The following is a 72089-nucleotide window of genomic DNA, read 5'->3' on the forward strand; positions in this document are numbered from 1 at the left end:
GCTATCTGCACCCACGTTTCCTCAAGCCGCCCAAAAATCATGCAACCAACAAACACCCCCAGAGTTCATGAAAATTACGGAGTAACCGGACCATTTGCCAACGCGGACAGGAGTGAATTTCCAACAAAACCACGCCACCTATCACAAAAGACCAAAATGCCCCTCAAGCTCACACAAATCATTGCATAACCGGTCCACCAGGCACTATTCACAAACGATTCGTGCTTTATATATACTAGGTGGTGAGACCCCGCGTTCGACGCGGGGTGCCTATATTAGGTGAATTGGCTGTTGCTTGTTGGAAGAGCTTGTTGGGAGAGAGGAACGAGTAACGCGAGTAGTTTTAGCAGAAGTAATTTATATTTGTAGAGATATTATGATAATTTGCAAGTAATATTAAGTTTTTGGTGATTGAAAAGATGGATAGAGAGGTGAAAGTCACATAACTTCTAGTCTATCACCAAAATAACAAAAGCACGTTGTTGTTTGAACTGAAACTGATGCTTGTCTAACCAGTGTTTTTGCATGTCTAACAAAAGTAGATTTTTTGTCATCTCTTTACTCGACTACGAAGTTCAATGAAGCTTTGGATGCTTTGTTGTCTTTGTCAGTTCTTCTTCAAGACTTCTTTTTACTGAAGATGAGGGACCTTTGTGGCTGCCTTGATCTACTGAGACAACAGATAAAGTTGATGTTGCAATGAGAGTCGGGGAAACTTGTTCAATGGAAGTGGCATTTTCTGTGGTGCTGTCTTTTAGAAAGGATGGTGGAGTTGCAACTAACTCTAATGACTGTGCTTCAGCAATTTGATGAGTTTCTGGATGCTGTTCTGGTTCTTCTAGGATGAAGGTTGTGACGAAAAATAATGGAAGAAGATGCTTCTGAGAGGGAAGATATCATCTCATCTCACAGAGGAAGTTCTGATTTTGCAATTTTTCATTAATTCTGCTAAAAGACATCAATTCTCCCTGTAAAAAAAATAACTTTTGGTAGTGATTTTGGTAGACAATATTGATTGAAATTATATATGTTTGTATAATTATATCAAAAGTCATATACCTGTAGATGCTTCTCATATATTTGAGTGGCGGTGCAATCAATAAGGGTCTCAGCATTTAGATCCTCTACTGTTGCATCAATGAAACCAGTGTTGTCATAAACCTGTACTTGGAATTTAACTCTGCAGTAGAGATGATTATTAGGATATGAGATAGAATATATGAAGGGTATAATAAGGAATTTTAAGAACTTAAAGATAAAGTTACTTTGGTTTGGGTTTTGTATCTCTGAGTCCACAGAAATTGCAATCAAATTCCATATCCATTGGAGCACCAGTGATTTTGTTGCAGCTAGTACATATAGCAGAGAAAAATCGCTGATTGCAGTTGATGATTCTGATTTTTCCTCTGATCCAAAAGTTCTTGATCTGATTGAAACACAGTTATATATATGTCAGTATAACTGAATCAGTGATATTATAAGATAATAAGGTATGTAGCCGATAATGTAGATTATTGGTGGATATATGTCCATGTTTTACCAGATTTGATGATGCAAGAATCTATCCAATCAAACGAACTTCAGTGTTGGTTGGCGCAACTGTTTTTTGTTTATTTTTCTCATACAGTCTCTCATTGATAACTCTGTGAATGTAAGAAATATTCTCCAGAGACCTATCATAGTAAAAGCAAATGTTAATATTTATGTGGATAGTTAGGAAGAGAATTTTGAGTAAAAGAGGGTGTGGATATTTGTAGGTGAAAACATACCAGATTTTGAGAGAAGCAATCTGATGTAGTGGTGGATCCAGGACAATTGTGCTATTTCATCGAGTGCTAATGTCAATTCCTGATTTATTGCACCAAGAAAGTAAATGGAATTATGTTTATTTAAATTAAATGTAAATAGCATCAGGTTGATTTTGATTATATTTTTACCATGATAAGTAGTGATTCTAGGTCGTAGAATCAAAATTGGTGGATGAGTGTGGATTCTGTTAACAAGCTCAACACCTTCATAGTAAACGTAAGGTTCCTACATTGTGAATATCAATGGTCTACATCTGTAAATTTCAATATATGAATGATACAGTTACAATTAAATCATCAATGATTTGTTCATATATGAAATGCTTTATAACTATATTTATTTTGCAGTTTTCAGAGTTAAGATCATGAGGTACTTACTCGGGATTGACAACTATGAATCTTTGAATTGTATGTGGTCCTCTTGCAGTACCAATGACTTCTTCTGGGAATGCATGGATTGTTACACACAGGATATCTAGTTGAACATGAAAATTTTCTGATTAGAAAATGTATAGTAAACTATCATATAGTATTTACTATTCATGAGTTTTTGTACTGAATCTGTCTGCATCACTATTCTTGTATTTGTCAAGACTCCAAAATGCAGTGATAGGAAAGCAGTTTGCTAGTTGAACTGGGTCCGTTTTGCTGACTTTCCTGATGAAGGCAGCTTTAGTGAGTGTTAACTGGAGTGGAACAAAGCCAGTTTGGTTTCTTGGATCAGTAATTGGCACAATAGCAGCATTTGCAATATAATAGGTCTCACAAAGTTGCAATTTGTCATGAACGTAATTGACATCTCTATTAAAGGCAATTGAATTGATTCATGCTGTCAAAACAAGAGAAAAAGCAGTAAACAAATGAGGAGATATGAATGATTTCAAACTTTGTTTACAGTTTGGTTATTTAATCCTGATGTTTTCTAATTGATAACCAAAGAAGTCTAAAAATTGTCTAGAAAGTGATTTATTGGTATATAGAATTTGATGTGTACGATTTACATAATTAAATTTTAGTATTCTTAAATTTTAGTATTTGAAAATTGAGTTGCAGAGGGAATCTGAATTTGAATAATTTTTTTTTGTTTTGCTGGACAAACAAGTAACTAAGTGAGTAAATGAAGTGTTTATCTGACCTGTTGATCTGAAAACATTAGTCTGATGAAGCAATAACCTTGATTCTTTCCTGGATAGATTGGTGATTTTTCAATGGGAATTGCCTTAATCATCCAATCTTTTGACTCATGAGTCAAACTGCTAACAGGAATACATCTGTCATCCATAGCTACAATATATGAAATATATAAATTAGTGAACACAATTATTAGCAGTTATAATAGGAAATCATAAAGCATAGGCATGTTGAATATGATAAACAAAGCAAAATACGTTGGAAATGATTTAGATGCAAATTGATATAAACTAAGTATAAAAGACATGATAGATAGAATACAAAAAGCTAGTACTTAAGTAGCAGTTGCAGCTGCAAATATTTCTTCATAAACAATGTTTCGTGTACTACTATCTGCAATGCATTCAAGCACAACTGGTCTTAGAAGTATCTTTAGTTTTTCTCCAGTTCTTGCCCTTGACATTGCAACATACAACTGGCCATGCGAAAAGACTGGTTCTTTTAAATATATTCCAACAAAATCAAGTGTCTGCCCCTGTGATTTGTTAATAGTCACTGCAAAGCATAATGAAACAGGAAACTGAGTTCGCTTAATGGTATTGGATAAGATTTATCATTTGAGCTATGAAGTGGAATTCGAGGAATGAAAACTTTTTTGCAATGTGATTTCCTGAAGTAATCTGTGCATGAATAAGATTGCGAGCAAAATTTAAACAAATTAAATGTATTCCATTACATAAACCTTGGGCGGGATTCAAATTTCTGAGAAGAATTATAGGACAACAAGGTTTTAGGATTAACTCGTGAGGTGGCAATCCTGGTGGTTGGATAGTGTTCAGAAAATCTCCGTGATCAGCTTGCTTTGAGGGATCAAGTGTTTCATCAAAACTCATGTATCTTGTTTCTTGACCAGGAAATCTTTGAATCAAAAGGTTATTTACATCATGGACAAAGTCGTTTGTTGTAGTAAGAATGGCTCTATTGGTGACACTTGAGCTATTGTGAATGAAATCAGTGAGTGATGGATAGACAACACTTATTAACTGATTGAGGGAAACAACATCATTCACGAAAGGAATCAGGATAGATAGTGGCAGTTGAATTTTGCTGTCTCCAAATGTTGGTTCTGTCCCATTCCCAATTCTGAACAAAAAATCAGAAAACTGAGGATCCAATCTAGCTCTCATATTTTTCGTTAGATGCATTTTTTGTAAATGAGGCCAGATGTAAGAGTTGACAAGTGATGCAGATATATAATCCTCTTTCTGACCTCTTCGAACAACAGGGAGAGTTTGTCGAAAATCTCCACCAAAGACAATGATTTTGCCACCAAATATAGTATCACAATCTAGAATATCACGAAGCATTGCATCAAATGATTCAATTGCATATTTTTTAGCCATCGTTGCTTTATCCCATATAATCAACTTTGCAAGTTTCAGAAGCTTACTGATGCTGCTTTGTTTTGAAATGTTACACGTTTGCTTGATGTCTTGGTGAAGTGGAATCTTGAAGCAAGAGTGTGCCATGCGTCCTCCGGGCAATAGTGATGTTGCAGCACCAGATGTTGCTAATGCAAGTGCAATATAACCTCTTGATCTCACAGTTGCAAGCAATGTTTTGTATAAAAAAGATTTACCAGTTCTACCAGGACCATCAATGAAAAAGGCAGCAGGAGCATTTTCATTGATTTTTTGCATTATTTTGTTGAATGCAGACTTTTGTGCACTGTTTAACATTGACACTGCAACTAAATCTTCATAAAAAATAGGTATCTGATACTCAACTTCAATTTCTTTCATAGACTTATCTGAACACAACACATGATAAGGAATATCTGTGAGGCTGTAATCAGTTATATCTTTTCCCATGATCTGAAGATGTTGATCAATCAAGTTAAGAACTTGAATTTGTACTTGTTGTTGCAATAATGCTAAGTTTTGTCTAATGTCTTCTGACAGATGGTTTTCGAATTTCAACCAAGTATCTCTTGGATTTGTTGGTGTGCAGTGTACAAGTAACACATCAAAAAGTTGTCTCAGGGAACATGGCATCTTGTATACAAGTGCCTCAGATAAACATTCATCAAAACCATTGTCCATTTGGAGTAATCCACGAAGTGTTGCAGCTTCTTTGTATGAGGATGCCTGGCGACCGTTGATAGATTTTAACTCATCAAAAAAGGTTGGTTTTCTTACGTGCATAAGTAACATTCTGAGGTAATATCTTTCTTCCTCAATAGGGTGTGCTGTGTTAATATGGCCGATGACCTCTCCACGTTTCTTATCAATCCATATCCTGTCCCCTTCATCCCAAGTAAAGTACCGAGGAAATTCTCTATAGAGACAATTGAGATCCTGTGCTCTTTTATTTGTTCGATTCATAGACAAGAATTCTGTCAACATTGTCCTTGAATTTCTTTCATTACGAAGAACATCTTGCAATGCCTGATCTTCAATGAATGATATAGGCTGACTATTTTCCAGATGCAAGTGCATTGTCATCACTGATGGATGAATGTTGGTTAAATCAAATGAAAATATCCTCCACATAGCTTCAGGAGCACAAATCCATCTAGCAGATTGAAAGTTATGAATCTCATCAATGATATTTTCTGTCTGGTAAGCTGTGATCTGATACATAACTTTGTCATATCCCTTGTAGATATACTTGTAAATATATTTTACTGCTTCAATAGCAGAGCATATCTCGACATTGATATGACAATCAAATTTTGCAAGTAGATATGCATTATATGGTACAACCCATCGGTTATCAAGCAGATGTTCCCTGATAATAACATTTTTTCCATCATTGCGCCTTCTGTAGACAGGATAGGAATTTCTTGAATGTTTAGTGTATGGAGAGAATTCTTTTGGATAGTTATTTCTGCACTTCCCATTTTGACGTATACAGGGGTTGTTTGGATTCAATGTACCACATGGTCCATGAAGCATGTGCTTTATCACCAATGAATACAAATACGGTGACTCCTTTGGATCTGGCAACTCTGCGAAAACAATTCTATCATATGCCTCAGGGGAAAACATTTTTTATCCTTGTTTGAGGATAATCAGGAAATGTGCATGTGGTAATCCTCGCTTCTGAAATTCAATGACATAAGTATAAGTTGCAACTTCACCGAAGAGATTTCTTTTGAACAAATCATCTTCTAACTGCTCAATTTTTGCTCGGAATACCCGAGAAATCAAATCTGGTCTATTTTGGATTTCATCTTCACCTGATAAATGTTGTTTTATTTCTGGCCAAGATGGATTACATGTCATTGTGAGAAAGATGTCAGGTTTTCCATATCGTTGAACAAGTGACATGGCATCCATATATCTTCGACGCATGTCTCTGGGGCCTCCTATAAAACTTGCTGGAAGAATAATCCGTTAACCAATTTTTGATCCTGAAGTCTCACCACTTGTTACACTATCCATTAATCCTTGATAAACCTCAGTTCTTAAGTGTTGCTGCCTGTGTCTGTGGAATTCCAACCGTGATGTCTCCAACTTAATATAGGTCTCTACTGAGTACTGCTGCAGTAGTCTCCCTATGTGTAGTAAATTTGACTGATCACCATCTCTTATCTAAAACTTATATGCATAATATTCACGGCAAGATACTGTTGGTCTCTTGGTTTTCTTTTTCTTGGACACTATCAGAAATCAGCAAGAATATGAATTAGTTATTGAAGGGACAGAGTTAACATATAAGTAAATCTACATAAATGTTTTGGAATTGTATTGATTGTGAAGACTAATAATATAAATGGGAAATTGAATAGAGAGCAGCAAAATATAAATAAATTTGAATGAGTTTTTTGAAATTGTGATTAATTTTGCAACTGGTATCAGTACCTTTTTCTTCAGCAGATATGACTTCATCTATGTGTGAGCAATTCTGGACTGAGAGGATATTTTGGTTCTGGCATGTTGAACCTGATTGGTTAAGAACGTCTGATCTTGGTATCCTCAATATATCTTTGTGCCATCCAGTCTCACCCTTTGCAAATATAAGTGGATACTGAAGTGTATCATAGCAGCCGTAATATTGCTTTAACATGCGCTTTCTTCCTATCTTTGTGAAAATATGGATATTCCGAGTGCCATCACCACTGTTATAATCATTTTCATTCCACATTGCTGCTACCTGAGACACTGCAGGAAGGTTGTAGACTCTTTGATCCAAACCTGGATCTGATTTCAAGAAAATTTTGTGATCTTCAAGATCATGGAGGTCCACCAAGCTTCTGATAAAAGTGGAATAAGGATTATCATGAAGAATATCCTTGAGCTGCTGGAAAATGGATTCCCTGAACTTGCTAGAAATTGCCATACGATTGGCTATTTCATGTTGGGTATCATAAAAATATAATTGCAGGTTTGTTGCTCTTTCACCTTTAGAAGGAACCAATGGATTGATAAAGTGATAAATCTGGCCCTGTACTCTAAACGTATATATACCATTATTCCTTCTGCTAAGATTTTTATCATAATGAACACCAAGGGATGTAAAAGCAAACATGTTATTGTAACTCCTGATGCACAACCGAAATTCTCTAGCTTTAGGAGCATTTGCCCTATAAAATTGAACTAACTTTTCTGGCATTTGAGTTTCTGCTAAGTGAATTTCACCTGCTGAACAACAGAATCTTGGTGGCTCCATGTAGAATCACTTAGCACGACAAAAGATACTGTCTGGAACGTCTGGTAAAACACTTGGGTGAACTGGTATTTGTTCCAACAATGATATGTTTTTTCTTCTACGACGTGGACCTATACAATATGGAATATAGGGGCTTCTAACTGATAGGAGAACGAGAAAAAGTATAAAGAATCTTAGTCACACTCATATACACATACGTATATATAAATCTATAGTATATAGCTACTAGTTGGATGCTGCAGATTGCTGATTGATGGTCGGTCTTCAAATAGAAGAGTTGACAGTAGAGAATAGCAACATTGCAGAAGAGATCACAACAAAGAAGAATGGATTTAAAAGAGAGGAAAGTTAATAGTTCTTAGTATATAAGAAGAGAACAGAAATATAGCTGGTAAATAATTCGTAAGCCTACCTAAATTTACAGCTGAGGAATCATCGAAGATATCTGTTTGAAAAGCCGTAGAAGGAAGGATGTTTTGAGAAAGTAGATAATTAGTTCTTGCAAAAACTGTTAGTAGAAGAAAAGAAATAAGCAACAATAATTTGTGAGCTTTCACGAAAATTTGACGGTTAGTACAAAACAATTGGATTAGGAGGCTCAAGAGTATACTTTGGTGAATAGTATTGTTTGTTGAGCTGAAATGCATGGCTGACTGATCAGAAAAGCTAACAACAGGCATTTGAAAACATGTACACTTAGCTTTTAATAGAGCTGAAAGTGATACATCATTATGGATAGGAGCATCAACAAGTGTATCATCTATTGGAGAAAAAGGCATAGCATGAGAAGTGTGGCTGATTCTGTTTTCATATTCAGTACTCTGTTGTGTTTTTTGTTGTTTCTCAGCTGCTTTCTTAGCATATCTTTCTCGTCGACGTTGATTAGCTTGTATATGATGCTCATCTTCAGAAATAGATTTGCGCTTTCGGCCCATATCACAAGGTGACTCTTGATAGCAAAAGTCACAGAAGTGACAGTGAATGTCATGGCAGAAGTTCTATGGTATAGATTATCATTACTATATAAAAAGTATGAATGTTGGTATTGGGTAGTGCAAGTGTAAGCACTTTTTTATCTTAGTTTTTGTTATTCCTAAATTACCCTCATGTCTTTTAATTAGAATTATTGCATTTTAATGTGGCACTAATTAAAAGAAATAAAACACTCCAATTGATTACATTTTAATGGTATTGGTAATTATAATTAAAAATTCCTCATTAAAAACTATTTACCTACCCTTTGACTCCATCTCCTATTATTATACATATCAAAATTTCTTAATTGAAACATGAAAAATTTCTCATTAGTCATTAGTTGAGATTATTAAAAAAATCAATTTCAAAAAATAGATACTCTCTAGAAATGGAGAAACATACAATGACAAGAAAACCCTTATTCATCTGTATATCTTCACATAAATATCACAAGTAAATTTTACAATTATGCACTTTACCAATATGAAGAATTTTTCATGTTGCACCCAATGAAATTTCAATATACAAAATATGATGACACCTTTATAACTGAAATAGCAGTATTAAACTAGAAAAAAAAAGAAATCTAAAATAGAACCATACAAACCACTATTATCATTAATAGCAACTGATCAAAACAAGAAAAACTGAAATAAAATTGAAAACTATTTATAAAATGACATAAAGTAAATAGCAAATGAATTAAAATGCTAGAATACAATTCAAATAATACCAAAGACAACATCCAAATCACTGATATCCAGGGGAAGACAAGCATTGTTATTGACAATAATATAGTAATGCTTCATTTGTATTGGTTTGAGCAAACCAAATCCATCCATCAAGTCGGAAACCATCTCCAATGATAAAATAAGGATTATAATAAGAGTAATATAAAATGAGGAATGATAAAATGAAAATGATATCCAAATTGTTTTTGGTGATATCCAAAATACCCTTATTTTCCTAATGATTACATATATTTATTGTATTGCAATATTAGTGAATAATGGAAGCGATTATGAAATGAAAAGCTTTAAAATTAAGTAAATTTCATTTATGGTGACACATGTAATTAGACAGATTTAATGCATTCCAATAATTGATAATAATGATAGTGGTTATGGATTAAAAGTTGGCAATTAAAAACTAAAACACTGCAATATACAAAAAATTAATATTAAAATTATTAATTAGTCACAATTCTCATTCCAATTTCATGATCATCAAAAAAACTAATATTAAAATAAAAAATATTGTCCTCATATGAAAAAAGTAGACTTGTTGCTCTTGCTTCGCATTGGATTGTGCTAAAAACATGAATAAAAGAAAAGAAAAATAGAAAAACTCCAACTATCTCTATCTATAAAATTTCAATTGTTAGAATGTACAAGCCAAAAAAACTTTACGTGGTGGATCATTTATACTCCATTATTGACAAAAATAGAATTAACATAATACAAAGAATTCAAATTACATGTATGTTTATTTTTCTAATTTAATTATATTCTTCGTTTATAAAAAATTTTGATGATTGTGGTTTATATGCAATAGAGTCATGAATATACAATACTTTTGGTAAAACATGATATTATCAATATTTGATATGTTAGAGTTCAAGCTATAAATCAAAAAGTATTTCGTTCATGATTTCAAATTCAATCCAAAGGGATATATCAACTACATTGGAATGTTTTCTGTCTCTTTTCATTTAATAAAATATTTAAAAGTAACTAGCTTAAAAGAATAAATAACATAAAAATACTATATTATGATGTTGATGATCAAAATTTCATAAAAAAATTTTAGTGTCTGAAAAATAATATATTTTAAGATATTACAATCACGTGAAAAGCACGTGAACTATTACTAGTATAACAAGTGTAACAAACAAAATTCATAGAAAGTAGAAAAAGATAAAAATGCAATGGCAATGAACGATGGCAATAACAAATATGTTTAAATGAAATAGAAACAAGAACAGAAAATGAAAGCAAATGATATAGGTATGAGATTAACATGCAAAATTCAAATTAAAAAGAAATGCAGGTACCTTGAAAGTGGCGCAAGAAAAACTTCACAATCCGAATTAGACAGGAGACAACTGATGGAGAAACAGATATAAAGCGCAAAACGTCAATATCCTAAAACGGTATACAAACGATAACTAAGTTTCGATGCTTATAGTGTAAATATCAGTTGTAAAAAACAGAGAATACAATGCATATATATATTTTGTGTTCACTATGACACTTTGTTTATATATTAGCCAGCAAAATACAACAGACCAACAGAAACGTAAGAGAGAAGACATTCACGGAGAAGACAACAGAAATGAAAGAGTTCATGAGAAAGAAAAATCATGTGTCCTAAATCATGCACACATGAGACAGCATAGATGAAAGACAGATGAACAAAAGGAAGCTGAGGATGCTCACCTCGGCCACCCCCGCTTGGCCGAGGTGAACCCACCTCGTCCCTCATCGGAGCCCATCCGTGTTTTGGGCATATCCCCTAAGCTCGGACCGGATCCCTACTCTACCGTGTAGGTGACCTCGGTACCTCCACCTCAGCTGCACGCTGATGATGTCAAGCCACCTGACATCACCAGGGACCAGTGCTTTATCTGAAAAGCACTGTCGCACTTAATGACTACTGCGCAAGACCCCCGTCATCCAGCCCAGGCGGCTACAGTGTCAGAGTCAGGCCTCCTGGCAGGGAACAGAGCCGTAATGGCAGGACATGGGTCCCACCGGCATAAGACCTCCGTCCTGCCCTCCACTCTCGCTCTATAAATACCCCTCATGTACTCCTAACAAGTAAGCAGACTGTTCATTCTCATATACTACTATTTTTCTCGTTCTCATACTAACTTGATCGTCGGAGTGATACCAGGGGAGAAGCCCCGCCATCCACTTCGAACGTGCAACCTCATTTCATTCCACCCGAGGTGAGATAATCGAGTTCACCTCACCACATCAACAAGAGAGCTGATTTCGGTTGGACTAATTACCCGCCAAAAATCACCTCTTCAATTGGCGCCGTCTGTGGGAACGAGACTACTATTGCTAAAATGAGATCCACGCGCTCTAGAAGCGGAAGAGTCCCCCCGACCGGGGCTGGGCAGACGTCCGGAGCCCAGCAAGATCGTATTTCTGAGGAACAAGGGTCCCCAAGGACCCAGCCCCACAACGAAGACGCCATCGCCAAGATGGCCGAGTTCGTATCAGACAACCCCAACATTTTTGAGGAGCTAGGAAGATACCTCAAAAGACAGGGGAAAGAAAAAGCCGAATCTTCCAAGAGAAGACCGACGAAGTCTCCTGAAGTGCCCTCAGGCGAGGACTCCGATGAGGGGCGTCTCTCTCGGAGTACCTCTAGGCGCGCCTCCTCCAAGGCGACCTCTAAAATTGCCTCCATCTCCAGGGCGTTTTCCCGGGGACTGCTAGGGAAAAAAGCCGAGGACCCGCCTCGGTGCCTCGGAGGCTTAGCTTCTGACTACATGCGGGCCCCGCCCTTCACAGATGACATCAACGGGGAGATGGTGCCCCCAAACTTTAAGCTTCCAAACTTGCACACCTATGACGGCCGAGGTGACCCCGAGGATCACCTCCGCGCCTTCATCTCCGCATTCCGACTCTACTGCGTCCCCGACGCAGTGATCTGTCGGGCTTTCCCCATCTTCCTACACGGGACTGCCCGGAAGTGGTTTTGGAGTTTGGAACCAATGAGCATTTCCTCCTTGGATGAGCTAATAGACCGGTTCATCCACCGCTTTGTGTCGTCTCGACCAATCACAAAAACTTCTGCTTACCTCTTGAACCTGCAACAGGGTCAGGGCGAGTCACTTCGCTCGTGTGCCCAGAGGTTCAACGAGGAGAATGTGCAGATACTTGATCAGAATGAGCAGGTAACTATCGCTGCCTTCACCAACGGGTTAGTGGCAGGGATCTTCAACACCGAAATCCATCGGCAGTACCCCCATACACTTCGGGAGCTCTGGGAAAGAGTGGACCAGGGAATCCGAAGTGAAGATGTAAATCGCATGAAGCGAGAAGCCCAAGCATCACGTACGGGGCAAGATCCCCGGAGGAGGAAAGACACCGGCCGAGGTGAACCAGGCCCAAGTGGCACTTCAAACCAACTCCGAGACAGCCGGAGTGTCTTCGACCGGATCGTGAAAGGCAGATCGTCCACCTCGGACGCCGAGCTGACACCCCTCAATTCCAGCCGATCCCATGTTTTGGCTGTGATGAGGCAGAATCACCTCGGCCGAACTCCCCCTGAGATCCCGGGAAGAAGGGATAAGAGGAACTCCAACCTCTACTGTGCCTACCACCGAGATGTGGGGCACGAGACTGAAGACTGCAACGACTTGAAGCGAGAAATTGAAAACCTGATCCGCCAGGGATACTTGAAGCAGTTTGTCCGCAAGGATGGAACCTTCAATCGAAGCGCCTCCCACCGGGAGAGCCGAGGTCCTGGCCGAGAAGACAGGCGGGACACGAACATGCGTTGCCGAGGTCCCGAAGACCGTAGGGAGGACAAGCAGCCTCCACGCGATGGATCACCGGGCTACGGCCCAAACATCGCCGGGGTGATCAACACCATCGCGGGAGGACCAACGGGAGGAGACAGCCAGAACTCCCGGAAGCGGACCTACCGCCAGGCCGGGATGGAGGTGGCCGAGCCGAGCTCTCGGTTGTCCGAGGTCATCACCTATGGTCCCACTGACCCCGTCCCCGCCGCTTCCAGCAACCACGAGGCCCTCGTGATCGAGGTCCTCACCAACAACTACATAGTCAAGAAGGTCTATGTCGACCCCGGAAGCTCGGTAGACGTCTTGTACTACCGAACTTTCGAGAGTTTGAAGCTGACCCAGGAGCAACTCACTCCGGTCAGAACTCCCCTTGTCAGTTTCGGGGGACACGTCGTCCACCCGGATGGCATGGTGACCCTGATGGTAACTATCGGGCGTCATCCACGCTGCCGAACTGTGCCTGTCAGTTTTGCGGTGGTCAAAGCAGACTCCTCCTACAACATGCTGATAGACCGGCCCACGCTCAACGCCTTAAGAGCCGTATACTCCACCTACCACCTGAGCTTTAAGTTCCCAACACCTGCGGGAGTGGCCGAGGTAAGCAGCGACGTGGGCGCCGCCCGGGAATGCTACCTCGCCACCATTCAAGCAGCAGTCACACCCCGGCCCTCACCGAGGTCAGAAGAAAAGAGGCCAGCGGTCCTCTCCATAGACTGCATCGACCCTCAGAAGGCAGGAGAGCCCAACAGGCTTGAGCCCGGGGATGAAGTGGAACTAGTGGTCTTGGATGAAGTGAAACCTGACCAAGTGGTCCAAGTAGGGGCCGGACTCCCCTCACCCCTGAAAGAAGAAATGATCTCCCTGATCAAGGACCACCGAGACGTCTTCGCGTGGTCCGCAGATGAAGTGGTCGGAGTGCCACCCGAACTCATGACTCACCAACTCAACGTTAACCCACAGGCCCGACCTGTGCGGCAGAAACGAAGGCACTTCGGCCCCGAACGTAGCAAGGCCATATCGGATGAGGTCGACAAGCTCTTGCCGGCCAAGATGATCCACGAGGTCCAATATCCCACCTGGCTGTCCAACCCAGTCATGGTCAAAAAGGACACTGGAGGATGGAGAATGTGTGTAGACTTCACCGACCTCAACAAGGCCTGCCCCAAAGATTGCTATCCTCTGCCGAGAATAGACGCCCTCGTCGACTCGGCGATGGGGTATGTAGTACTCTGCTTCCTAGATGCCTTTAAAGGGTATCATCAAATAGGAATGAGTGAGGAGGACCAAGAGAAAACGGCGTTCTACACCGATCGAGGTACTTATTGTTACACTACCATGCCCTTCGGGCTAAAGAACGCCGGGGCGACCTACCAAAGGCTGATCAACCGACTCTTCAAGAATCAGATCGGCCGCAATGTGGATGACATCCTCGTCAAAAGTCTCGCCACTTCATCCTTTCTGTCAGACGTGAGGGAAGTCTTTGGTGTCCTGCGAGACTCGAGAATGAAGCTGAATCCCAAGAAGTGCGTCTTCGGCGTCACCTCGGGGAAATTCTTGGGGTATCTGGTCTCCCACCGGGGAATCGAGGCCAACCCCGACAAAGTCAAGGCCATTCAGGACATGTCCCCACCTCGGAACATCCGAGAAGTCCAACGGCTGAATGGACGCCTGGCCGCGCTGAATCGCTTCCTGTCCCAATCAGCTGAGAAAGCTCTGCCCTTCTTTAAGGTGCTCAAGAAGGCTGATCGGTTTGCCTGACGGAAGAGTGCCAGGCTGCTTTCGACAAGCTGAAGCAATACCTCCATCACCTACCCACTCTCGCTTCACCTCGGCCCGAGAAGAAGCTCTACCTCTACCTCTCCGCAGCCGACGAGGCTGTCAGCGCTGTTCTTATCCGGGATGAGGGCACCCAAGTGCCAGTCTACTACGTCAGCCGAGCTCTCCGCGGGTCGGAGACTCGATACACTCAGGTGGAAAAACTGGTGCTGGGGCTAGTCCACGCAGCTCGGCGATTGAAGCCCTACTTCCTTGTTCATCCCATCTCCGTCAGGACCGACCAGCCCATTCGGCAAATATTGGTGCGACCCGAGGCTTCCGGTCGCCTTACCAAATGGGCTGTCGAGTTGGGGGAATATGACCTGTCATATGAGCCCCGCACCGCCATAAAAGCTCAAGTCCTAGCTGATTTCCTGGCCGAGCTGACCTTCACGGAAGGTCCAGAGTCCACCTCCGCCAGTGCCGAGGTGTCCACCCCTTCCCCGTGGACGCTGTACGTAGACGGGTCCTCTAATGGGGATGGCAGCGGAGCTGGACTGCTCCTGGAAGGACCTCAGGGAGAAGTGTGCTCTTACGCCCTCCGCTTTGGCTTCCCAGCCACCAATAATGAAGCCGAGTACGAGGCCTTAATTGCTGGACTCCAGCTGGCCCGCAGGCTCGGCGCCCAGCAAATCCACGTCCGCAGTGACTCCCAACTCGTTGTACGCCAAATTCTTGGTGAATACGAAGCCAGGGATGAGACCATGCAACGGTACCTCTCCAAAGTTCACCAACTCACCGCGTACTTCGAGTCTTTCGAAATCCAAAGAATACCCCGGTCCCAGAATAAACGAGCCGATGCCTTATCCCGGCTGGCTTCCACATCATTCTCTGACCTCAACAAAACAGTCTTAGTGGAAGTCCTGAGTGAACCAGGATACGTGGAAGAGGTGGCCTGCCCCGTGCACTCTGAAGAAACCTGGATGACCCCGTTCATCCTTTTCTTGGGTCAAGGAGCCCTCCCCGAAGACCGAGCCGAGGCGAGAAAAATACAACGCAAGGCAGCTCGGTACGCTCTCCGCGATGGAGAGCTGTACAAACGCTCATACCTCGGCCCATGGCTGAGGTGTGTCACTCCAGAGACAGGACGCCACATCCTCCACGAGATCCACGAAGGCTTGTGTGGAGCTCACGTCGGCCACAGAATGCTAGCCAAGAAGGCTTTGCTTCTTGGATATTTCTGACCCTCAGTTCGGCAAGACGCCCAGAACCTCGTTCTCGGCTGCCCTTCCTGCCAGGTCCACGCACCCGAGCATCACCAGCCCGCAAACTACATGATTCCCATCACTTCACCTTGGCCGTTTGAGCAATGGGGGACAGACATCATAGGTCCTTTTTCCCAGATCCGTCGGGGGTTATACCTTCCTGGTAACCGCTGTGGATTACTTCACCAAGTGGGTTGAGGCCGAGCCTCTGAGGACCATCACCGGGCTGGCAATTCAAAAATTCTTTTGGAAATGCATCGTCTGCCGCTTCGGCATACCTCAGGTCATCATCTCGGATAATGGACGGCAATTTGCCGAGAACCCCTTTAAAACTTGGTGCACAAACCTTGGCATCAAACAACATTTCACTTCGGTAGGCCACCCCCAGGCCAACGGTCAAGCAGAAAACTTCAACCGAACTCTCTTGCATGGCCTCAAGACCCGACTACACCAAGCTGGAACATCTTGGGTCGAAGAACTCCCCAGTGTCCTGTGGTCTTATCGGACCACGCCGAGGTCAGCTACGCAAGAGACCCCCTTCTCTTTGACCTACGGAGCCGAGGCGGTCATCCCTGCCGAGATCCTTACCCCCAGTCCTCGGCTGGCAGCCTATGCCGCCGAGGTGAACAACGAAGAGAGGCAGCTGGATCTCGACCTCGTCGATGAACAAAGGGACCTCGCCTCAGCCCGGATAGCTTCCTACAAGAACACACTGGCACACTATTACAATGCCCGCGTCAGGCACCGTAGATTCCAGCCTGGAGACTCGGTTCTTAGAAAAAACTCAGTCAGCCGAGCTGAACCACAAGGGAAATTATGCCCGAAATGGGAAGGCCCTTACCGAGTTGTGGAGTCTGACCTTAAGGGATATTGTAAACTGAGTTACCGAGATGGCTCATTAGTGCCGAGGTCTTGGCACGCCGAGAATCTCAAATTGTATTATGCTTGAATTTTTAATCAAGTTATGACTTCGGATGTTATGTTATTTTTCAACATCGGTGTTACACTATTAAAAAATAAGGGGGACAAGCAAGGGACGAAGTGAAAGCAAGAAATTAAAGTGCTGAGATGAGAAGAAATAGACTTTCATTCAACAGAAAAAAGGTGTTACAAAGAATACAAGGCCAAGGTCGGAGTGCTACTAAGCACTCTCCACCTCGGCCACCCCTATAAGGCCCACGAGCCTAGACCCCCTTCTCGACTCCCTCCTGGGCAGTCTTCTCTCCGGCCTCTTCTCCGCCGGGGTGAATTTCTCCTCCATGCTCTTCGCCGATGTCCCCTCCGGCTTCGTCTCCCCCAGCGTCTTCTCCTCCAGCTTCTTCATCCTCCTCGAACACTTCGTCGAATTCGGACAGCCACTTGTTGAACTCGCTCTGGACTTCGGCCAGGTTCCTTCCTGCCTGGATGCCTTCGGCCATCCGATCGCATAGCTCCTTGGAATCCTCATTGTAGTGGGCATGATTTTTCAAAGACTCCAAGGCTTCGGAGGGGAGGTGAGCTGCAGCTTCGTCTATAGCTGACGTGAAGCCAAACATGAAGCTCGGCGTGAGTAATTGGCCGAGATCCTTGGTGAAGGCCTCAGACTTCCGAAAGGCGTCCACGGCAGAGGCTCCAGCACCCTCGAGAGCTTGTTCATGGGACTTTTTCACTTCGTCCCCCCTCTTCTGCTCTTCCTCAAGGGCCGATCTGAGGCTGTTGATAGTAGCCACAGCCTCCTCATCCTTCACCTCGGCCTCCTTAAGCTGCCTTTGAAGCTCGGCCTTCTCAGACTCGGACACCGCCAATTTCTTCTCCAACTTGGAGATCTGATTTTGCAGCTTTCCGGAGTCCTGCTCCTCGACCAGAGCACAGTATCGGTGTGCCATCTCGGCCACAAAGGCTGAGTTGGAAGCTGTGGTCACCATGAGGCTTTGAACCATCTCAGCCGGGCTCAGCTTCTTCATGAACTCCAAGTCCCTTGGCAAGGTGGAGTGCATCACTAGCTTTTGGGCTACCCGAGGTTGGCTGCACCTGTCGTTGACCGTAACCTTCCAGTTCGGACACCAGTGCTCGCCAGGGTGTGTCTTTTTCTCCCCGGGAAATACTGGGGGGCTATGGAAGCGATTCCATAGCGAGGTCCCCGAGACTGCATTCACCGGATGCTTCAACTGCTTGCCTCGGCCACGAGGAGGCGGGAGTGCCGTGACGACTCCAAGGGGCACTCCCTCTGGCACAGACGAGGTGGACCCAGTAGCCGCGGCGGCCGAGCTACTTTGGCCTCCCGGGGTGGGAATGTTCTTCGCCGAAGTCTTGGCAGCTGGTCCTTGTGACTTCTTCTTTGGCGGAGGTGCCGATGTCTCATCAGAACTCTTCCTCTTAGACCTCTTGGCCACTTCGGACGAGCCCGATACGACGATGTCGGACAGTTTAGTCACTGCACAAGAAACAAATATTATCATATGCCTTAGCCGAAGTGAAAGCAAAGCTATGAAAGAAAATTACAAGGAATCTTAAGTTTGGTGGAAGTGAAGGGAGTTTTGTCAGGACTGAGCAAAGCTCGGCTGATTCCCCCGTCAACTAGCACGGCTTCGGGGTAGTCCAGACTGTATATCCGAAGTCCTGACCCCATCAGCTTCTGGAAGGCCTCCACCTCGGCATCCCCTGCGGAGGGGTCGGCCTTCGCTTTAATTGGCCTCCACCAAAAACCCCTGGGGAAGTCCACTACGGATACATAGAAGAAGTCGTGCTTCCAATTCTTGATCGAGCTGGGAGCACCAATCACGAACTTCGGGATGGCATTGTTCCGGTTGCAGATATAAAACCATCCCTTGTCCGTCCCATGCGCCTTGAGAGTGTAGCATCGGCGGAAGAGATCCACAGAGGGAGTCACCTCCTGATGTCGACACAACATCTCGAAACCTACGAGGATGCGGACGGCGTTCGGAGTGAGCTGAGTAATCCTTACGTGGAAGTGACGAAGTACGTCTCTCAAGAATCTCGACGTCGGCATCCTCAGCCCGGCCTCCAACTGTTGGACGTAGATGGCCACCATGCCCATGGGGGGCTTCTCGGCTGAGTCATCCGGCCCGGGCGGTCTAATCGCATAATGCGGCCGAAAAGGGTACTTACTTAACACCTTTTCGGCCCTGTCTCGTCCTATTCGACTCCTGAACTTCGGCATCTTGCCGAAGTCGATGTTGGCTGCATCCATTGGAGCCACTGGCTCCTCCACGCCCTCGTCGCATGGTACCGCAACGCCGAGCTCCTCGTTATAGACCACCTCGGAGCCACCCTCGCTCATCTCAGATGACTCCAACTCCGAGCCCGTCTCGTCGGCTCTCACCTCGGTTGATCCTTCCTCAGAACTCGGCGTCGACCCCTCAGAGCTAGACGTTGTCACTTCTTCAGGATCCGGCCTCACCTCGGTCTGGTAGCTCGGTGTCACGGTTTCTTTGTGGGTTTTAGCTGTTTTGGCCATGAGTGAAAGACGAGATAAGAAAGAAAAGGGGGGTACTTACTATTGTCTACGGAACTGGACGAAGTTGATGACCTCGGCTGTGATCTCGGCTGATAGAACTCACCTCGGCTACGCTCGCGAACCTTACAAGTCTTGGATGAAAGTGAAAGGTGTGAGGAATGCGGTGAGGGGACCCCCCATTTATAGGGGATCTTGGGAATCCGAAGAGGCGGCAAGAATGCGAAAAGGCAACCACGTTCGAATTCAAAAGGACGTGCCTCTCTCTCTCCTCATTAATGACTCGTCCTCTCAACTGACACTCCCTCTGCACGAAACGTTCCACTACTTCACGACGCGACGGTTACCAGTGACCACGTCCTATCAGCTGACTTGCCCACGTGTCACGTCCCCGCATCTTCCGGAGCAGTTTCGGGACCCCGACTCCTTACGACTTCGGCACAAGGAAGCCTCAGCACCTCCCTAGCCCGGAGCTCCCGAGGCTTGGGGGGCTTATTGAGGATGCTCACCTCGGCCACCCCCGCTTGGCCGAGGTGAACCCACCTCGTCCCTCATCGGAGCCCATCCGTGTTTTGGGCATATCCCCTAAGCTCGGACCGGATCCCTAGTCTACCGTGTAGGTGACCTCGGCACCTCCACCTCAGTTGCACGCTGATGATGTCAAGCCACCTGACATCACCAGGGACCAGTGCTTTATCTGAAAAGCACTGCCGCACTTAATGACTACTGCGCAAGACCCCCGTCATCCAGCCCAGGCGGCTACAGTGTCAGAGTCAGGCCTCCTGGCAGGGAACAGAGCCGTAATGGCAGGACATGGGTCCCACCGGCATAAGACCTCCGTCCTGCCCTCCACTCTCGCTCTATAAATACCCCTCATGTACTCCTAACAAGTAAGCAGACTGTTCATTCTCATATACTACTATTTTTCTCGTTCTCATACTAACTTGATCATCGGAGTGATACCAGGGAAGAAGCCCCGCCATCCACTTCGAACGTGCAACCTCATTTCATTCCACCCGAGGTGAGATAATCGAGTTCACCTCACCACATCAACAAGAGAGCTGATTTCTGTTGGACTAATTACCCGCCAAAAATCACCTCTTCAGAAGCAAAAACAGAACTCACCAGCAAGACAGAGGAGGAAAAAAGTAAAACGCAAGGGGAACAAAAGAACACGAAACTTCTATGGTTTTCACAAGAGGAAAAAGGACCAAAAGATAGAAGAAATATCACAGAACACCGCTAGTTAGCATCACCAACATAATGGAAGGCTCGTCAGATATACAAATTCAAACCATAGAAAAACTCAACAAATACATAAAAACGATCAATGGCCAACAACAAGATAGATGATGAGCAGACTTCACATGAACATTTAATGCACATGATATAGCTGAAATCCAAATTGCAGTATCAGCTAAACAAAAAGCTGCAGCTAAACAAAAAGCTGAAGACAAGTGGACGTGCATGCAAAACAGACGCGCCATGCATGCTTTGTATCCTGGCAAGCACTGTAATATAAAAATGCGCTTAGTTCCTAAAAGAAACAGTGGAACACCCACATGAGCAAATGTGAAGATGGTTAAAAAATAGAGCAAAATCGACGGCAGGCAAATAACCACAAAGAAAACATTGGGTTTAAAGCCACCGGCAAAATTGCGGGAACCAAAATGATCAGGGAAAAAAAACACTTGGTTTAAGGCCACCGACAGGATTGTGGGGAGCAAAACGATGAGACAAACATGGGATCTTATGATTTTCAAAGCGGTAAAAAGACGAGATGTCCAAAATTGAACCTCAAATAATAAGATAACCAAGACAAAAGGACAAAATAGTCCAAAAGAAAGTTAGCAAATGAAAATAAACAACGGAAGAATTGTCCACATGCAACTATACAGCTCCCAAAAGACCATCAAGGACAAAATGAGCAATGAAATCACAATATAGCCAAGCCAATCAATTGAAATGCACTGTTGCTCAGCCTTCCACGCTTTATGTAAAGTAGTGATGCACTGTTGATATAGCACTGTAAAGTAGTGATGCACTGTTGCTTTATGTAAGATATAGCTCAAGTGATATACATGTTGAGGAGTTCAATAATAAAAGGCTAATTTCCGAAACTGATGCTACTGGTAGGAGTAGATGTGCTTTATGTTCGGCCTCTTACTAGGTTAACAAATGACTTAGCTCCACTGTATTACATTAGAGAGAACTTTTCCCAATTACTCCCTCCACTAAATCAGTTTAGAAAATATTAAAAATCAACATTCTTCATAATATAGTTCATCACTTGGGCTAGTTATAGACAAAATTTCACATGAAATTGACAAGTTTTATCATTTCATTAATCATTATAAATTTTGTTACAAATTTGATCCAACTTTTACTTTTCAAATGTTTCGTTCTAACTAAATATTAAAATATTCTCAAAAGAATATATTTTATTAGTAAAAGTAAATGGAAAGGTCATAAGATAAAAATCCAATGCAAAGAGTCCCAACCCACTAAAAAGACTAATCTATTGCTTGACACGTATGTTTTGATAAATTTAGTTAACATTATGTGCTCTAATATTGTTGGACTAACTACACTTTGCTTTCTTGAACTTATATCACTTTCCTACTTTGTAACCTAAACTTCAGTTTTAAGCACTTGCATCCTAATTCTCAATTTTATAAACTTTACACCCTAAATGCTGAAATTTATCCTATTTAAATTTAATCAATGATAATGTTATAAAATTAATAAAATAGAGGGCCCTACAAATCAATGACATTGTGTGAAAGTCATCAAAAGGAGCCAAGAGATCACAATTAGAATAACATGATATGTTGTCATTAAATTCCACTATTCTTTATCTCATTAATTCTGCTAACGAATTAGCGATTGTCACTATATAAAACAATTATTATTGTCATTCCTTTTCATTGTATTAGTTTTACTAGCATTATCATTGATTGGATTTAAATATGACAAACATTAGAGTCTATAGTATGAAGTATCTAAAATTAAGAGTTTAGAGTGTAAAGAGTATAAAATTAAAGTTTATGGTGCTAAGTAGGAAAACAACCCAAGTTTATAGGTGCAAAAGTGGAAGTCCATGTCAAACTATTACAAATTACTCCTGCCATCCCATTGGTAGTGTCGTGTTTTCCTTTTTTAACTATCCCAAAATCATGATCACATACCTAAATTGGCAAACAATCTCTCTCTTAGTTTCCATATTTATCCCTTGTTACCCAGGACAGAAGACTACATTTATTGTTAGTTGGTTTACATTTGAGTTTAATATGATTGTCAGGTTTCTATGCATATTGTGCACATTACCTTCACTAAACCTAATTGCTTTCGGACGAGTAGCGAAATGAGTCATGTACAAGTCATGTACAAGTCATCTTCAAGGGATATAAATGGAAAACGTAGCGAAATGAGTCATGTACAAGTCACTGGGCAAAAAAAATACGAATTCCAAAAGATCATTAGTTTTGGGATGGAGGGAATAGTAAACAACTTACCACCACCTATATACAGTGTTCTCAAACTCGGATTGGACCAGCTAGTCGAACCGATCGAACTGAAAACCAGCCAATTAATCGGTCTGAATCATAGTAAAAAATTGAAAGTTATAAAACTCGGTCAAATACGATCAAAACCCAGGTTTGACCGATGAACTGGTAAAATCCTTTAAACCTGGTTTCTTTAGTGTTTTGACTCTTAACCAGTCCAACTTTAGTTGATCGATTAAAGAAACAAAAAAAGAGGAAAAACCCAACCAAAGTTACCAAACAAGATTCTCCTCTGTCATTCTTCTCCAAGACTCAAACCCTAGCTCCTCCACCAAACCACCATCGTTGCTACCAACAGGTCGTCCACCGTCACTGGAATTCATCATCTCTACTACCACCGCTCCTCTAGTGTTAATTTTTAGACTTCAGTTTCAAGCCTCCAGCACTAGCTCGTCTCCTATTTGGTTCTACCTTCTTAGTCGTTGTTCCTCCACCGCTACCGCTCCTCAACGATTGCAGCTGCTGTTGTTCAAGCCTTTGTTTCAGACTTCAAGTTCATGCCACTGCAGCCAACTGCTATAGGTAATTTTCGTCAATTTTTCAAGCCTTAATTTCTTAACACTATCTTTAGGTATGAACGTAGAAATCTTGGAGGATTTGTACTCAACGTCCATCTGTTTTCTTGTCTCATGCTTATGAACTAGGAATTGAAATTTCTGAATTTGAGGTAGATAATGTAAGTTAATTTGAACACTTGAACACTCAGCACAAGTGGGCTATCGCCTATCAATACTAGGTTCATTTGTTTCATTTATGTTTTTATTATCTAGATGGCAACCACGAAGTCTGGTAAATACTAGATGGAAACAAAAGGATTTGACTGTCAAGAATATCTTTCCCATAAAGTTTAATCTTATTGCTATGCAAATTTACTATGTGTTTCCTATGCTTCCATTACATTGATATTATCCTTTTTACATTCTTGAGTAGAATGAAGTATGTAGTTTGCTGATTGATGATTGATGATGTAGCCTACCTATGTTACTTGTAACCCAATTTTGGACTCTTTTCTCCTTTTTCTTGACATTGCGTCTTCTATAGATTTTGAATAATACTACTAGATATACTTTTAACTCTATACTCAAAGCTTACTAGAACTAGAATTCCAATTTACCCTCAAATATCCGAGTCGTGTCATCATCTAGTAGACATGCATAATAATTATTTAATTAATAATTTATTCTTGTTTATTTTTTTTGAATCTTGTTATTTATGAGTATTTAAATGGTTTATAGATAAGAAAGACACAAATATTGTGCAACTTGATGATATCAACTTGGAAAGTTATTAAATTGGAGATAAAGATGAAGATGAAGCATGGCTTAAATAGTTCTAAAATGTGTGTTATTTCAAAGTATTATGAATAAACTTGTTACTTTATTTGGATTTGTATTTGTCAAGGATTGAAGATGTATGAGATTTCTATTGTGCAAATTTTGTAAGTTTGGATGAATTTAGTTAACTGTTTGGTGAATTGGATATAATATATATATATATGATGTATTTATGATATTATCCGGTTCGACCTCCGATCGAATACGATCGAATCCATTGACCTCTAATCTTTGAAGTCAGCCAAGTCGATCCCCAATCCGAGTCTGAAAACATAGCCTTTATGCATATAAATTATAATTTCATCCACAACTCGTCACTTCTGAAGGGAAGAGTTGTCAAATCGCAACCGCTTTGTCAATAGGAAAAAGAACCCACCTGGCGGGGCTTAGTGACTTGTCTAGCCTCTTGTACTATCGAACTTTTAATATTTGGCTAGAAGATTAGATTGATGGATTGGGAATAGCCCATTTTTGTTTGTTCGCTATGTGATGGAGTGGGAATAGCCCCATTTTGGTTTGTTTGCTATGTGTTGGATGAATTGCGTCAGACAAATTCAAGTGATTTCTAGACTTTCTTCTTGGTGTTAATCTTAGTTTTCACGGTTTCAGATTACCAAACAGTCCATGGCTGAAGGGGCTAGAACCAAGCGACACGACAAACTGGTAAGTAATGAAGTTTCTGAAGGAGAACAGGCTGTTTCTTTGCTGGATGCTAAGATTGACCCTCTCACCCAGAAATTCAATGATTTGTTGGGCTTTGTCAAATGTAATGTCAAAGGAACTTGAGGAAATTTCATCTCATGTGAAGGATCTTTTGAACCATGGAAAGAGAAAAGATGATGAGAGCAATCCATTTTCTCCAAGAGTCCCGTCTGAGTGGGACATTTTGTTAAGGAGGACGAGAACTGTTGATGACTATGTCTGTGAACTTGATGAGTTGATACATTCCATGGATTGCTGTTTGACAGAAGAAAAACAAATGGGCACCAAGAAGAAATTCGATGTGCATTTCGTGACTTTAAACTAGAGACTGCTTACGATGCTTACGAGCTTGCATGTATGCAAGAATTGTCACTTCGACTACGAAAAAGAAGTCCATCTTGTAAGATTTTTCAGGATCCCAATATCAGATATTTGAATACAACTATAATATAAATACGTACCATTCTCCGACGATAGAACTATAATATAAACGCGTACCGTTTTTCGATGATAGACTAAGAAATTGAGAGATGTGTGACAATCTTGATCGGCACGTGCCTTGCATAGGTGGCTCATTCTCCCTCTCCAAGTTCTGTATGGCAGCTATCAATGGGATAGGTTACTCTAGCAATATGATGCTAGTGTTTTTTATGAGAGAGAGAGTTCTAGCCTTTTATAACTGCAGTTGGACCTCCCGGTAACCCTAATTTGAACAAAAGATTTTATATCTTGCATGTCACACCAAATAAATGATTGAGACAGACCTAAGCCCCAACTGTAATGGATCATACTATAGTGGGCATCGATCTTCAGCTAACCCATTTTGACAAAGCAAATATAATCAGTAGAAGCTCAAATTAGAAAATAATTCTGACATTCTCCCACTTGGAGAATACTGATTATTTTAAACTTGATTTTGAAAGCATTTGAAACGTTAATTTCAAAATAGTTTTAGAAAATGACTCTAGGATTAAACATAACTTTAGTGGCCACTCTAAGAAAATATCTCAATTCTGAATTTTGTCCAATAAGAGTACTTATATCGAACTATAGATGCCTTTACATCATTTCTTAATGTAGAACCTCCATAATTACAAATACTAATACTTCATCGACACAAATTTTATAGTTCGCTAAAATGTAGCGTATTTTGACTCACATGATCCAAAAGTAATATAATCAAGTCAAAACCACATTCAGTTCATTTTATTGTCTAAAACCGACTCTGTACACGACTCGCTTCCACTTTAGTGCTCCGTAACTGGAGCCACTTCACAAAAGAAGCATGTGCAAGATATTCATCCACTTAACAACTTCTAGTCCGAAGTCACTTCATGAATGAATCAATCACTGTACAGCTTTTACTGAATACTCATATGAGCTCATGTATGCACATATATGAATAAATCATACTCATAACTGCATAAATCAGGGAATGAAACCATTGTCAAATTAAATACCTGTAAATTGTATGCACCAAAGTCATGAGTTATTTATAACTCCCACTTATAGGTGGCAAATTAACCCATTTAATTAAATTTACCCATACCCATCCATAAATAGATGGATATGGGTATTTTAAATTTTTGCATATGGGTATAAATGGGTTACCCAATAATACTCATTTAATAATTAAATGAGTATTATTGGGTAACCTATCAAATCCAATTAACCCATTTAGAATTGTTTTCTCCCAAATCTCCTCTCTTCCCCCGCTCATTTTTTTTTTCAGATTTTTCATTTTGTTATGATGTTAACTACTTTTGTTTCATTATTATTATTATTTGTTGGATTTATTTTATCATTTTATTTTCTCTTAATTTTTTAACTTACTCATTCTTTAGCATTACCAATTTATAATGAGTTTTAGCCTCTTTTCCTACATTTCCAAAATGAAATTTTAAATTTACACATGAAAAAAATATTAGGGGTTCAAAATTTTTAGATTAAGTTTTTATGTCAATTTTTATAGTACTTAATTTAAATTTTTATATTCTTATTATTCAATTATTAAATAGTATGTAATTTTGCGACATAGAGTACGGATAGGAAAAAAATTGATAATTAGGTTTATTGAACATTATAAGTAAATATTTAAAACTAATGATGGGTGCAAAGAATGGTATAAATTGATAACTTAGTTTGCAAAAATGAATTTAAATGAGTTTACAAAAAGTTAAAATAAATGGGTTATAAATGGATAATTGGATTACCCAATTCATTTTTTGACTTACCCATTTATACCCATCTAATTAAATGGGTATAAATGGGTTGACTCACTTATACCCATTACCCATTTTACCCAACCCAAATCCGTCTAAGTCACCCATTTTGACACATCTACTCCCACTCACTAAGTACAACAAATAAAATGCACCATGTATTCAACTTACTTGTCAAACTTTTATGGTGTAAGCAACTTTGTCAATAATTATTAAACGTTTAATCATTGCAATGAGTTTATAAACCACATTACACTTATCAACCCATTTCATTACTTAAAAGAACTGTAAACACTATAAACATCCATATCAAACAATTCAAAATTTAGTGCTCAATATTGTGAACACAGCAGCGAAAACATCAAACCTGATCCAGAGATGGAATAAAGAAAAACATAAGCCCTTAATACAAACTTGCTCAACATGAGCCCCTAGAGTGTTAAGATAGATATAACCTCCATTCCAGAGGATATTAATTAACTTAATTGTCCATAAGACTATTTGTCTAAACTACATTTAAGATTTCTGAATGCTCAAAGAAAACAAGCGATCTTTAGTTTCTTAAAACTTTAATAATCCATTAGCAAATACACGTTTGAAAATACACAATGTATTTGAAACGAGTTCTTCTCCAAATCTATACAATGAATCTAGACTTTTTAATTTGTAACTGAAATATGAGGTGAAATTCCTATTAACGTTGGTATTTTAATATTCCTAGTTTCTTAGCCTATATATAAGGCATCTATCAACCAAACCATATACATACTTTGCTATCTCTATACTACCTCCTATTTTTCTTTAACTACTATAAGAGTTTATAGGGCAAAGATTAGTGTTAGTGTGAGGTTTCTGTCTTATTCCAATAGTGTAGATTGGAGTAGACTACAGTGTACAAAAGGCTGGGCTGTTGTATCTGGGAGGCGACATGCTGAGACCTACTACACCGGAGGATACTCCGTAGGGGCGCGAATCGTCTTAAAGAGAGCAACTTGGTCGGTGCCTCAACCCATGCCAAATTAACATTTTTATGGTACAAATTATTTGCATTTTTAATGCAATATTGAGGTATGAATTTTTGTTAATTTATTTGTTAAATTTTATTAGAGAAATTATTGTTACTTGTATGATTTATTTTGGTCTAAAACCAACAGGTGGCTATAAGGAAGTGGAGCAGGTTCAGATGTCCTAAGTTTAAGTGGATGATGCACGGTCATGAATTTGTAGTTGATGCGAGAATCGCGGAGCTAAGACCTTGTGATTTCTTGTTAGGACAAGACTGGATGGAATGTTACCCGATTCTCAAGATGAGTTTCAACCAACCTACCGTTTTAGTGGTGAAGGAAGGAAAGATAGTCGAGTTGCATGGTTTGAGTGGGTCAGTTACCTCTGAGACTATGAACAAGAACAAGAACAAGAAGGAACTGCAAAATGGTTGACTGGTTGAGTGTTCTATGTTTAGGTGGATCAGAAGAAACTAGATGTTCGTTAAATGGATTTCTTAGATCTTTACATCCATAAAGCTGGTTATAACACCAGAATTTGAATATCAAGGCCTTCCCACTATTTTGTTAGCCATCATATTTCTAACTGGTCAGAGGAGTTTTGTGCATGTCACTTGAACGTATCTGCCTTGGATCCCCTTGACTTACCTTTTTGCAAGCAGCACAATCGTGTCATGTAACAGACAGAATATGTAACATAGGAGGAAGGGACGAGAATGGCCTTCTTCTTCGGTATTTCGTCTCTAACCTATCTTCTTCTTTGGTTCAGTGGCTGTGTTCTCTTCTTTTGTGCTTAGATTGTAACTTTTTGTTCGACTGGAATACTACTAGTATTTCTATCCAAGTTCTAGTCGCTACTGTTTTTGTTTATGAGTTGATCCTCTGAGTTGCTTTAGTATGCGAAATTGCTGTTCAGATGCATCATTTTAGCGGCATGTATCTTAGACCACGTTTTTACTGTGGATAATTATAGAATAAACTCGTTCTATTCTAGCTTTATTTTTTTTACCCATTTCACATTCACATTTTTTGTTTTTTGTTTTTTGTTTTTTTGGCCTGTGAGATAGGATTTTGTTGCTTATTTGTCCATAACTGTCTGAAATAGTCTGTGCACTGAATCTCTCACCCCGAATTTCCAAGGAAAGGTGAAAATATTGCTTGAAGCAGAATTTCCAGGGAGACCTATTGGTAAAACACAAAGGAAAAAGCAAAATTACAGCGTTTTTAGCAGAGAGATGCTACAACAATCAGCAATTTTATCTCCATCCCTTTACCGTTAGGGATTTGTCCCTAGAGTTCATTTGCCATTTCCAGGTATCAGTCATGCTACTTGCTGGGATTTTCCTCATGAAGCTATATTCTTTACACCACAAGCTTTCAGATGCTGAATACTAGGACGGTATGCAAGCGTGCTTTTTGAGAAGACATAACACTCATGGCCGCATGGTTCAATAAAGCAAACTCAGGAATCAAAACAAATAAGGAGACCATAATGGAAGCAAAAGTCTTGATACTGATCAATCAGGCCCCAAAAATCATCAAGGGTTAATGATAATACTAGAAGCAGCATTTCTGGCATAGACCTGTGTCTACTTTTATAGATCACGCTTGCTTTCACCTTTTCTAAAACTCCTATTCGGAAGCTTAACGTGCTAGCACTTGGACCTTTGAGTAACACAGACCAGTTCTATGCAAGAAATTTCCTGCAAATCATCATATGGTCAACCAGTGACCCTAACCATTAGGAACACTCTGGTGCCCCAAGGCCAGACATCCATACCATGTGTATACAAGTCTAGCTAATCTAGAGAACGGGGAACACATCATTACTTAGAAACTGGATTATCCAAAACCAAAACCAACGTTTTCATATACAAGATGGAATGAGACCATACTTTGGAAGCCTAAACTGCTATGCTTCACTATCAAGATCAACCTGGCAGAAAGAGAGAAATGAGGAAACCAAAACGATACGGCGAGATTCCTATCTTTTTAAGTTAGAATGCACAAAAATGCGACATCTTTTTGCTTAAGTTTTATGTCGCACAACCTGCCCGAAGGAAATCCCAGTACTCATTTAGCTTGTGGTCTGATGGTGTGACGCGATCCCACTTTCCTGTGCAGAATATGGCATATGCATCAGCTGCATACCTGGCCAAAAAAAGAATATCAGTTTAATTGACGCCAAATTTGAGAAACTCTTTTATACAAGTCAATGATCTACAGGGTTTGTGTACATTTTGGGTTTTCTACAGCTATGGTACAGCCAAAATCCTGAGAGTGAGAAAAATAACTTGTACCATAAGGTATGTCTGCACATGTGACACTGGCAAAATGTAGTGGAATACGTTTCAATTTTGACCATGTCATATAATTAAAAATCTGCCAGCCACTTTGACTTTTGATTGAAAGGTTATCAAGACAAGAATTACTAAAAATACAAACATTTACCATACCCTCATTAAGCAATTCTACCAGCAAAAACAAGAACATGTTACCATAGGCACTCGCAAGGAAAGACTAGGATATGAAAATTATTTCCACCAACTGGGAATATAAATCAAACACCAGGACCCCTTATCTTGGGTCTCTGCTCGCAACTTCTTGCTGTCTAACCATTGACTCGAAAATCAGCACTTCTCAAATACAAAAACACCAATAACAAGAATGCACCTCTGAATTCAATTGCATATCCTTCTCTTATACGATTGAGTATTCATTTTATCAAGGTTTCATGAATCAAGACAAAAAATTTCAAGCTTTTCAATTCATTCATAGTTATTCAAGAATTGATTGAAGTCAGCAGTTACCACAAATAGAAGTCCCTTAGCTTTATTGTCCAGTCAAACTTAAGGGAAAACTACATAAGAAATCAAAAGGGGTTACAACTGTCATAGTTAATTGACTGCAACACATTAATTTGCCTGCTTCAGAAAAACACTGCTTGTTTCACTATCTTTTATGTGGTCTACCGTCCAGAAATATCATACCTTTAATTTTGATCCAAACAAATTGTCTGAAGCCTGGATAAAAGAGAGTCATCATATAAGGTTTGCAACTCTATCTCTGTTTGTATTTTGTGCAGGATTTTGGGAGTGGGGAACTACCAACTCTGTTGACACCAAAACTGGGCTACCCCTTTTTCCTTAATTTTTTCTTTTTAAGAAAAGTAAAATTTCAGCTGAAAGGTTTGACAAAAATGGGTGTCAATGTCAAACTTGGTAAAAATGCCTTCTTTTGTAAATTACCTATTATTCCAAGACAAAAAAAGTAATTGGTAACAACATGGTGCTTGTCAGTAAGGAAGATTAATTTCAGGAGACAAAAGGTACTTTTGCTTGTTTAACAATGTTAACATCATAGAAAGCACAAAAAAAAAAGATTAGAGAGGGAGAGAAACAGGACAATCAAATGTGAACAAGATGCTTTCAAATGCAAATTATGCTGTTCAGATAAAAAAATTTAAGGCAAATAATCATGTTTACGCATTTCATTATTTCAGAACAATCAAAATCTACAATCACTACACATCCACATACCCTTGGTAACAGCATTTTGTTCCACTAACATGATTCAATAGTCTAAAACATCTTTTAATTTCTATTCTAGCATATAACACCTCCATAAAAAATTTACTTTAACGTAAGTACATAATTGGCAACCAATTACGCAAATTGATAGAACCACATATCAATCTAAAAAATGAGAAACCGTAAAATCTATTGAGAAACCATAAAATCTATGGAGCAAGATAAGTGGAATGAAGCACGTTCACCAAAAAGGCAAGAACCTTCAGTGAATCAGGTTATTCAAAAAGTTATCAACAGCTTCAAGCAATTTCTAACGGACAGACACCAAAAGATCAAGAACAAAGTGAGATGACTGTAGATTTGTGTCTTCATACACTTCCTGCATCCAGCCTCCCTCCCCCCCCCCCCCCCCGCGGGCTCTCTCTCTCTCTCTCTTCCCTTCTAACTTCACCAGGAAGATGTAAAATGACTAAGGAAAATTAAGTATTGGCTCTTATGACTGTTCACAAAAATGAAAATAGTTTCCACTAAAATAATGCAATTCGAAACTTAATGTGGATACTTCTACCATGCTTCCCTCTGCACTCACACAGAGTATATCAGAAAGTTGTTCTGGTGAGTGTTTCCATTTTATTCGGGCAAAAATACAGGATACCAATTCAAACTAGGTGTAAGTTCCCAATACTATTGACTCCAAGATTCTACCCTTAAATCTGTATTCTGTGCTAAATGAGCCGAATAGACTAGAAACTCTTAGGTGCAAATGATTTAGACATTTTAAAAAAGCTTTATGTCCTCTATTATCTAATTAAATTGTCAACATACAGTTTTCCAATTTTTCTTCTTCCTTCTATATTTCCTATTAATCTAATACATTTCTGCAGTAGCATCCCTAAGCTAATCCATTCACATTCTCAATTCAGCCACTAGAGCATCATAGCTCCATCCTTTCAAATCAGACACTATCACCTATTCTACGTTAAACTGCATCTTAAACACAGAAGATTGTGCCAATCAAGGGACGAAGAAAGGGGAAGAGCCTGAGATGGTACTGAACAATAGTTCCTACCCAAAGGAAAAGTTGAATTTTCCCCCCTTTTTGGTTGCTAGAAAATGACAGTTGGATTTGTTGGCGAGCTTGTACTGACAGGGTAGAAGTCATGCAGAAGGCAGGGGAAGTCTCAAACCCTTTTAGCTCAGGAATTGTAAGTTGAAATGGAGAATACAATTTAAAAACTAGAGAAAAATAACTTATTAAAGAATGATAGTGAACTGAGAAAATTGCAATGAAAGAACTTGAGAAAATTTGGCAGCAATTCAGACTGACTTCCTCCCTCATCATTCATTCATCCAACTCCCATTTCTAACCAATGGTAACCAACAACTGTGCCTAACCGCAAATAATTGACTCAGTAACTAACTGTATCTAATTGACAGCTATGTAACTTAGTCTTGCTGAGTCAGCATTCGATTAACTGCCAACCAATTGCAATTCAAAAAAGTACAATTCAAGCATAGGATAAAACCATTTTAGCAAGCAACATCTCGGTTGAATGGTTCTGATGTGGTTTTGTGTAATGGATAAAGCTTGGTTGTAGCAGGATGGAGTAGCAATTATGGAGGTCGACAACAATGCAATGGAGGCACACGAGTCTAAAAGGGTGAATGCAGGAAGTTGGAAGGTGGGAGAACAGAAAGATCAAATGGTCATACATCTTCAGATATAGGTGGAGGAGTACAGGGTGCAAATATGTTTGGAGGAGTAATGTTACATCTTAAAGTGCAAACAGGGAAAAAGGTATAAGATTTGAAAATTATTTACTATTTAGTAAAATCAGTCTCATAAAAACACATCATTTGCATACTAAAAGATGCAAGAAGCAGCAGGCAGACGAAGCATAATGAAAGGACAAGAAGAGGGAAGAGAGGCATTGAGCTTGACAACTCTTCATTTTAAAGGCCTGACCTCATTAAGCAACAGTATGTACCACATTGCCTAAAATGCAGAAAAGTTGTTTTGCAGGAAATCAACTTTGTTTAGACGATATATTCACTACAATCAGAAAGCTAAAAACTTGTGAGACATGGTTTCAATTCTGGTTCAGGGTAATCCAAAAACTGCACAGGGAGCCTTCTTAGGTATATAATCTAGTTAGACACAAAGGATTATGCAGAGAAATTATCAGGACCAAAAATGTTAAACTGTTTCAAATGTTCTGTAATTGCTAAAACATTTTCTATTTTGACAAGGGTAGGGAAGGTCGTGCAAGAAAGAGCCACAACACCACCCATGACAAAATGGATCTGACCCACGGACTAATCCACGTACAGGGTAGTTATTGTATATTAATAGAGTAAGATAGAAAAGCTTTTACAACTGGTCCATGTTTTAAGGGGATACAGTACCACAAGTATTTGCAGAAAGACCAGAATAAAATTGGTTCTCCTCTGACCAAGTAGGATGACTTATAAATGGTCCTTAAAAGTAAATTTCCAACTATTAAATGCACAAGACTTGGGAGTAAGAATCATGATCACCAGCCAGTGGTACAAAGATTTGCTAGATTTCATAAACAACTTCAAAGGAAAGAAAAGACTACAAGAAGGAAGAAATTGAACTCGTAGACTAATAAAAAAATACAGAATGAATCAGACTCCAGCAGCACTTCCAGGAAAGCTTTTGAAATAGAAGTATTGCAAAATCTTCCAATAGAGGTGGCAAGAAAGGGGAATTGGTCAAAGTTCACATTCTGCATTTGCAGTACATGCTGGTGAAGAAATGGGTCAACAATGGTTCAGTAACATATTGCCTATAAATATAAAAAATTAGTTATAGTCTAAGTCTGGAGATTTCTAGCACAGCTTGCCCAGTCTGGTTCCTTGTAATTGAATTTGGCTATACTCTTTAGAATCAATTAAACCCTTAATAATTCCAGAAATCAAATATGTTAAGCCACTAGATGTTTCATAGTAGTGCTGTTCAAATGTCGTGCCACTCTAGAAGGAAATAAGAAACACCATCAAAGGAGTTTACTATGACATACTTTGAGAGTGCCAACACAAAATTTCTAGATGCAAGGATTAAGTTGTTTTCATCTTTCCCAATAGGTTCTTTTTACGTGTTTCAAATAATAGCTTCCATTGCTTGCCAGGAATTCTGCTAATTTAATTTTCGAGGAGGAGTTTCTGTGTTTTATCATCAATACTAATTTAATGACTAAAAAAGATAAAGCGCAAATTTTGTTTCAAGTACTAGCTTCTATTGCTTGTCAAGAATTCTGCCATGTTAATTTTCAAGGAGGAGTTTGTGCGTTTCATCATCAATATTAATTTAACAACTAAAAACAGTGCAGCGCAAATTTGCAAGTTGATATAATCAATTAGTTAGATTTTCAAGTTCTTTTCTGGAGTATACAGTTTTCTTTTAGGGATAATTTTAGAAACCTCCCCTGAGGTTTTTGACAATTGCAGAGATCTCCCCTCAAGTTTATTAAATTACACCTGCCTCCCTTACTTTTACTGTTCATATAATAATATAAACCCAAAAGGCTATATTTTTTCTCAAAAATCCAAAACTACCCTTTCTGTACAAAAACAAAAAATATTTTGACAATTGCCTTCTTCCATGTTTCCGCCAAAGCCACTATACTAACAAACCAGCCTAGCAAACACTCTAATGCCAAATTCTAAACCTTCATCATCATAGTCATAAAATTGCTCCTCCCAAAGCATGCGTCCAACCTTGAAGGTTTGTTCCATCCTTCAGATATATTCTCACCATATGGTTCCATAGAACGGCCAAGCTTACAATCAACTGCTCTTATGTTTGCTTAATCTTCAACATAGGATGCCATGTTTTGATTCCATACAAGTGGCTCTACTCCTACTACATGAGCCACATTATGGCCTCGAAGAAAATCCTCAGGGGAGATTTACGCATTCATGGGATTAATCAAGTTTAAGAGAAGGAAAGGCATCATTATGACTATAGACATATTAAAGAAATTCATTTTGACGAAAACCAAAATTCTATTCACGACTAATCACACCCCAAATTTCATGGAAAACAGGTAAGGTTGACATGACAGTGGGCAATAATTTCTGGCCAGGGAGGAGTTGGATTTTTTTCTCTCCTCTATGCATGTCGGGATTCTAAAAAGGAGGCATTAGATTTGCTAGTGAGATGCAGCGACTTGTAATAAAAGGGTGGAGGCAGGTGCAAGGGGCTAGTAGAGTGGTGATCGGGGTTTGGCTTGGTGGAAAATGTAGCTTAGTAGAGTGGAGTGACAGGAATGGGAATTGACAACTGGGATATGGAGACGCATCATAGGGAGTCAAAATGTGGAAATGCAGGGAGCTGGGAGATTGAGCAACAGAAAAAAAAATCAAATATTCAAATATATTCAGACATGGGGAGGCAGGTGCAAATATTTTTGGAGGAGTAATCCGACATGTTACAATGAAAACAAGTAAAAAGGCAAAAAACTAGAAGCATATTTACTATTTAGTAAAATCAGTCTCATAAAAGAATGTCAAATCCCAGGTTCATGTTTTTCCTCACACTACCGTTCTCCACATGCATGATTACCATCCTCCCTTTCAACAATAAGGAAAAGTTATGCTTGATTGTGCTTATACCTATAGAGGTTCCTTTTCTGGAAGATCCATAATAATGAGAAAGGCCGGTCACGTCAGAGACATCAATCAGATTCAAGGATAACACCCTCTTTTTTAGCTGTAGCAAATGAAGAAAGCATTGACCCCAGAAGAAGCAGGAGGCAGCAGAAGAAGTTGTACAAGAGCAAATTGAAAGAGGACACAGCAGACAAGAAGATAGAGAGAAGCAGAAGTAGGAACAGGTAGTACACTATTTGCAAAAACTTCCAGTATCTATCCATAACCGTCACCATTATATCTTGTCACAATTGACCCCCTTTGGATATACATTTACCAGCATCAATGTAAGGTAATGCCACAGTTGAATTACCCACCTGCCAAAATTTGGCTCTGGATTGCTCCAAAAGCAATGTGCCATTAACTGTGGTGAACTATCACAAAAATAAGAAGAGGACATGCTAATGTAAATAAAACTATTTTCCTCTGTTATTAGAGAGAGAGACAGAGAAGGCCATGAAAGAAACAAGTTCGTAATTGAGATTTCAAATTTGTTTGAAAAGTTAAAAAGCAATCAATGAACTTGCAGAAATAAAAGGTTGAGGAAATTACTTTGAAGCCTTGAATATCTAGATTATAATTGTTACAGCACGCTGTAACACACTCCATGAGAAAAAAGGCATTGAAAGGGCTTAGAAAACTCTACAATAACATGCCAAATTTTCCCTTTCGCCTTCTAGGATGTCAATTACAAAATCAGAAATTATATGCCGAGCTTTATGCTTGCACTAAATATCAAACTCAGATACATGGAGAAAGGCTCCAATACATCTTCATGAGCAGTTGAATTGCTTCCAATTGGATTAAAAAGGGAAATTTACATTATCAATGTAAGAGGGTTTGCAAACTTACTTTCCTATACCATGCAGTTGTGTCACATGAGTCCAACTTTCTCCAAGATATTCCGCAGAGAAACGCTTAATCATCACTGCCCTCTTCCTATGCAAGCCTAAAGGTTGTATAATCTTTTCTATGTCCTCCGCAGAAATATGGCTTGCACTTTGAGCAGTTGGACACAGGGTGAAAAGCTCATCTATGACTCTTCTAACCTGCATGGAATTTTACCAAATATTAGACATATGTGGCATACGACCTTTTCAACAACAAATTCTCTCCACATCATTCATACAAAGTGCACTAGTACTTGGAATACTAGCTCTTAATTCTGAAACAACAGTGTATTAAGCATAAATTATAGACTAGGAATAAAACACATCGACTACTGCAAAACAGAATATGTTATCAGGAAAAAAATCCCACTCCCTTTTCCTTCTGAAATCTTGGCAAAAATTTAAACTACATTCCTCCAATAGAATTTTAGGGGACACAAAGAAAAACGATGGTTTATCATTTAACAGTTTGGAAAGTGGAAAATGAATTTCGGTGGGTTCTGTCAGAGAATGATCCTCCCTTCTTCAGCCCATTTTAAAGAACTGGAAATTCAATTGCTAAAAATATAAACCAAATGAAGGCCTATTCCCTACCTCAAAAAAGTTAGAACAGGAAAGAAGCAGATATGACATGAGTATCATCTCTTCTTGGCATTAGCATGCTTCCTTCAGTAGAAAGGGTACTTTAAGGAGCTTCTCTCCAATTAAACAAATAGGTTTTAGTTTCCCAATGATGTATTGCTGCTCAAGAGCCAGATACAACTCAAATACCTTTCCTTAGTGGCATCTGCTTCTGTCCTTGAGGAGTAGTTGTAACTTCAGAAACTTTGTTCCATTAATCGCATTAAGTTACACATCCTCCCAACTCAATAAAAGCTCATAAATTGCAAATTGTACAGTGGATTCTCCCTGCAAGTTTCAATCTCTTTGTATTTTGTCCAAAAGGAAAGAAAAAAAAAACAACTTTTCTGGGACAGTCCCTATTAGCTATTGTGTTTTAGAAACATAAAGGATGCATGACGATCTGCAACCCCTAAATGGTCTTAATTAAATGCTAATATGTCTTGATGATTCCCTCAATTTCAATGATATGAACAGTATTGATCTGAATTGTTGGAATCAGCCAAATCAGGGAAAAGTAGAGATACGCATGGCAGCAGGCATGAAATTCTGTTAAGCAAAAGAAATTTGTTGACTAGTTTGGTGACAATTGTCAGGAAAATCTAACTATTGTGCAGAATGTATAGTTTCCCTGGAGCAACGAGAAGTATTTGGATAGTTTTATTCTATGTCCACACAGACCTGGTCAAAGAAACGATACAGATTAATAAAGTTCACCAGAATTAAGAAAAAGCATGTTCCAGAATAAGCATATTTCTCCTTATCTCATGCAGAGGAAGTGTCAAATGACCACAAGACGAAACTAAACAATTCTGCTTAATGAAGTGGGTAAACCAATTAGAAAAGATTCAATTCTAACAGACATGTCTGGACTCAAGTCGAAGCAAGAAACAGGAGTCAGTTAATAACCTGTAAACCTGTTGTGCAATTGAGAAGTATACAAATAACCAATACCCTCCAAGGATCATGAGCATGATTTTCCTGGAGTAGATTGAAAGGGGATCGTGGTGGCTTCCATGAGTTTTCCAAAGTCTTTCGTTGGTAAGCCTCATCTCGTTTCTGGGCATGAGAAAAAGCACGCTTTTTATCACGTTTACTTCGTTTTGGCAGAACTATGACTTCCACTGCATCTTCCCCCTTTGCCACCTCTCCATTATCTGTAGACTTAAAAAAGTAAGGAGAAACAACTCGAATTTCTTTCCTTGCTTTCTTTTGACCCTTTACACCACGTTTTCCCACCCCAGATGCAATCTCACCTTTTCTATTTACCAAATTCTTCTCCCCCAGCCGTGCCACTACTTCTTTTTTTGCTTTCTTCCGACCAACCTCTTGGTAACTTTTTCTTTTCTTTGGTCCAATACCACCATTATTTCCCGATCCATTTTCCAAATTCTTCTCCTCCCCCTGTGCCACTACTTCCTCACCCATAGACTTATCCACAGACTTGACAAAGTAAGGAGAAACAACTCGAATTTCTTTGCTCTCTTCCTTTTGGCCACCCTTTTCATTACCTTTTCTCTTCTGTGATGCAATCCCAACAATTTCTTTCTCATTCTTCAAACTCTCATCCCCTTGTTTCATGATCTTCTCAAAACAAGGCTGGCGAATTTGCCCACGTGAAGCATTTCTTTCAACTTTACTGCCCTTATAAGCAAACTGCGAAAATAAATTATCTAGTGCTTTGTTCATCGACTTACCTGGAACAGTAACCTCACTTCTGATACCAGACTCCATTGTCTCGGCAATACTGCTGCAATTCCTCTTTTTTTCCAGTCTCTTCTCATCACAAAAAAACCCAATTGGCCTCAAACAATTACTCAAATACTCCTGTTTCATCTCCTTCCCCTCTCCATCTCCAACCCTACCATCAACCAATGAATCCCAACCATTTTTCTCCAAAGTACTACCAATAATATTGCCTACTTTCACACCTAAATTATGCTCACCTTCCACCCTCTTTTCCACAGCATTAGCCCTGCATTTTTGTCTCCTCTCTTTTTTCTTTTCCCCAAAATTAACACCTAAAATCTCACCATTTCCACTTACCAAATTCTTCTCCTCCCCCTGTGCCACTGCTTCCCTATCTGCAGACTTGAGAAAGTAAGGAGAAACAACTCGAACTTCCTTTTTTGCTTTCTTCCGACCACCCTCTTCGCAACTTTTTCTTTTCCTTGATGCAATCCCACCGTTATTTCCAGATTCATTTTCCAAATTCTTCTCCTTCCCCAACAACACTACTTCCTTATCCACAGACTTGACAAAGTAAGGAGACACAACTCGAATTTCTTTGTTCGCTTTCTTTCGACCAACTTTTTCACCGCTTTTTCTCTTCCCTGATGCAATCCCAACCATTTCTGTCCCATTCTTCAAATGACCCTGTTCCCTCTCCAATTTCTCATCCCTCCGTTTCATGATTTTTTCAGCACAAGGCCGACGAATTTGCCAACAGGAAGCACTGCTTGCAACTTTACTGCCCTTATAAACAAACTTATCTAGTGCAGTGTTCATCGAAACCACCGAATCACCCGGAACATTATCCTGCCTTCTGATACCGGACTCCATTTTCTCGCCAACACTGCTGCAGTTCCTCTTTTCTTCCACGCTCTTCTCGTCACAGAAAAGCCCAATTGGCCTCGAAAAACTTCTCGAATCCTCCTGTTTCTTCTCCTTTCCCTCTCCATCTCCAACCCCATCATCAACCGATGATACCCATCCATTTTCCTCCAAATTACTACCAATAATATTACCCACTTCCACACCTAAATTATTCTCACCTTCCACCCTCTTTTCCACATCATCATCCCTACATTTTTTGCTACTCTTTTTTTTGTTTTCCCCAAAATTAACACCTAAACATCCACTACCCAGATTTTCCTTTAAATTAACCCCAAACCCACCATCAAAAGAACTCTTCTTCCTATTTTTCTTCCTCTTTTTCTCCTTATTTTCATCATCATGATCTTCATCATTACCATCAAAGGAGAGATTGGCTTTTAGCTTCATCTTTTTTTCACCTTCAGCAGGACTCTTCTTGGTTCCAAAAGGGTTTCATAGGAAAACAAACAAACAACAAAATAAAAAGTGACTTCTTTGTGGCGGGTCACTAGAAGGTGTTGGTATTTTACCGCTTTATGACCCCAAGCAGCCGGGAAATTGTGCGGGGCTGTTTCCATAACGAAAATTACACATGTTTAGTCCCTCATATTTAGACGAACATGTACTCCGTTTGGATTATCTGTTTTTGGGGTTGTTTTTCAAAACCAGCACCGTAGCATTTCATTTTTTAAATACAAATCCGTTTGGATTAGTTATTTTTGGGGTTATTTTTCAAAAACTATATGAAAAACTTTTACTGTAGATATTTTTTGAATTATTTTTAGAGGTATTTTTAAAACATATTTTTAAGTATTTTTATAATTTTTAATTTTTATATTTTTATATTTATATACATTTATGCATTTATAATACATTTATAAATATTTATAAATAAATATATTTATATAAAAATATTTAAATGTATTATATATATAATACATAATATAAATATATTTATATATGTATATTATTATAAATGTATAAATTATAAATGAATATTATATAAATGTATAAATGTATAATTTATAATTTATAATTTTTATATTTTTATATAAATATACATTTATGCATTTATAATACATTTATAAATAAATATATTTACATATTTATATAAAAATATATAAATGCATTATATATGTATTATATTATATATAATACATAATATAAATATATTTACAAATGTATAACTGTATATTATTATAAATGTATAAATTATAAATGAATATTAGATAAATTATAAATTAATATATTATAAATATATATTAATATTATGTATAAATGTATTAATATAATTAGTATAAATGTATTAATGTATTAATATTATGTATAAATGTAAAATTAATATTATGTATATTAATATAAATGTATAAATGTATTATAAATGTATTATATTATATATAATACATAATAGAAATATATATTATAAATATACATTAATATATATATTATGTATAAATGTACATTTATATAAATGTTAATATATATATTATATATTATATATTATATTATATATAATTTATATAATATATAATATTTATATAAATATATTATAAATATATAAAAATATTTATAATATGTATAAATACATATATAAATATATAATATATAAATGTTTAATATATATAATATACATTAATATTAATTATAAATATTATAATATTATAAATATGGTGTTTATATAATATTTCAATTTGTAATATTTATTATATATTTCATTATATAAATATTTATATAATTTATAATTTATAAATATATAATATATAATTTTCATTTTGTATAATATACATAATATTGTATATATATAATATAATATACATAATATACATTTATACATTATTACATATTATATATATTATATATTATAGATAACATTATTATACACAATAATGTACGTAATAATATTATACATTAATAATTTATATTGTCGCGCCCCACTTTTCGAATGAATGGTGTGAATGTGATGTGTGATGTGTGGTGTGAACGTGTGCAAAATGGAAAGTAAAAAGGCCATGGGACTTTGGAAAGCGACGATTTGGCCAAATGAAATTTTAAAAAGGGTTTTTTAAATATGAAGACGGAGTCGCCACTTGGTATAGATTTGGGGTGTACCAAGTCACCCAAAAAGTGTTTTTTAAAGACAAAGTAGTAAAACCCTTTTTAAAACGACTCCTAGTCCACGTAAGCCAAAGAAAAAGGTTCGGGGGTCACGTTTGACAAAGGGGAAGGCAAGGATAGAATCCAAGGCACCCCTTTGACCTAGCCAAGGCTAGTTGCGCGACTTAACCTTACCTTTCCTAATTTTCTACCCAATATATGTTCGCACGTTGGACATGACTATATGAATGCAAAACGGAAAGAAAAATGCAATCCTAGAGTCTACGATGTCTCTTATGAGGCTTGTGGTCCCAAACCACATGAATTGTGGTGGCCAACAGAGGAAAGCCTCATAGAGGTCGATTGATGCAAATGAGATTCAAGTGCGCAAATGTGAAAGTGTATGAAAGATGCAAGAAATGTAAGTGCAAGTGTGTGAAATTGTATAAAGGTGCTTGTGTGAAATTGTATAAAGTTCAAGTGTTTTTCGTGTGCAAGTGTATGAAAATAGAATAATAGATATATAATGTAAAGTGGAATGTCATTTGTGAAGTGAAAATAAGCAAGTGATAGGTAAAATGTAGTAAAAAAGTATGGTTTGAGAAATGTGAAAAAATGTGGGAGAGTGTGTAAGTGATAAAAATGAAAGCATGACCCTAGAGGAATGCAACAAGTCGGGTACGGGGGTGGACTCCTAACTTTTCGACTTTGATTTTCCCTTTGATTAGAAGGCAAAACTAGCGTGCTAAGGCCATCGAGTAGCCACACTCGCTCGTTTCCCTTATCAGAAGGGGACACTCAAGCAAAATGAACCCTATAGCTAGTATGGGATGCAAAACCTAAAATGAGGGGAAAGGGGTTCGAAGATCATGCCAAATGATAAAACTAAGGAAAATGCGTGATATGTGGTGAACAAGCAAATGATGTGCTAACGAGGGGAAATACCTAATGAGCCACAACTAGCATTGGACTAGTGTGGTGACGTACATTCATCCATCACATTCATTCATGCTATAGAAAGCGAGTAGACATGCCAAACACGTATAAACACATAGCACATAACATTTAGCATGCTCGACTAGATGCAAGGCCCTAACAAAGCAATTAAACATGTAGCAACAAAAACAAGCAAACAAGGGGAAGGGAAAAATGGACCAGATGCTCTCCGAGCCCTATCTATTACAAGCCAAGAGGTGTACACATACCCCATAAAAGCATAAAGGGAAAGGGGAAATGGACCAGATGCTCTCCGAGCCCTATCTATTACAAGCCAAGAGGTGTACACATACCCCATAAAACTTAAATAAAAGTAAAAGCAAGTAAATGCATGCAAGGAGGTAAGGAAAGCGGAGTAGGCAGGCATATTCACATAGCACGTAGGAGCACATAGGGTCAAATGAAGTGCAAGTGAGGGATAGAGTGTACCTCCCTTGAAATTGGGGCCCAATGAAGTGAAATCACTTATTTACCCTCCAAAATAATAAAAGGGTCAAGGTACCAATTTATTTGGAAAAATTAAAGAAAATAGGCAAACACAAGCTCACTTGGTCATAATGCCCCTAAAGTCATGACTTAATCGCAATGGAAACAAAGCATGGTAGTTAATTGAAGCCAACGAGCAATGAAGTTGCACAAATTAAAATTATCAAGGACCAATTTGATGAAATTTTTTAATTGATTGGGTCCTAATGGAACAAGAAGAGACTTGGGGGGCCAAGGTGAATTTTTAGAAAGTCATTTCATGCAAGTTTCATGCAAGCTACGTGGGAAACTTTCTGCACAAAACAAAACAGATCAGCCGCATTTCTTCTATGTTTCACTTTCAATCGCCAACTTCAAATTCAAACATATGCCTTAACCAAAGCTCCCTTAATCTAACATCCAAGACTTTAAGCTAGACAGCAAAACATACATTTATGTCCCAAACCAGCAAAATATAGGAGGAAATCACACAAACATTGAAGAATGAAAGCTGCTACAACCGGAAGAGAAATCTGCTGCACTTTGGTTTCCTAACTCAAATTTCCAATTTTAACACACGACTTTGATTAAATACCTTCAGCTCCAACGTCACAGCTTTAAGCTAAGCAACATGCAACATGATTTCAACATGCAAACAAAGCAAAATATAGAAAAGAAACTCATGCAAATGACTCAAAGAAGTTCATGCATTCTGCAAATTTCCTTCGCTGTACTTGCGAAATTTCAGCAGTCTCATGCGGCCAAATTTAAGGACCATTCCAAGGAAGAATACAGCCGCGAGCTTGAGACAGGGAGAAGGAAGAAAAAAGCGCAGCTCCTATCATTGCTGCGACAAAATTCTGCTATAACTTGCAGTTCAACTCACGTAATTTCACAACATTCAGAGGCATACAACAGCGAACAGATTTTTCATTTTTTTTTGTTAAGACCAACTCATCAACCAGTACGCTAACAAATTCAAGACACCAAATCAGGACCAAACAAACTCTACTGGAATCTGAGCAATCCATAAGACTCTACTGGAATACAAGAAAACAACCACAAACAGGAAAAAGGAGAATGAAACCGGCACCACAAACAACAGATCTAAAATGCAGCAAGCAACGTGAAGACTTGCCGCAATTTCGTTTGACCAGAACACCCTCAATAGCTTGCTAACAACACAAATGCAGGTACTTACTCCCAACAAATCCAATGATGCTACTACATACGGGAAAATTCAGCACAGATACAAAGCAATAATTTGATAACAAAGAGATGACCATTGCTACAATGAGTCGAAAACTTCAAGCTCATCGCAGCAGAATCTTATGCACAACATCTCAACTCCAATATCATCTGACCCCAGAAACAAGATCATCCGACAAGGCAATATAAACTAAGAACCGGTAAACAACGAAAAGAAATCATCTTTGACCTATGAGATGTGCGGAAACATAAGAAAATAACAAAAATGGATTGCTTTACCGATCCTTGGTTACACTCATGGGCTTCGAATGGGGATGGGCATGCACAAGAAAGGAGTAGAGGGCTACCTGTTTTGCTGTTTAGATCCTTGATGAAGGCCTGGAGGAGGGTGACTAAAATCCAGTTATGATCTACGGGGAATGAATTTGCAGATTAGCTTCAGTGCTCCTATCTTTCTCAGTTCTCCTGTTGTTCTCCGCAGAATTTCTCCTTTCTTTCACTCGCAACTCTCCTCTCTCCGCTGCCCAGATTCCTTCTTTTTCTGTTTTCTCTTTTCTTTCTTTTGTTTTTGTCAATTGCAGCTGCCAACCCCCCTTACCTCTCTCTCTCTCGGACTTTGGTTCCCATTTTTCTCTCCAAGTCTTCTTTTGCCGTTCCCCCAGATCCCTTCCCAGTTTCTTGCTCTCGGTTTTTGCTTCCCAAGCTCAGCCGTCCTTGTTTCTCTCTATCCCCCCTCTCTCTTTCTAGCTTTCAGCCGTTGTTTCTCTTTCTTGCGGCTCCCCAAAAAACTTCCCCCAGATTCTCTCTTTTTCTCCTTAGACTCTCTTTCTCTTTGCCCGTTAATGCTCCCCCTGCCTTGCGGCTCCCTCCTCTTTTTCTATTTATATGGAAGCCTCACAACCCTAAACACTCAGCTATACTCTCCAAAATTTGCAGCTAAGGGGCTGCCCAGCCCTTTGTTTGCAAGCTGCGGCAATACGCAGCTTGCATGCCGCGTTTCACCTTTTTTTTTTTTTTTTTTTTTTTTGACTTTCAACTTAATAAATACAGAAATGATAAAATATAAATAATAATAATAACAAATTGACAAAACCCAGGTAATAATAATAAAAATAATTTAAAAATTAAACAACTAAAACAACAAGAATGGCCATTTTTCCATCTTTTTCACATTTTCTTTTTTTTTCATTTTCATTCATTTTCTTTTTCTCAAAATAACTTAATAAAAATAACTAAAGTGCCCAAAGATTGAATTTAAAGAAATAAACATATTTTGTGAACAAATTTTCCTTTTCCTTTTTCCTTTTTTTTTCATTTTTCCAATCCAACTAAAGCCTATTTTTTCTTTTTCCTTTTTCCTCTTTTCTCATTTTTTATGATTTTTCATTTTCATTTCTCTTTCAAGAAAGCATTGAATAAAAACAAAATGACTAAAATGATTTTTCCTTTTCTTTCTAAAAACTCTATAAACTTAAAAACTAAAAAAAACTAAAAACTAAAATCTAAAACTTAAAAGTGATTAAAAACCTGAAATGACAAAATAAAAATGAATAGACAAACTAAAAGGGCAAAATGAATAAAACTAAAATAAAATAACAACTAAAAATGCAAAACACACAACAATGAACTAAATGCAAGCGATCTAAAATAAAAATCATGAAGTAGATGCCACATACAAATTATTCAAAATTTGGTGTCTACAGTTTGCCCCTCTTTGTCTGAGTTTTGAAAAAACTTGGGACAAAGAACTAGACACCAAATACTTACCTGTGTTATGGGGCTGCAAAATGATTCCAACGAACAAGAATTCTAAAAAATGGGACTGACCCGAACATGAATGTAAAAAAATGGGATAGACCCGAACAGAAATTTAAAATTTGGGATAGACCCACGGGATAGACCCGGACAGAAATGTAAAATTGGGATAGACCCACGGGATAGACCCGGACTGGAATGTAAATTTGGGATAGACCCACGGGATAGACCCGGACAGAAATTTAAAATTGGGATAGACCCACGGGATAGACCCGGACTGGAATGTAAATTTGGGATAGACCCACGGGATAGACCCGGACAGAAATGTAAATTTGGGATAAACCCACGGGATAGACCCGGACAGAAATGTAAATTTGGGATAGACCCACGGGATAGACCCGGACAGAAATGTAAATTTGGGATAGACCCACGGGATAGACCCGGACAGAAATTTAAAATTGGGATAGACCCACGGGATAGACCCGGACAGAAATGTAAATTTGGGATAGACCCACGGGATAGACCCGGACAGAAATTTAAATTTGGGATAGACCCACGGGATAGACCCGGACAGAAATGTAAAATTGGGATAGACCCACGGGATTTTTAAACAATGAATTGAGTTCTTACCTGAGAGTAATTCAAACTTTTGTACCAAGAGGGAGATTTGGATCTCTATGGCTAGAACGATAGCTGATGTTGTTCCTTATGACCCAATCTTTGCCAAATTATCACTCCGTCTTTGCTTACTGGGGAACTTTTCTGACGTCGATTCAGGTGCTAAAAGAAGTGTGGTTGTTTGTGTTTGTAAATGCAATGTTCCTGCAAGACAAGAAGAAATAATGGACTTGCCACCATCATTCGATCCGGCTTGCCTTGAGAATCGTGTAAACATGAGTCTTTTGATGCCTTTGCCAACTTTTGCTGCGGCATCTGCCTTGGTTGAATTTGTAATTTTGAAACCTTTCGATTCCGGAGACCAATAAAGTGCGCATTTTCATGTCACCAAATCCATGTAGCAGCTTGGTTGTATTTTACTCACTTTAAAAGATGATTGAATCCCATATTCTTGCACAAACCTTAGGGTTTATCATTCATCCGAATCCAATGGTAAAAGAATGATGCATGAAAAAATCAAAATATATGGAAGGTGATTTCCTATGTTCTGCATGGAATGAATATGTCAAAGAATGTAAAACACATCCAAAAATGCCATGAATACAAGCACATGAGAAAAGATGTATTTGGAAAAGAATATTTTACAAAGCAACACAGTTTTGGCCAACAGATGTCATATTCAAATCTCTGGATATTTTTGTTCTGGAATTTAATATTGGCAGAAGTATGACAAAAATGAGAAGAAATCCAAATGAACCAAGTCACCAGCTGTTCCTCCTCGTGCTTGCTCGTTGCAAAAAACTTGCCTTGGCGCCCTTTCGGGTTTTCACCAAGGTTGCCCCCACCCCTTTTGTTTTTGTTTTTGTTTTGTCTTTTCTTTCTTTCTTTCTTTCTTTCCCTTTTTCCTTTCTTTTCCTTCCTTCTTCGAGGCGCCCTTTCGGGTTTTCACCCTAAAAAAACGAAATATCTCGACCATGATCGACTCAGAAATGTGAGTTAGAGATTTCAGGCATCAGTAAAATGCACTTCCCTTGTAAGATTAGGCGAAGGCCTTATGAACATCACTTGCCAGTTGATTAGCAAAATTCCTAATAGAAATACAACAAGTGACGAAAGCCAGGACTTTGGGCTTTTGTAATGAGGTCAGGTGGGGTGTTTTCAAGAAAAGTTGAGGCTTGAAAGCAAATTTGATGAGAGGTGTGAAATAACCTGAGATTGCACCATTTTGAGATCATCTCCGAATTTTGAACAAAACTGAGGAAATTTGCCCCAGTTTAATTGAATTCTTCTCTTTGTGCTTTTCATTGCATTTTTCACTTTTGCATTTTTCTTCAAAAAACTAAATTTGCCCCAGTGTGGGGTTCTCTTTTTCTTTCTGATCATCTCTTTTCATAATGAATTTGCCCCAGTGCGGGGTTTTCCTTTTCTTTCCGATCATCTCTTTTCAAAATGAATTTGCCCCAGTGTGGGGTTGGCAATTCTCAGGGGCTGTCAAACGAAAATTTGTCAATTCTGATGGCTCAAAGGGGACAAGTAGGGATAAAATGCTCTAATTGTAAGAGAAGAGGGCCTGACTTGCCTTTCGCCATTTGCATGAATTTCTAAGGAAAATTTGCATGATCAAATGAAAATCTTCTTGCACATATCTGATTTGATGGGTTGAGGGAATGTTCGACCATCCATTTCCGCCAAAATGAGTATTCCGCCAGGTAATACCTTTTGGACAACGAACGGCCCTTTCTGATTTTGGGAGAATTTATCTCTGCCTTTGTCTTGTATTGGCAAAGTTCGCTTGAGTGCTTTGTCGCCTTCCTCAAAATGTATGCTGATGAAACTCCTTGTTGTAGGCCCAGGCCATGCATTTTTGACAAACGGCATTTTTGGTTGAACTCCCATTAGAGTGCGCAAAGATTGAATTTCTGCTACTGCAAACGAGACTGCCTCCAACCATCTGTACACCTTGACACATGGTCAAACTCTTAATCATCTCCTTTTCTGCTTTTGTCCAAACGAATGCCGATTTATGTCCTTTTGACCTTATTCTCAGTGCCAATGTGAACAATTGCTATGGCTTCTAGGTTTGGTTCGAATTTCTCCTCGTTTTTGTTCAAGATTTTTTTTTGAAAAAGAATCAAATACTTTCTCATTATCACTCTCGCTTTGAAATCTGGGTTCCAAAATTCTCAAGTCGTGAGTGAGATAGAGATTGCCATTATTGAATTTCAGAAAAGTGATATCCAAAGGGTCAAATAATTTTATCTTTGGTCATTTGAAAGAATTGACGAATTTGGAATAATAAACAAACAAATATACAACAAACAAATGAACAAGCAATATGACCGAAATATAAACAAACGAATAAACAAAATAACCTGACAAGAATGACTTGTGCATTTTCATAAAACCTTTGATTGAAAGCAAATGAAATAAAACTTAAAAAAAATATTTACATGCGCAAATTTTAGTCAAAAGTAAAGATGTTTTCATTAGCTAATTACAGATGCAAAAGTTTTTTCCTCATGAATTCGCATGAATAACAAACCCCCTTTAGGTTTACCGAAACTCCTTCTGAATGGGTAGAAATTCGGCTGTCCAATTGGAAATTGATCCCTCAGGGATATCGGGAAATTCTGCACCATTTCCAAACACTTCAGCCTCACTTGATGAGTTTTTAGCAGGCTCCTTAAATTCCGTATGGTCCATAATAACCCCAATGGTGTTATCGTACTCTGACAGGGGGTTCTTATCCACATTTGGCGCTTGTGCCTCTTTTCTTCTAATTACAATCTCTCCTGCTTCAATCATATCTTGCACCTTGTGCATAAGTGCTCTACAATCAGTGGTTGGGTGGCCGGGTGCTCCCGAATGATAGGCGCAAGTGTACTGAGGATTGTATCCGGCAGGGACGCCATGAGAGTAAGTTGGAGGGAGAATTATGCCAATTCTACCAGCAGCCTTTAATTGTTCATACAATTGGTCCAGAGGCCTGCCTAGGTTGGTGAATGTTCGGGTACGGCTTTGATTGTAAGTTTTAGTGTGTTGGGGATAGTTGTAGGTAGGTCTGTTTGGTGGAGAAAATTGTTGATTGTAGGGAGGTCGGGGTCGAACTTGTTGGAAGTTAGGCTGAGATATTTGAAAAGGGGCTATAGACGAGTTGGTGTATTTAGGGCGAGGACGAGGTTGAGTGGTATTAGGGTGATGAACAGGATGAGGGTTCGAATGATAAGGGTAGGAGTTTGAGTAGGTAGGGTGTTGTCTAGGCCTGGATCTTGGGACACGGTTTCGATCCCAGACAAAAACAATTTCCCCCTCTTTCTTTTGGAATTGTTGCTTTTTCCAACTACTCCTTTGTCCTTGTAAAGCATCCAACTGTGATTCGAGGGCAGAGACATTACCCGTCCTATCATACTTGTTAAATTTAGGGGTTTTGAACCTCTCAGGCAACCGCACATTCGGCAAAAGGCAAAGCTTATCGTAATCCAAAACTCCTTGCTTGTTCAACCCCTGACTTTTCCCCATAAACTCATCAAAGCGGTCAAGGCGCTTGAGCAGCTTCATATCAACGGGAGTGGAAGATTCCCCCATTTCTGGCTTGGTTTGAACAGTGTGGTCTGGTAGGAAAGGTTCAGCAGCAGGGTAATAAAAGGTATGTAGCTCAGGTGATATATTTGAAGTAGCTTGGGGTTGTGAGCCTTGCCTGCGAGTAAGAAAAGATGAAGGATTAGGAGGGTAGGCGTATGGCAAATTTGTGGTGGGATAGGCGAAAGTTTCCTCGGGTGGAATAGGGAATGATGGAGTATCAGTGACTTGAGTTGAAGGGATGACAAATGATTCTGGCTCTGGCTGCCTGTCAGGTACAGGTTCAGGTTGAACTCCACTACTGATAAGCTCATCGATTAATTTCTTTTGGGCGGCCATTTCAGATGCCATCTCACCAAACTTCGCAAGCATCTCAGTCAGTTGGACCCCTAAACTCGCGGTCTCAGGTTGGGCAGTTGTAGCAGACCTATCTGACGGTTCCGGCTGTGAACTCATGTTTACACGCCTCCTCTGGGCTTGACTACGGGATCGCGTTATGATGGGGCTTCGACGAGAAGCTATGTTTAAATTTACCTGAAAATTTTGGAAAGATTGCCTTTAGATTTAGCCCTTGCTTAGATATTCCAATAAAAATAAAGAAAAGGAAAAGAAAAAGGCAAGAGTTAGTAACTATCCAAAAAATTCGGATGCATGTCCTATTGGGGAGCCCTTTTTATGCCAAGGGTAGGCCTAGCATGAAAATGCGATCCTCCAGAGCAGGCACTATACAATACCTGATGGATCCAATCAGCTTATGGAGTGAAAATAATTTTGAAAAATTTGGCCCATTGGAATAAGAAAAGACGTTTGTCAAAATGAGGACCTCGTCCGAAGGGATTGATTACCTTTGATGTGCAAAACGCATGGGTTTGACCTTGACGAACTTCCTATCAAAGAGATTGGAATTCGTTGATAAAATTTCTCAGTGAATTACGGGTCAAAACCCCAATTGATCAAGTGATTGGATGCAATGGACGGTTTTCTTCAAAATTGACTAGATTTCCCAATTTGGAATTTGACAATGAAACCCCAATAGGGCAAATGGATTGAATGAAATTGACAATTTATTTAAAATCGATCAAATTACCCTAAAAGGGAAACAGGTCAAATGAATTCAAAAAAATTTCAAAATTAATCAGAGCACCCTAAAAAAGGGTGAATTGATCAAGTAGATTAAACGGAACTTGGTTTATTCAAAATCGGCTCGGTTGCCCTAAAAAAAAGGTAAATTGGCCAAATGAATGAAATTGAATTAGTGACTTGTTCAAAAATCGGCCGAACGACCCTAAAAAGGGTAAATCGGTCAAATGAATCGACGATTTAAAATCGATCGGATGACCCTAAAAAGGGGAAATTGGTCAAATGACCCTAAAAAGGGTAAATTGGTCAAATGAATTGACGATTTATTCAAAATCGACCAGGCGACCCTAAAAAGGGTAAATTGGTCAAATGACCCTAAAAAGGGTAAATTGGTCAAATGAATTGATGATTTATTCAAAATCGACTAGGTAACCCTAAAAAGGGTGAATTGGTTAAATGAAATGATGATTTATTGAATGAATTGGCAAAATGGATTGGTTGAATTGTCTGGCCATTGGTTATTTCAAAATTATTGAGATGCATTAGCCTATGAGCTTCTAAAAATCAAATTTTGGCCTCAATTTATTTATCGTCTCAATAGAAGGAATCATTTGTGAATTTCTTCAAATTAATGTCCTTCACGCAAGGGATTTTTACCAATTTTTGATAAAATGGCCAAAAAGTGATTATTAGATGCTCATATTCCACAGATCACTCTATGAAAATGATCGGATCCTACCTTACCTTGTGCACTACCCCTTTGGATGGTACAAAATGTAAACGTGCAAGTCTCTTTGGATTAAGTATCCGAGACACAAGGTGGTTTATTCCTAAACACGGGATTCCCTATGTGGCATTCCCTTTCTATGGTTTATGCATGATGCCATTTATCAAAGCGATGTAAATATGTGACAAATATGGTCTAAAGGACATAAATAATGCATCGGGGGAAAAAGGTCTAAAATGAAATGTACTTATTGAAAATTAAGCATAATGACTGGAATTTAAACATGTAAGTTATCTAGTGGGTAAGTCACTAAAAGAGTGCCAAAGAGGCCTCTTATTGCTAAGGCATATGGATGCAAGCCAGGAAAACAAAAGAATGGTTAGTGCAATTGATAGTACACATAACACATTGGGAGCAATTAAGAAAAGAAATACAACAAAACAAGTAAAAGGGGTGGAACCCCTTCCCTCGTGCCTAATGTGCTTAAAATAGGGTGAGACTGACTCTAGCCTAGAAAAATGCTAATATGGATGCATGAGGCTGGGGTTCACTAATGCAACTAGACTCGATAAGTCTCGGCTCCCAAGCCTTCAGACCTAAAGGCGAAGGGTCATCACTCCCAGGGCCTTTGATCGGTGGCTCGAGTGATCCCTTAGGTAGCGCTATGGGCGCAGAGCACACCAGCCGCCTACCCAAGGCAATCGATCCTAATCCTACAAGGCGGTGTGGGAAACGCCCACGAAAAATAAAATAAAATGGGATAACAGTAAATAAACGTGCACGTATGAAGTGCTCCCCTATTTTGAGGGAAGGGGTTGAGAACCACGCGAGGCTCTAGAGGTGACACACACCCCCCCCAAATGCAATGCAAGCGCGAGATAACAAGTAAACATTCATTCAAACATACATTCATGAGTCGAGGGATTGGTTTGATTACGTGCATAAGACAAAAGGTCCTAAAAATGAAAAATGCAATCCTAATATCCACATGCTATGCATAGAAAGGGTAGAAAAAGGAAACGAATGGTTAAATCAAAATGCTTGGACCCACTTAGGAAGTCCCCAGTGGAGTCGCCAACTGTCGCGCCCCACTTTTCGAATGAATGGTGTGAATGTGATGTGTGATGTGTGGTGTGAACGTGTGCAAAATGGAAAGTAAAAAGGCCATGGGACTTTGGAAAGCGACGATTTGGCCAAATGAAATTTTAAAAAGGGTTTTTTAAATATGAAGACGGAGTCGCCACTTGGTATAGATTTGGGGTGTACCAAGTCACCCAAAAAGTGTTTTTTAAAGACAAAGTAGTAAAACCCTTTTTAAAACGACTCCTAGTCCACGTAAGCCAAAGAAAAAGGTTCGGGGGTCACGTTTGACAAAGGGGAAGGCAAGGATAGAATCCAAGGCACCCCTTTGACCTAGCCAAGGCTAGTTGCGCGACTTAACCTTACCTTTCCTAATTTTCTACCCAATATATGTTCGCACGTTGGACATGACTATATGAATGCAAAACGGAAAGAAAAATGCAATCCTAGAGTCTACGATGTCTCTTATGAGGCTTGTGGTCCCAAACCACATGAATTGTGGTGGCCAACAGAGGAAAGCCTCATAGAGGTCGATTGATGCAAATGAGATTCAAGTGCGCAAATGTGAAAGTGTATGAAAGATGCAAGAAATGTAAGTGCAAGTGTGTGAAATTGTATAAAGGTGCTTGTGTGAAATTGTATAAAGTTCAAGTGTTTTTCGTGTGCAAGTGTATGAAAATAGAATAATAGATATATAATGTAAAGTGGAATGTCATTTGTGAAGTGAAAATAAGCAAGTGATAGGTAAAATGTAGTAAAAAAGTATGGTTTGAGAAATGTGAAAAAATGTGGGAGAGTGTGTAAGTGATAAAAATGAAAGCATGACCCTAGAGGAATGCAACAAGTCGGGTACGGGGGTGGACTCCTAACTTTTCGACTTTGATTTTCCCTTTGATTAGAAGGCAAAACTAGCGTGCTAAGGCCATCGAGTAGCCACACTCGCTCGTTTCCCTTATCAGAAGGGGACACTCAAGCAAAATGAACCCTATAGCTAGTATGGGATGCAAAACCTAAAATGAGGGGAAAGGGGTTCGAAGATCATGCCAAATGATAAAACTAAGGAAAATGCGTGATATGTGGTGAACAAGCAAATGATGTGCTAACGAGGGGAAATACCTAATGAGCCACAACTAGCATTGGACTAGTGTGGTGACGTACATTCATCCATCACATTCATTCATGCTATAGAAAGCGAGTAGACATGCCAAACACGTATAAACACATAGCACATAACATTTAGCATGCTCGACTAGATGCAAGGCCCTAACAAAGCAATTAAACATGTAGCAACAAAAACAAGCAAACAAGGGGAAGGGAAAAATGGACCAGATGCTCTCCGAGCCCTATCTATTACAAGCCAAGAGGTGTACACATACCCCATAAAAGCATAAAGGGAAAGGGGAAATGGACCAGATGCTCCGAGGCCTATCTATTACAAGCCAAGAGGTGTACACATACCCCATAAAACTTAAATAAAAGTAAAAGCAAGTAAATGCATGCAAGGAGGTAAGGAAAGCGGAGTAGGCAGGCATATTCACATAGCACGTAGGAGCACATAGGGTCAAATGAAGTGCAAGTGAGGGATAGAGTGTACCTCCCTTGAAATTGGGGCCCAATGAAGTGAAATCACTTATTTACCCTCCAAAATAATAAAAGGGTCAAGGTACCAATTTATTTGGAAAAATTAAAGAAAATAGGCAAACACAAGCTCACTTGGTCATAATGCCCCTAAAGTCATGACTTAATCGCAATGGAAACAAAGCATGGTAGTTAATTGAAGCCAACGAGCAATGAAGTTGCACAAATTAAAATTATCAAGGACCAATTTGATGAAATTTTTTAATTGATTGGGTCCTAATGGAACAAGAAGAGACTTGGGGGGCCAAGGTGAATTTTTAGAAAGTCATTTCATGCAAGTTTCATGCAAGCTACGTGGGAAACTTTCTGCACAAAACAAAACAGATCAGCCGCATTTCTTCTATGTTTCACTTTCAATCGCCAACTTCAAATTCAAACATATGCCTTAACCAAAGCTCCCTTAATCTAACATCCAAGACTTTAAGCTAGACAGCAAAACATACATTTATGTCCCAAACCAGCAAAATATAGGAGGAAATCACACAAACATTGAAGAATGAAAGCTGCTACAACCGGAAGAGAAATCTGCTGCACTTTGGTTTCCTAACTCAAATTTCCAATTTTAACACACGACTTTGATTAAATACCTTCAGCTCCAACGTCACAGCTTTAAGCTAAGCAACATGCAACATGATTTCAACATGCAAACAAAGCAAAATATAGAAAAGAAACTCATGCAAATGACTCAAAGAAGTTCATGCATTCTGCAAATTTCCTTCGCTGTACTTGCGAAATTTCAGCAGTCTCATGCGGCCAAATTTAAGGACCATTCCAAGGAAGAATACAGCCGCGAGCTTGAGACAGGGAGAAGGAAGAAAAAAGCGCAGCTCCTATCATTGCTGCGACAAAATTCTGCTATAACTTGCAGTTCAACTCACGTAATTTCACAACATTCAGAGGCATACAACAGCGAACAGATTTTTCATTTTTTTTTGTTAAGACCAACTCATCAACCAGTACGCTAACAAATTCAAGACACCAAATCAGGACCAAACAAACTCTACTGGAATCTGAGCAATCCATAAGACTCTACTGGAATACAAGAAAACAACCACAAACAGGAAAAAGGAGAATGAAACCGGCACCACAAACAACAGATCTAAAATGCAGCAAGCAACGTGAAGACTTGCCGCAATTTCGTTTGACCAGAACACCCTCAATAGCTTGCTAACAACACAAATGCAGGTACTTACTCCCAACAAATCCAATGATGCTACTACATACGGGAAAATTCAGCACAGATACAAAGCAATAATTTGATAACAAAGAGATGACCATTGCTACAATGAGTCGAAAACTTCAAGCTCATCGCAGCAGAATCTTATGCACAACATCTCAACCCCAATATCATCTGACCCCAGAAACAAGATCATCCGACAAGGCAATATAAACTAAGAACCGGTAAACAACGAAAAGAAATCATCTTTGACCTATGAGATGTGCGGAAACATAAGAAAATAACAAAAATGGATTGCTTTACCGATCCTTGGTTACACTCATGGGCTTCGAATGGGGATGGGCATGCACAAGAAAGGAGTAGAGGGCTACCTGTTTTGCTGTTTAGATCCTTGATGAAGGCCTGGAGGAGGGTGACTAAAATCCAGTTATGATCTACGGGGAATGAATTTGCAGATTAGCTTCAGTGCTCCTATCTTTCTCAGTTCTCCTGTTGTTCTCCGCAGAATTTCTCCTTTCTTTCACTCGCAACTCTCCTCTCTCCGCTGCCCAGATTCCTTCTTTTTCTGTTTTCTCTTTTCTTTCTTTTGTTTTTGTCAATTGCAGCTGCCAACCCCCCTTACCTCTCTCTCTCTCGGACTTTGGTTCCCATTTTTCTCTCCAAGTCTTCTTTTGCCGTTCCCCCAGATCCCTTCCCAGTTTCTTGCTCTCGGTTTTTGCTTCCCAAGCTCAGCCGTCCTTGTTTCTCTCTATCCCCCCTCTCTCTTTCTAGCTTTCAGCCGTTGTTTCTCTTTCTTGCGGCTCCCCAAAAAACTTCCCCCAGATTCTCTCTTTTTCTCCTTAGACTCTCTTTCTCTTTGCCCGTTAATGCTCCCCCTGCCTTGCGGCTCCCTCCTCTTTTTCTATTTATATGGAAGCCTCACAACCCTAAACACTCAGCTATACTCTCCAAAATTTGCAGCTAAGGGGCTGCCCAGCCCTTTGTTTGCAAGCTGCGGCAATACGCAGCTTGCATGCCGCGTTTCACCTTTTTTTTTTTTTTTTTTTTTTTTGACTTTCAACTTAATAAATACAGAAATGATAAAATATAAATAATAATAATAACAAATTGACAAAACCCAGGTAATAATAATAAAAATAATTTAAAAATTAAACAACTAAAACAACAAGAATGGCCATTTTTCCATCTTTTTCACATTTTCTTTTTTTTTCATTTTCATTCATTTTCTTTTTCTCAAAATAACTTAATAAAAATAACTAAAGTGCCCAAAGATTGAATTTAAAGAAATAAACATATTTTGTGAACAAATTTTCCTTTTCCTTTTTCCTTTTTTTTTTCATTTTTCCAATCCAACTAAAGCCTATTTTTTCTTTTTCCTTTTTCCTCTTTTCTCATTTTTTATGATTTTTCATTTTCATTTCTCTTTCAAGAAAGCATTGAATAAAAACAAAATGACTAAAATGATTTTTCCTTTTCTTTCTAAAAACTCTATAAACTTAAAAACTAAAAAAAACTAAAAACTAAAATCTAAAACTTAAAAGTGATTAAAAACCTGAAATGACAAAATAAAAATGAATAGACAAACTAAAAGGGCAAAATGAATAAAACTAAAATAAAATAACAACTAAAAATGCAAAACACACAACAATGAACTAAATGCAAGCGATCTAAAATAAAAATCATGAAGTAGATGCCACATACAAATTATTCAAAATTTGGTGTCTACAGTTTGCCCCTCTTTGTCTGAGTTTTGAAAAAACTTGGGACAAAGAAGTAGACACCAAATACTTACCTGTGTTATGGGGCTGCAAAATGATTCCAACGAACAAGAATTCTAAAAAATGGGACTGACCCGAACATGAATGTAAAAAAATGGGATAGACCCGAACAGAAATTTAAAATTTGGGATAGACCCACGGGATAGACCCGGACAGAAATGTAAAATTGGGATAGACCCACGGGATAGACCCGGACTGGAATGTAAATTTGGGATAGACCCACGGGATAGACCCGGACAGAAATTTAAAATTGGGATAGACCCACGGGATAGACCCGGACTGGAATGTAAATTTGGGATAGACCCACGGGATAGACCCGGACAGAAATGTAAATTTGGGATAAACCCACGGGATAGACCCGGACAGAAATGTAAATTTGGGATAGACCCACGGGATAGACCCGGACAGAAATGTAAATTTGGGATAGACCCACGGGATAGACCCGGACAGAAATTTAAAATTGGGATAGACCCACGGGATAGACCCGGACAGAAATGTAAATTTGGGATAGACCCACGGGATAGACCCGGACAGAAATTTAAATTTGGGATAGACCCACGGGATAGACCCGGACAGAAATGTAAAATTGGGATAGACCCACGGGATTTTTAAACAATGAATTGAGTTCTTACCTGAGAGTAATTCAAACTTTTGTACCAAGAGGGAGATTTGGATCTCTATGGCTAGAACGATAGCTGATGTTGTTCCTTATGACCCAATCTTTGCCAAATTATCACTCCGTCTTTGCTTACTGGGGAACTTTTCTGACGTCGATTCAGGTGCTAAAAGAAGTGTGGTTGTTTGTGTTTGTAAATGCAATGTTCCTGCAAGACAAGAAGAAATAATGGACTTGCCACCATCATTCGATCCGGCTTGCCTTGAGAATCGTGTAAACATGAGTCTTTTGATGCCTTTGCCAACTTTTGCTGCGGCATCTGCCTTGGTTGAATTTGTAATTTTGAAACCTTTCGATTCCGGAGACCAATAAAGTGCGCATTTTCATGTCACCAAATCCATGTAGCAGCTTGGTTGTATTTTACTCACTTTAAAAGATGATTGAATCCCATATTCTTGCACAAACCTTAGGGTTTATCATTCATCCGAATCCAATGGTAAAAGAATGATGCATGAAAAAATCAAAATATATGGAAGGTGATTTCCTATGTTCTGCATGGAATGAATATGTCAAAGAATGTAAAACACATCCAAAAATGCCATGAATACAAGCACATGAGAAAAGATGTATTTGGAAAAGAATATTTTACAAAGCAACACAGTTTTGGCCAACAGATGTCATATTCAAATCTCTGGATATTTTTGTTCTGGAATTTAATATTGGCAGAAGTATGACAAAAATGAGAAGAAATCCAAATGAACCAAGTCACCAGCTGTTCCTCCTCGTGCTTGCTCGTTGCAAAAAACTTGCCTTGGCGCCCTTTCGGGTTTTCACCAAGGTTGCCCCCACCCCTTTTGTTTTTGTTTTTGTTTTGTCTTTTCTTTCTTTCTTTCTTTCTTTCCCTTTTTCCTTTCTTTTCCTTCCTTCTTCGAGGCGCCCTTTCGGGTTTTCACCCTAAAAAAACGAAATATCTCGACCATGATCGACTCAGAAATGTGAGTTAGAGATTTCAGGCATCAGTAAAATGCACTTCCCTTGTAAGATTAGGCGAAGGCCTTATGAACATCACTTGCCAGTTGATTAGCAAAATTCCTAATAGAAATACAACAAGTGACGAAAGCCAGGACTTTGGGCTTTTGTAATGAGGTCAGGTGGGGTGTTTTCAAGAAAAGTTGAGGCTTGAAAGCAAATTTGATGAGAGGTGTGAAATAACCTGAGATTGCACCATTTTGAGATCATCTCCGAATTTTGAACAAAACTGAGGAAATTTGCCCCAGTTTAATTGAATTCTTCTCTTTGTGCTTTTCATTGCATTTTTCACTTTTGCATTTTTCTTCAAAAAACTAAATTTGCCCCAGTGTGGGGTTCTCTTTTTCTTTCTGATCATCTCTTTTCATAATGAATTTGCCCCAGTGCGGGGTTTTCCTTTTCTTTCCGATCATCTCTTTTCAAAATGAATTTGCCCCAGTGTGGGGTTGGCAATTCTCAGGGGCTGTCAAACGAAAATTTGTCAATTCTGATGGCTCAAAGGGGACAAGTAGGGATAAAATGCTCTAATTGTAAGAGAAGAGGGCCTGACTTGCCTTTCGCCATTTGCATGAATTTCTAAGGAAAATTTGCATGATCAAATGAAAATCTTCTTGCACATATCTGATTTGATGGGTTGAGGGAATGTTCGACCATCCATTTCCGCCAAAATGAGTATTCCGCCAGGTAATACCTTTTGGACAACGAACGGCCCTTTCTGATTTTGGGAGAATTTATCTCTGCCTTTGTCTTGTATTGGCAAAGTTCGCTTGAGTGCTTTGTCGCCTTCCTCAAAATGTATGCTGATGAAACTCCTTGTTGTAGGCCCAGGCCATGCATTTTTGACAAACGGCATTTTTGGTTGAACTCCCATTAGAGTGCGCAAAGATTGAATTTCTGCTACTGCAAACGAGACTGCCTCCAACCATCTGTACACCTTGACACATGGTCAAACTCTTAATCATCTCCTTTTCTGCTTTTGTCCAAACGAATGCCGATTTATGTCCTTTTGACCTTATTCTCAGTGCCAATGTGAACAATTGCTATGGCTTCTAGGTTTGGTTCGAATTTCTCCTCGTTTTTGTTCAAGATTTTTTTTTGAAAAAGAATCAAATACTTTCTCATTATCACTCTCGCTTTGAAATCTGGGTTCCAAAATTCTCAAGTCGTGAGTGAGATAGAGATTGCCATTATTGAATTTCAGAAAAGTGATATCCAAAGGGTCAAATAATTTTATCTTTGGTCATTTGAAAGAATTGACGAATTTGGAATAATAAACAAACAAATATACAACAAACAAATGAACAAGCAATATGACCGAAATATAAACAAAATAACCTGACAAGAATGACTTGTGCATTTTCATAAAACCTTTGATTGAAAGCAAATGAAATAAAACTTAAAAAAAATATTTACATGCGCAAATTTTAGTCAAAAGTAAAGATGTTTTCATTAGCTAATTACAGATGCAAAAGTTTTTTCCTCATGAATTCGCATGAATAACAAACCCCCTTTAGGTTTACCGAAACTCCTTCTGAATGGGTAGAAATTCGGCTGTCCAATTGGAAATTGATCCCTCAGGGATATCGGGAAATTCTGCACCATTTCCAAACACTTCAGCCTCACTTGATGAGTTTTTAGCAGGCTCCTTAAATTCCGTATGGTCCATAATAACCCCAATGGTGTTATCGTACTCTGGCAGGGGGTTCTTATCCACATTTGGCGCTTGTGCCTCTTTTCTTCTAATTACAATCTCTCCTGCTTCAATCATATCTTGCACCTTGTGCATAAGTGCTCTACAATCAGTGGTTGGGTGGCCGGGTGCTCCCGAATGATAGGCGCAAGTGTACTGAGGATTGTATCCGGCAGGGACGCCATGAGAGTAAGTTGGAGGGAGAATTATGCCAATTCTACCAGCAGCCTTTAATTGTTCATACAATTGGTCCAGAGGCCTGCCTAGGTTGGTGAATGTTCGGGTACGGCTTTGATTGTAAGTTTTAGTGTGTTGGGGATAGTTGTAGGTAGGTCTGTTTGGTGGAGAAAATTGTTGATTGTAGGGAGGTCGGGGTCGAACTTGTTGGAAGTTAGGCTGAGATATTTGAAAAGGGGCTATAGACGAGTTGGTGTATTTAGGGCGAGGACGAGGTTGAGTGGTATTAGGGTGATGAACAGGATGAGGGTTCGAATGATAAGGGTAGGAGTTTGAGTAGGTAGGGTGTTGTCTAGGCCTGGATCTTGGGACACGGTTTCGATCCCAGACAAAAACAATTTCCCCCTCTTTCTTTTGGAATTGTTGCTTTTTCCAACTACTCCTTTGTCCTTGTAAAGCATCCAACTGTGATTCGAGGGCAGAGACATTACCCGTCCTATCATACTTGTTAAATTTAGGGGTTTTGAACCTCTCAGGCAACCGCACATTCGGCAAAAGGCAAAGCTTATCGTAATCCAAAACTCCTTGCTTGTTCAACCCCTGACTTTTCCCCATAAACTCATCAAAGCGGTCAAGGCGCTTGAGCAGCTTCATATCAACGGGAGTGGAAGATTCCCCCATTTCTGGCTTGGTTTGAACAGTGTGGTCTGGTAGGAAAGGTTCAGCAGCAGGGTAATAAAAGGTATGTAGCTCAGGTGATATATTTGAAGTAGCTTGGGGTTGTGAGCCTTGCCTGCGAGTAAGAAAAGATGAAGGATTAGGAGGGTAGGCGTATGGCAAATTTGTGGTGGGATAGGCGAAAGTTTCCTCGGGTGGAATAGGGAATGATGGAGTATCAGTGACTTGAGTTGAAGGGATGACAAATGATTCTGGCTCTGGCTGCCAGTCAGGTACAGGTTCAGGTTGAACTCCACTACTGATAAGCTCATCGATTAATTTCTTTTGGGCGGCCATTTCAGATGCCATCTCACCAAACTTCGCAAGCATCTCAGTCAGTTGGACCCCTAAACTCGCGGTCTCAGGTTGGGCAGTTGTAGCAGACCTATCTGACGGTTCCGGCTGTGAACTCATGTTTACACGCCTCCTCTGGGCTTGACTACGAGATCGCGTTATGATGGGGCTTCGACGAGAAGCTATGTTTAAATTTACCTGAAAATTTTGGAAAGATTGCCTTTAGATTTAGCCCTTGCTTAGATATTCCAATAAAAATAAAGAAAAGGAAAAGAAAAAGGCAAGAGTTAGTAACTATCCAAAAAATTCGGATGCATGTCCTATTGGGGAGCCCTTTTTATGCCAAGGGTAGGCCTAGCATGAAAATGCGATCCTCCAGAGCAGGCACTATACAATACCTGATGGATCCAATCAGCTTATGGAGTGAAAATAACAAGGCTGCAAAATTTCAGCTGCCAAAATCCTTGTCTTCACCACAACAATCTTCTTTCTTGACTAAGAACATTTTAGCCACGAAATTTGACTCTTCTTGGCTGATTAGAAAACAAAAAAAAAAAAAAAAAGGAAGAAGAAGAATATTCAGCCTATTCAAGTCAAATTTCCCAACCTATTCAAGTCAAATTTTCTAACCTGTTCAAGTCAAATTTTCCACCCTTGTTCCCAAAAACAACCAAATCAGTTCCAATCTTGAACTTGACCTTAGAATTCATAGGAACTAGCAAATAGGAAGACTAATCCTTGTTTCCAAAGAATTAAGGAAGAAAAGTCAGCCTTGGGTTTCCAAAAAAAAAATCCCACCGCAACACAAATTCCTTTTCCATTCAGATTCCATCTTTGTAACCGTTGGGGAATTTCTAATTCTGGAAATTTTCGTGCATCATTAGGTCAGTTTTAAGTGTCTTTCTGAATCCTCTAAGTGTCCATTTACCTACCAAAACACTGACCAGAAATGTAGCAACCAGCAGCTCAAAATTCCAGTTTTGGGTAGAGTTTTGTCTAGGATTCTTAAAATTCAACTTTGAGTCATTCATTGAGTCGTAGTCAGTCCCTTCATCTTTTGTTTTTTTTTTTTTTTTCGTTCAAAGTGCTACAATCTTGTGACCCTGGTTGGTAAGTCGATCCATACTAAAGGAGTTCTAACTTCTTCGAGGAGTTGACCGAGGAGCCTTGAAAACACCTTGGTAAGTTTATTAGAGTGTTTTAAACACTTGAGTGATACACGAGTGACGAGTGTAAACATGTGAGCTTGTGTGGTGAGGAAAAATATCTTTTGTTTCACTAAATTTTTGCAGGTTTCCTCATACATCATGGCGAATACGAGGCATTTAAAAGCTAGCTTACAACATCTTCTTCCTGATCCTAAGGGAGTCGAAGAAGTGGCATTACGTGGTGTAAATGAGCAGTTGGACATCGTCAAATCTCAGTTGCATTGTTGGTTTTATACTCGTTGTGGTGTCAAAGATAAAACATGCAGCTTGGCCATTGATAGGAGTTGTGAAGTCAATCTTGCAAGCGCTATCATGGTTCACAAATTAAATCTTCCAACCATTGATCATCTTCAACCGTATAAGTTGTCGAGTGCTCATGGTGATGTTTGGGTTACTAAACACACGCTTGTACCTATTCAAATTGGCAAATATGTGGATGAGGTGTTGTGTGATATAGTCCCAATTCAAGTGACACATGTGTTGTTGGGCAAAGCATGGATGTCGAGGCGAGAAATTAAATATGACGAACATACTAATAAGTATTCCTTCTTATTTAATAGTCGTCGTCTTGCACTTGTATCACTTACTTATGACCAACTTTGTATTGATCTAGCATGCATGAAAAGTGAGCTTGAGCGTTATAGAATGGAGAAAAAGCTAGATGAGGGAATTGTGCCTGAAGAGGTAAAACCCGAGGGAGTTGAAAGTAATGAGATGAAAGGGTCAGCTGTTGAACTAGAAAAAGAGATAGAAAAATCTAATGAGATGGGTGGTAAAAAGGAAGAAAAGAGAGAAAGTGGGCTGATCTTGAGCAACCCGGTAAAGGCCTATTATTTTCCTAACGAACTTACCTTCGCTTTGTTTAGTGTTTCTACTTTTATACAGATCAAGCAAAGGCAAGTTGAGTTGATCTTGGTGTGTTCCATTCCAAAATCAATTGTAGACTTTGCAAGCCTCCATGGAGTTGGCACTCCAAGAGTTAAACCCCGTTGGTATCCGTTCATGGAACAATGTCAACTCAAATCAGTCCACACCAAAGGGGAGTTGATTCGAGCTCGTCTTGAAGGGAACACTCCACATTTTAGGGATCGTTGTGTACCAAGGGTTCGTTTAAAGAACACGTACCTCAATGACCATTATGATTTTCGTCTTGCTCTTAGTCCACATGAATCTCCAACATCACCAAATCCGCCTTGGTACCTTGCAAGTGTGTTCGAGCCGGATTATGATTTCATAGGATCTACATCGCATCACTTTGAGGATCCTTACCTCATGATCACAAGCGATCAAGTTGGGCATACATTGAAACTGGTTCGTGAGATTCAAGGTTCAACAATGTTTACTTTCCAGCTTCGCAAGTGGTTTATGCATTGGATGAAAATTATGGTAATCATAACAAAATTGACTCGACGGCATGTAACTCTTCTTATCATCATTCATGCTTCAATTTGTGGGCAAATTGCTTTCAAGAGAAGGGGAATGATACGAGTCAAGCTATGCCATCGGATAAGGTTCAAGTCCCACTAGGACTGGTTACACGAGCTCGAGCAGTTCATTCAGGTTCACCGCAGCAAAGACGTTATAAGGCACAGACACGCTTTATAAGGATGCGTTTTCTGCCCATCTAGTCACATTTGCTATTTTAGTTAAGTCGTTTGTAATAAGGGCTTAATGGTCCATAGCCTTGCTTTATTTACCTAAGCGATGACCTCATAAGGTTATTTACCTAAGCGATGACCTCATAAGGTTGTTTACCTAAGGGATGACCTCATAAGGTTGTTTACCTAAGGGATGACCTCATTCTTAGTCTTATGGAAATAGTCAAGCCTACAATTGTTAGTCTTAGCCAAGACCACAACTCTAGACTAGTTCCACATTTAGTTGTTCATCTCTATGTAAGGCTATAAATAGCCTACACTTCCAATGGTTTTGGCATTCAATCAATAAATCAGATTTTGAGAGTTTTCTTGGTTTCTCCAAGGCTTCTTGAATACCTTAGAATTTCTCTAGGTGTTCGTGACTTATCAATCTAGAATCGCACTAGGTTGTGGCGTCTTCTACCATTATACCAAGGTTCGTTAACCACGTGATTAACGGGTTGAGGTCATCCGCTCCAAACTTGGTGTCCTCTTGTCGATCCTGAAACTAATCTTTTACGGGTTTCGTCACAAGGTTGGCGACGTTCGTATCAAAATAATTTTGAAAAATTTGGCCCATTGGAATAAGAAGAGACGTTTGTCAAAATGAGGACCTCGTCCGAAGGGATTGATTACCTTTGATGTGCAAAACGCATGGGTTTGACCTTGACGAACTTCCTATCAAAGAGATTGGAATTCGTTGATAAAATTTCTCAGTGAATTACGGGTCAAAACCCCAATTGATCAAGTGATTGGATGCAATGGACGGTTTTCTTCAAAATTGACTAGATTTCCCAATTTGAAATTTGACAATGAAACCCCAATAGGGCAAATGGATTGAATGAAATTGACAATTTATTTAAAATCGATCAAATTACCCTAAAAGGGAAACAGGTCAAATGAATTCAAAGAAATTTCAAAATTAATCAGAGCACCCTAAAAAAGGGTGAATTGATCAAGTAGATTAAACGGAACTTGGTTTATTCAAAATCGGCTCGGTTGCCCTAAAAAAAAGGTAAATTGGCCAAATGAATGAAATTGAATTAGTGACTTGTTCAAAAATCGGCCGAACGACCCTAAAAAGGGTAAATCGGTCAAATGAATCGACGATTTAAAATCGATCGGATGACCCTAAAAAGGGGAAATTGGTCAAATGACCCTAAAAAGGGTAAATTGGTCAAATGAATTGACGATTTATTCAAAATCGACCAGGCGACCCTAAAAAGGGTAAATTGGTCAAATGACCCTAAAAAGGGTAAATTGGTCAAATGAATTGATGATTTATTCAAAATCGACTAGGTAACCCTAAAAAGGGTGAATTGGTTAAATGAAATGATGATTTATTGAATGAATTGGCAAAATGGATTGGTTGAATTGTCTGGCCATTGGTTATTTCAAAATTATTGAGATGCATTAGCCTATGAGCTTCTAAAAATCAAATTTTGGCCTCAATTTATTTATCGTCTCAATAGAAGGAATCATTTGTGAATTTCTTCAAATTAATGTCCTTCACGCAAGGGATTTTTACCAATTTTTGATAAAATGGCCAAAAAGTGATTATTAGATGCTCATATTCCACAGATCACTCTATGAAAATGATCGGATCCTACCTTACCTTGTGCACTACCCCTTTGGATGGTACAAAATGTAAACGTGCAAGTCTCTTTGGATTAAGTATCCGAGACACAAGGTGGTTTATTCCTAAACACGGGATTCCCTATGTGGCATTCCCTTTCTATGGTTTATGCATGATGCCATTTATCAAAGCGATGTAAATATGTGACAAATATGGTCTAAAGGACATAAATAATGCATCGGGGGAAAAAGGTCTAAAATGAAATGTACTTATTGAAAATTAAGCATAATGACTGGAATTTAAACATGTAAGTTATCTAGTGGGTAAGTCACTAAAAGAGTGCCAAAGAGGCCTCTTATTGCTAAGGCATATGGATGCAAGCCAGGAAAACAAAAGAATGGTTAGTGCAATTGATAGTACACATAACACATTGGGAGCAATTAAGAAAAGAAATACAACAAAACAAGTAAAAGGGGTGGAACCCCTTCCCTCGTGCCTAATGTGCTTAAAATAGGGTGAGACTGACTCTAGCCTAGGAAAATGCTAATATGGATGCATGAGGCTGGGGTTCACTAATGCAACTAGACTCGATAAGTCTCGGCTCCCAAGCCTTCAGACCTAAAGGCGAAGGGTCATCACTCCCAGGGCCTTTGATCGGTGGCTCGAGTGATCCCTTAGGTAGCGCTATGGGCGCAGAGCACACCAGCCGCCTACCCAAGGCAATCGATCCTAATCCTACAAGGCGGTGTGGGAAACGCCCACGAAAAATAAAATAAAATGGGATAACAGTAAATAAACGTGCACGTATGAAGTGCTCCCCTATTTTGAGGGAAGGGGTTGAGAACCACGCGAGGCTCTAGAGGTGACACACACCCCCCCCAAATGCAATGCAAGCGCGAGATAACAAGTAAACATTCATTCAAACATACATTCATGAGTCGAGGGATTGGTTTGATTACGTGCATAAGACAAAAGGTCCTAAAAATGAAAAATGCAATCCTAATATCCACATGCTATGCATAGAAAGGGTAGAAAAAGGAAACGAATGGTTAAATCAAAATGCTTGGACCCGCTTAGGAAGTCCCCAGTGGAGTCGCCAACTGTCGCGCCCCACTTTTCGAATGAATGGTGTGAATGTGATGTGTGATGTGTGATGTGTGGTGTGAACGTGTGCAAAATGGAAAGTAAAAAGGCCATGGGACTTTGGAAAGCGACGATTTGGCCAAATGAAATTTTAAAAAGGGTTTTTTAAATATGAAGACGGAGTCGCCACTTGGTATAGATTTGGGGTGTACCAAGTCACCCAAAAAGTGTTTTTGAAAGACAAAGTAGTAAAACCCTTTTTAAAACGACTCCTAGTCCACGTAAGCCAAAGAAAAAGGTTCGGGGGTCACGTTTGACAAAGGGGAAGGCAAGGATAGAATCCAAGGCACCCCTTTGACCTAGCCAAGGCTAGTTGCGCGACTTAACCTTACCTTTCCTAATTTTCTACCCAATATACGTTCGCACGTTGGACATGACTATATGAATGCAAAACGGAAAGAAAAATGCAATCCTAGAGTCTACGATGTCTCTTATGAGGCTTGTGGTCCCAAACCACATGAATTGTGGTGGCCAACAGAGGAAAGCCTCATAGAGGTCGATTGATGCAAATGAGATTCAAGTGCGCAAATGTGAAAGTGTATGAAAGATGCAAGAAATGTAAGTGCAAGTGTGTGAAATTGTATAAAGGTGCTTGTGTGAAATTGTATAAAGTTCAAGTGTTTTTCGTGTGCAAGTGTATGAAAATAGAATAATAGATATATAATGTAAAGTGGAATGTCATTTGTGAAGTGAAAATAAGCAAGTGATAGGTAAAATGTAGTAAAAAAGTATGGTTTGAGAAATGTGAAAAAATGTGGGAGAGTGTGTAAGTGATAAAAATGAAAGCATGACCCTAGAGGAATGCAACAAGTCGGGTACGGGGGTGGACTCCTAACTTTTCGACTTTGATTTTCCCTTTGATTAGAAGGCAAAACTAGCGTGCTAAGGCCATCGAGTAGCCACACTCGCTCGTTTCCCTTATCAGAAGGGGACACTCAAGCAAAATGAACCCTATAGCTAGTATGGGATGCAAAACCTAAAATGAGGGGAAAGGGGTTCGAAGATCATGCCAAATGATAAAACTAAGGAAAATGCGTGATATGTGGTGAACAAGCAAATGATGTGCTAACGAGGGGAAATACCTAATGAGCCACAACTAGCATTGGACTAGTGTGGTGACGTACATTCATCCATCACATTCATTCATGCTATAGAAAACGAGTAGACATGCCAAACACGTATAAACACATAGCACATAACATTTAGCATGCTCGACTAGATGCAAGGCCCTAACAAAGCAATTAAACATGTAGCAACAAAAACAAGCAAACAAGGGGAAGGGAAAAATGGACCAGATGCTCTCCGAGCCCTATCTATTACAAGCCAAGAGGTGTACACATACCCCATAAAAGCATAAAGGGAAAGGGGAAATGGACCAGATGCTCTCCGAGCCCTATCTATTACAAGCCAAGAGGTGTACACATACCCCATAAAACTTAAATAAAAGTAAAAGCAAGTAAATGCATGCAAGGAGGTAAGGAAAGCGGAGTAGGCAGGCATATTCACATAGCACGTAGGAGCACATAGGGTCAAATGAAGTGCAAGTGAGGGATAGAGTGTACCTCCCTTGAAATTGGGGCCCAATGAAGTGAAATCACTTATTTACCCTCCAAAATAATAAAAGGGTCAAGGTACCAATTTATTTGGAAAAATTAAAGAAAATAGGCAAACACAAGCTCACTTGGTCATAATGCCCCTAAAGTCATGACTTAATCGCAATGGAAACAAAGCATGGTAGTTAATTGAAGCCAACGAGCAATGAAGTTGCACAAATTAAAATTATCAAGGACCAATTTGATGAAATTTTTTAATTGATTGGGTCCTAATGGAACAAGAAGAGACTTGGGGGGCCAAGGTGAATTTTTAGAAAGTCATTTCATGCAAGTTTCATGCAAGCTACGTGGGAAACTTTCTGCACAAAACAAAACAGATCAGCCGCATTTCTTCTATGTTTCACTTTCAATCGCCAACTTCAAATTCAAACATATGCCTTAACCAAAGCTCCCTTAATCTAACATCCAAGACTTTAAGCTAGACAGCAAAACATACATTTATGTCCCAAACCAGCAAAATATAGGAGGAAATCACACAAACATTGAAGAATGAAAGCTGCTACAACCGGAAGAGAAATCTGCTGCACTTTGGTTTCCTAACTCAAATTTCCAATTTTAACACACGACTTTGATTAAATACCTTCAGCTCCAACGTCACAGCTTTAAGCTAAGCAACATGCAACATGATTTCAACATGCAAACAAAGCAAAATATAGAAAAGAAACTCATGCAAATGACTCAAAGAAGTTCATGCATTCTGCAAATTTCCTTCGCTGTACTTGCGAAATTTCAGCAGTCTCATGCGGCCAAATTTAAGGACCATTCCAAGGAAGAATACAGCCGCGAGCTTGAGACAGGGAGAAGGAAGAAAAAAGCGCAGCTCCTATCATTGCTGCGACAAAATTCTGCTATAACTTGCAGTTCAACTCACGTAATTTCACAACATTCAGAGGCATACAACAGCGAACAGATTTTTCATTTTTTTTTGTTAAGACCAACTCATCAACCAGTACGCTAACAAATTCAAGACACCAAATCAGGACCAAACAAACTCTACTGGAATCTGAGCAATCCATAAGACTCTACTGGAATACAAGAAAACAACCACAAACAGGAAAAAGGAGAATGAAACCGGCACCACAAACAACAGATCTAAAATGCAGCAAGCAACGTGAAGACTTGCCGCAATTTCGTTTGACCAGAACACCCTCAATAGCTTGCTAACAACACAAATGCAGGTACTTACTCCCAACAAATCCAATGATGCTACTACATACGGGAAAATTCAGCACAGATACAAAGCAATAATTTGATAACAAAGAGATGACCATTGCTACAATGAGTCGAAAACTTCAAGCTCATCGCAGCAGAATCTTATGCACAACATCTCAACCCCAATATCATCTGACCCCAGAAACAAGATCATCCGACAAGGCAATATAAACTAAGAACCGGTAAACAACGAAAAGAAATCATCTTTGACCTATGAGATGTGCGGAAACATAAGAAAATA

General features: G+C 39.2%; 2 protein-coding genes and 1 long non-coding RNA gene across 4 annotated transcripts; 1 reads left to right on the forward strand and 2 right to left on the reverse strand.

Annotated features, from left to right (window-relative positions):
• Positions 1 to 3273: 3273 nt before the first annotated feature.
• Positions 3274 to 5989, reverse strand: LOC113700922 (uncharacterized). Its single transcript, XM_027221349.1, has 2 exons — positions 3682 to 5989; positions 3274 to 3494 (listed from the first exon to the last, which is right to left on the reverse strand). The coding sequence occupies exons 1-2, from the start codon at positions 5987 to 5989 to the stop codon at positions 3274 to 3276; spliced, it is 2529 nt and encodes an 842-aa protein (XP_027077150.1).
• Positions 5990 to 23176: 17187 nt separating this feature from the next.
• On the forward strand, positions 23177 to 25675 carry LOC140011416 (uncharacterized). Its single transcript, XR_011818569.1, has 2 exons — positions 23177 to 23690; positions 25112 to 25675. It is a non-coding gene; the product is annotated as an uncharacterized lncRNA (long non-coding RNA).
• Positions 25676 to 30256: 4581 nt separating this feature from the next.
• On the reverse strand, positions 30257 to 41325 carry LOC113701908 (uncharacterized). Of its 2 annotated transcripts, XR_011818376.1 has the most exons (4): positions 39055 to 41325; positions 37487 to 37683; positions 36599 to 36695; positions 30257 to 30581 (listed from the first exon to the last, which is right to left on the reverse strand). XR_011818376.1 is itself a non-coding variant. In XM_027222802.2 (3 exons), the coding sequence occupies exons 1-3, from the start codon at positions 41146 to 41148 to the stop codon at positions 30467 to 30469; spliced, it is 2406 nt and encodes an 801-aa protein (XP_027078603.1). In that variant the 5' UTR covers positions 41149 to 41324; the 3' UTR covers positions 30257 to 30466. The 2 variants fall into 2 exon arrangements, 1 of the variants encoding a protein (XP_027078603.1); XM_027222802.2 differs by lacking the exon at positions 36599 to 36695 and having other exon boundaries at positions 39055 to 41324.
• Between the last annotated feature and the right edge of the window lie 30764 nt (positions 41326 to 72089).

Source organism: Coffea arabica, chromosome 7e (assembly GCF_036785885.1).
Source record: "Coffea arabica cultivar ET-39 chromosome 7e, Coffea Arabica ET-39 HiFi, whole genome shotgun sequence".
NCBI classification, from domain to species: Eukaryota; Viridiplantae; Streptophyta; class Magnoliopsida; order Gentianales; family Rubiaceae; genus Coffea; species Coffea arabica.

Excerpts from the sequence above, each read along its gene's own strand:
- LOC113700922 (XM_027221349.1), bottom strand. The coding sequence starts at position 5,989 with ATGTTTTCCCCTGAGGCATATGATAGAATTGTTTTCGCAGAGTTGCCA. Across the intron at positions 3,495-3,681 it reads AAATTTGAATCCCGCCCAAG|TGACTATTAACAAATCACAG; the intron begins GTTTATGTAATG and ends TATGCTTTGCAG.
- LOC113701908 (XM_027222802.2), bottom strand. The coding sequence starts at position 41,148 with ATGAAGCTAAAAGCCAATCTCTCCTTTGATGGTAATGATGAAGATCAT. Across the intron at positions 37,684-39,054 it reads ATTGCACAACAGGTTTACAG|GTTAGAAGAGTCATAGATGA; the intron begins GTTATTAACTGA and ends AATTCCATGCAG. Across the intron at positions 30,582-37,486 it reads CAACTGCATGGTATAGGAAA|GTATGCAGCTGATGCATATG; the intron begins GTAAGTTTGCAA and ends TTTTTTGGCCAG.